At 36.5% G+C, this 72,089-nt stretch overlaps 1 protein-coding gene across 2 annotated transcripts; it reads left to right on the top strand.

Annotated features, from left to right (window-relative positions):
- Positions 1 to 9,473: 9,473 nt before the first annotated feature.
- Positions 9,474 to 47,299, top strand: LOC109097355 (dystroglycan-like). Of its 2 annotated transcripts, none has more exons than XM_042712139.1 (3): positions 9,474 to 9,927; positions 36,739 to 37,273; positions 44,640 to 47,299. In XM_042712139.1, exons 2-3 carry the CDS (start codon positions 36,944 to 36,946, stop codon positions 46,920 to 46,922), a joined length of 2,613 nt encoding a protein of 870 aa, XP_042568073.1. In that variant the 5' UTR covers positions 9,474 to 9,927; positions 36,739 to 36,943; the 3' UTR covers positions 46,923 to 47,299. The 2 variants fall into 2 exon arrangements, with proteins under 2 accessions (XP_042568073.1, XP_042568072.1); XM_042712138.1 differs by lacking the exon at positions 9,474 to 9,927 and adding an exon at positions 10,837 to 11,126.
- The last annotated feature ends 24,790 nt before the right edge of the window (positions 47,300 to 72,089 follow it).

Raw genomic sequence — 72,089 nt, forward strand, 5'->3', positions numbered from 1 at the left:
ACGAATAAGATCTCTTTGATATGTCATTTGTTTCTTCTATGTCTCTGGCTTCTCAGATTTGTCTCTTGAGAAACAGACCCCTCACTCTTCAAAATAAGGGTTCTTTATTGATCTTCGATTGGTTCCGTGATGAATCGAAGAGGGGGAAAAAAGGATCTATTAAGAACCGTTCACTGGGGAATCATAAGATGTAGACTTTCAGAAGAAATAGTATTAGCTCTGTTTCTCAGATTTGTCATGTCACCAATCAAAATAAGAGATTTCAATTTGAACTCCAACAGTGTTCATGGTCTAAGGCAGGGGTCCTCAACTCTGGACCTTGAGATCCACTTTCCTGCAGTGATAAGGTCCAACCTGGATTAAACACACCTACCTGCAACTTTGTAGTAATCTTGAAAACCTTGATTAGCTTGTTGAGCTGTGTTTGATTAGGGTTGGAGCTAAACTCTCCAGGAAGATGGATCTCAAGGTCCAGAGTTGAGGACCCCTGATCTAAGCTATTCTATCCACATTGATTCTCTAACTCTTAAGGTAAAAAAAAAATGAGTCAATCCAATAGGAAATTGAGGCATTCCAGACGGAAGTTTTGTATGAGGACCAAAACGTTATTGACTATCACTGTTGACCATACAATGAAAGTCAATGGGGTCCAAAACCCTGAACACTGGGCACCACAGAGTTTCATCGTATGGACAATAAAACACTAAAACATTCAAAATATATTTGCAAAAAAACATATTCACATATGTGTTCCACAAGAAAGATCAAACAGATTTGGAACAACATGACAGATTTTCATTTTTGTGTCAACTATCCCTTGAAATGAAGCATAAATGAGCCCTCTCAGTTTCCTGAGCAATAAAAATGTCCTCAAACCCCTGAGTCTTTAATTTTTTTTAAGGAAACAGGTGCTGCCTCTTTAAAGCCTTCCTCCAAACCTCCATCTCTTTTATGAGTCAACATGTCCTCTCAGATGTTTATCTTGGCCCCGTGTCATATGATATCAGAGCCTTCCAGCTACCTGAGGGTGACCCTCCCATTAGATGTCATCTTTTGTGGTTGCGTTGTGAAGAGACGTGAGGTACGTGGGTGTGAAAGTGTGTTTTTGTGCGTGAGTGTCTGCTTCTCAGGTATAATCAGAGTGATTAGTTCTCATTGTTCCCTTGTTGTTTGCTCAGCTGCTTGAATGTATTCCTGGCGATGCAGTTTCTGAACCTGACTGCTGATGTCTACAACTTGCTGAATGTTATTAACACCTTTTTAAGAACGAGAAAACAGCTAATTAAATCAAAGGCACATTTGCCTGAAGATTTTAAAAGGAAGGACATATTTAAAAAGAAGTTTTAGCATTAGTGTTTCTGTATAAAAATTAATGACATTTAAAAAATATATATATATTTTTTATCTTCTTCCTCAGGACTCCTGCTTGTTTGATCAGATCAAACTACTACTGTGTTCATCAAAGCACTCCTGATTCTTACTTGACTGCCAGCATCATCATTTTAAATCTTTGTACCAAATCTTGATTAATTAGTCTTAGCAATAAAACTTAATTTTATTGATTTCACAGACCAGGCTTAAACCTAGTCCCAGACTAAAATGTAAGTCTGAGCTGTGTCAACTGAAAGAAACTTGCACTGACTGATCTTAAAATATATAAGTGCCTTTGTATTGGCTCAAGATGCTCACCAGTAATGTGTTTTCTAAGGCACGTTTATGAAAAATTACTTAAATGTCCTAATTAAACTATGGCCTAATCCTGGCATAGTCTAAACCCTATCTGTGAAACCAGGCCTATATTTCCTTTGATAAAATTAGGATTAATTATGTAAAAGTTAAACAGGCCCACTGTGGTGGAGATTATAGATGGAGAATGAAATATCTTCTTTAAAGACTAGTAATGAAAGTGTTTTAAGGAATATGGAAAGTCTTGAAATTATTGGTTTAATCAATTCAGCAATGGGGAATTTTATCTGCTCAGTAACAGAGTCGTGTCTGGTACTGCAGCACAGCAGGTTAGTGGGACACTAGAGATTCTTAATTCCCAACTGATAGTGTCTGAAGGTGGCTGGATGCTGTCCGACTTAAAGTGGGGATAATATTACTTCATGAATTCGCACATACATATAACCGTATAGAGCAAACAGTAAGCATACAGTATATGGCATGCTGTCCTGAGGGAGGGCTCCGAGCTCGGAATATATCCTGAACCCAGTGAGTTGGCTGTAAATACATATTGTGCTAGTTAAGTTGATCATTTAGATCAGCTCCACCTGAATTGATTGATAATCTGAACATGCTCCTCCCAAACGTTGGTAATAAAACATCAAATTTAGAGAGTTTCTTTCGGTCTCCACCCCCTTTTTAAAGTGTAATTGACTAAATATCATCTGCGCCACAAGTATGCGCTGTTTTCTTTCAAATCAAAGCTAAATACATGTAGAAACAGCGCATCCTTGTGGCGTGGATGACACAGAAGAGCATACGCAGCATACAGTGATATGGAGAGACACAGAGGAGACTGTTGACAAAGGAATTGTTGAATAAGTCGTTATTTTTGTTTTGTTTTTTCGCTTACAAAAAGTGGTCCCGTCGCTTCATATAACCCAGATTGCACGTCTGATAGCAGATGGAGTATTCTGATGATGACTTTCATACTTTCCTGGACCTTGACTGTTATTTATTTGGCAGTCTACGGGACAGTCACAGGCCTCCCGGTTTTCATCAAAAATATCTTAAATTGTGTTCTGAAGACGAACAAAGCTTTTACGGGTTTGGAACGACATAGGGCTAAGTGATTAATGACAAAATTTTAATTTTGGGGTGGAGTATCCCTTTAATATATTTTGTTATTTCAGTTTCTCTACAACTGACAATGAGTTCATGAATGTTAATTTAGCTCAGAATTGAACCCATGATTTTGGCACGACTTCTACTGTTTGGGCTTCAAAGAAAGTACACAGAAAAAGAGCATTTCTACACTTGCAGAATATTAAAAATGAATTACAACATTGTTTATACAATTTTAAATTTGTTAAAAAAAAAGAGAGTTTCCATACAGATATTACCCAGATTTTTCAGCTCATATGAAGGGGTTTCACAAAATTTATTCCAGTTTGTATTCATCAAAGTCTCTCACAGTTATCATTCTACACAACACCACATTCTGACTCTTTAAGCACAGTGTTTTTAACTGGGTGAGTGATGGATTATGACAGCGTTTGTCTTTATATACGAGTTAATGATGCAGCTTGTCTAACAGTAGGATGCGTGCGGTCTAATAGGATGTATAACACGCTATAGATTACATATTTATGTGATTTCTCACCCTCTGACACACCATTTAGATGCTAATGTGATTCAGTCTCTCATTTTCAACCGAACATTTTTTGCGTGCATTGAAGGGTCAGGTCAACAGCTCAAAATATGAAAGCAGTCATTCAAAATCATTTCAATAAATTACAAATCGTACAAGTTTATTTATTTACCACAAGCTGTTGTGGAAGAATGTTTTTCCAATACAGTGTTAGTGTTCTGAAAAGAAGCAAAACAAAAATATGTATAGTTTAATATGAAATATATGTGATTGTTGTGTTAAGAAATAATAACATTTGGCACAAATCATTTAAATAAATTAAAATGGTTGCAAAAAAATGTATTGATTGATGTATTTGATTATTTACCACAAGCTGCTGAAAGAAGGTATTTTTTTAACCAATCTAGTGTTAATCCTTTTTTTATTATTATTATTATTATTATTATTTACCACAAGCTATTGAAAGAACTTTTTTTTTCCAATGCAGTATAAGTGTTTAAAAACAATAATTCAATATGAAAAATATATGATCGTTTGTTTAAGAATAATAACATTTGCCCCACATTGTTTATGTTCTCATAGGCCTAACTGATCTTATCAGGTTCATAATTGATGCGGGGTGCTACATTTATGCAGTGGAAAATACTGCATGTCAGGACCAGCCACCCACAAAGAAAAGATAACTTAATTTATGAATCTGGATGTGTTTTGTGTGTGTGTGTGTGTGTGTGTGTCTGTAATATGTTTGGGAAGCCGCACAGATTGATGCTATGCATTATGGGCATGCCACATCGCATATGTCAGCATTCATATTGCAGCTGTTTTTATTTTTCAGACATGAATGAACAAGGCACGTCCTCGCATGCTCCGCTGAACTTATTTAACCTAGTAATTAAAACATTTTTGGCCACTTTACAAATAAACTGACCAACAGTTTAAAAAAAAAACAGATGCCTTTGTGATGACCGTAAAAGATGAGCAAATGCCCTAATTGGAACACTTGCTAAAGAGCAAAGATGCCAAGTTTTTGGCCGTTCAGCTGTCCTCTTTGTGTCTGCTAGCTCCCCCCATGTAGCCCATTTGTGGAGACAATAAATTATTAATCAGAAAGACACCGTGTTCACTGAGATGTCCTGGTGTGGCTGGGTTAATCGCCTCTGGAGCAGAAAACAAAACAGGCCGGCGCAGGTAGGCATGCACAAAATCAACGCAGACTTCTTGCCCGTCTGCATCTCTGTGCTTGCTAGACTGTAGAGGCGAAACTAAAGCAGACACACGCGTTATGAGAGAGCACTTGTGCATCAAAGCATGTAGATGTCATTTTCTAGCCGCCGCACTTTAACACAACCTGAGCAGTAAACATAACCTCTGTATTAAATATTCATGACGCTCTATAACCCGGCTAAGCAGATGCTTAATGCTGAGTGCTGGTGCTTCCTACCGTGAACCAACTCAATCCTTTCAAACACTCACAATCGGTGATCTCACAGTATTTGACTGTTTATATATAGACATGGGTCAAAGATATGGCACAAAAACCCATCATTTAGGAGGATCCATATTCATACATAAACTTGACAATAAAGATGTCACATAATTATTTTCATAAAACATAACTGTTTTGATAATTAAGCCCATTTTCTCCAACACTTCTTATTACTGTAGTGTTTCCGGATGATTTACTTTTGAGTTTGCTTGTAAATGTAATTATTTGCTTTGCTGATTCTCATTGGGTTGTCATTTAATTGCAATACAATTATATATATTTTATTGAGTTTAATTAAATATTCAATTCAGCATAAATTAAAGACAGTCAAAACATACTACTATGATGTGTTTGTGTATGTATGTTTTGTATATATGTATGTATATGTTTTGTTTTATTGTTTTTTATTAAAGAAGATGATTATTATAGTAGTTATATAATAATATAAAATAGAAATTATAAGATCATATATAAAATATGCATGCATATATAAATGTAATTTATATCATAGGTTTTGAGAAATGAACGTCAGCATCAGTTATGATATATTATATATTTTGATTATTTAAAACTTCTTTATTGATTGTATAATAGTACAATATAAACATGCATAGTATTATTATTATAATAATTATTTTTTAATTAATTAATTATATTATTATTATTATTATTAATAATAATAATAATAATAATAATAATAAACTAAATTAGGCTAAAAGTGTCTTTAGTTATTTTTATTTTTTATTTTTTGGATTTTGTGGTGAAATATGAACCGGACATGTTCTTGATAAGCTTTGGGAGATTGGTTCTAGTACATACTAAGTGCCAACATAATTCTTTTGAAGACTAAGGCAGGCTTTCATGATCTAGTATTTCATATTTGTTCCTCTGTGACTGTGTAAAATGTTCGGAGGAGGTCGCTGGGACATGAATACAGTACAGCAGTACAGTATTAGTTATCATTACCTCAAAAAGCTGCATCTAAAAGAGCCAAGAACACTATTGTTTTTTCTTGTCTTTCCTTTTTAATATCTTAAGTGAAAAAGCAAATAGGATTTGAAGCCCTGCAAACATGGCTGCTCTCAGGGACATTGCTTTGTCACTTTACATTAGACACACTCAAATGGATTTCCTCTGACTAACCTATAGCTGTGTGTGCACCACCATTCCATATTTGCAATAATATATATTTATTTTTGTGATCTTTTAACATTATATTAGCATGAAAAAATTAGCTGATAATAATGTTTTTTTTTTTTTTTTTTTTTTATTTGATAAGAACTTACTTGAGAAAACTGAGAAGCTCAAAATGACTTGGTGCATTTGAAATTATTTAAAGGGATAGTTCACCAAAAAAAAAAAAAATACAAAATACAAAATTTAAAAAACGTTTATGTCGTTCCAAACCTTTAATGGATGATTCACACAAACCGTGTTCTTGTTTATGCTTTTAAAAAGGCAGGATGCAAGGAAGTAAAAAAAAAAAAAACATATATGTTATGTGTTACACTAAAAGTAATGTAATGTAATGCATTAAAATTCAGAGACAGGTAATATGAACTACACAATATGGTTGCTTTCTATCAAGCTTTATATTTCCAGTCGAGGTTCTGGAAGCTTCCAGGCGTTATCCCATCAATCAAATGCCTGGATGTTTCTGGACTATTTCCTTTAAATGTGATCTCAGGTACTGCTGGGGACATTCGCCCTTATTAAAGATGGCCTTTATTGATCTGTGATAGCCACCCCAGGTTGTCTCTCAGATGAGCCCCCTTTATATCCAGAAATGGCTGGATATTGATTGCAGAATGAGAAACTGTGGAGAAGTTGATAATCTTATCCTCTGCAGAAATACAGAGAAACACCAGGAACCAAAGGTCTCCTTGTTCCCTTTAACTCAGTGTATTCAGCACCCAACTCAAACGCTGGCTGATACAGTATAAAACGGCTCTAGCGTGGAGTTGTACTGCTGATGATATCTTAGCTGGTATTGAGACAAACATTTGTGCACGACTGCATCTCAGTGTCGAAGAGGGATTACGTGACCTGTTTGAGACGTACAAGGGCCTGTAGACCTGCAGGAATGAGAAACCTTATCTTACTCCATCCTAGAAAGACGAGTAGCGTCAAAGTCAGGGAAACAGTAAGGTTAAGCCTTAACATGGGTGAAGAGGTTATGAAAGCGTGGGAACGGTATATAAAAACACACAATATCAAACATGAGTGCTATATCTCTATTAATCTGTCCGGTATATAATAATAATAATAATAATAATAACAATAAATATAACTGTATATATGTGACCCTGGAGCACAAAAGCAGTCTTAAGTCGCTGGGGTATATTTGTAGCAATAGCCAAAAATACACTGTATGGGTCAAAATTATTGAGTTTTATTTTATGCCAAAAATCATCAGGATATTAAGTAAAGATCATGTGCCATGAAGATATATTGTACATTTCCTACTGTAAATATATTAAAACTTAATTTTTGATTAGTAATATGCAAGAACTTCATTTGGACAATTTTAAAGGCGATTTTTTATTTTTTTAGTTTTTTTTTTTTTTTTTTTTTTTGCACCCTCAGATTCCAGATTTTCAAGCTTATTTATTCAGCTTTCAGATGACAAATCTCAATTTTTTAAAAATGACACATATGACTGGTTTTGTGGTCTATCTATCTATCTATCTATCTATCTATCTATCTATCTATCTATCTATCTATCTATCTATCTATCTATCTGAATATCTGAATATCTATCTATCTGAATTATCTATCTATCTGAATCTATCTATCTATCTATCTATCTGAATATTTCTATCTATCTATCTATCTATCTATCTATCTATCTATCTGTCTGTCTGTCTATCTATCTATCTGTCTGTCTGTCTGTCTGTCTGTCTGTCTATCTATCTATCTATCTATCTATCTGTCTGTCTATCTGAATATCTATCTAATCCAAAATGAAAGTTTTTGTTTACATAATATATGTGTGTGTACTGAATCTATCTGTCTGTCTGTCTGTCTGTCTGTCTGTCTGTCTATCTATCTATCTATCTGTCTGTCTATCTGAATATCTATCTATCTATCTATCTATCTATCTATCTATCTATCTATCTATCTATCTATCTATCTATCTATCTATCTATCATCTGTCTGTCTGTCTGTCTGTCTGAATATCTATCTATCTATCTATCTATCTATCTATGTATCTATCTATCTATCTATCTATCTATCTATCTATCTATCTATCTATCATCTGTCTGTCTGTCTGTATATGTATCTTGGCATTGTGTGTTATATCTATCTATCTATCTATCTATCTATCTATCTATCTATCTATCTATCTATCTATCATCTGTCTGTCTGTCTGTCTGAATATCTATCTATCTATCTATCTATCTATCTATCTATGTATCTATCTATCTATCTATCTATCTATCTATCATCTGTCTGTCTGTCTGAATATCTATCTATCTATCTATCTGAATATCTATCTATCTATCTATCTATCTATCTATCTGAATATCTATCTATCTATCTATCTGAATATCTATCTATCTATCTATCTATCTATCTATCTATCTATCTATCTATCTATCTATCTATCTATCTATCTATCTATCTATCTATCTGTCGGTCTATCTGAATATCTATCTATCTATCTATCTATCTATCTATCTATCTATCTATCTATCTATCTATCTATCTATCTATCTACAGTATCTATCTATCTATCTATCTATCTATCTATCTATCTATCTGTCTGTCTATCTGTCTGTCTGTCTATATATATGTGTGTGATATATTTATGTTACATGAAATCAATACAAATATTACTAATAATGTTAAACATTTGTAAAATGTAATACTGGTTAATATTAATAATAATATTAATGGTATTAATAATAATGCAGTTTTTAAATAGAGTTTATATAACATAATATAAATATTTTATATCATATAAAACATATTTTACATGTAGTAGTATTAGTTTTTTATTACAATTATGATTAAAAAGTTTTATTAAACATAATATATGATGTTATGTAAGTATTTTAATAATAATAATAATAATAATAATAATAATCAGGTTAAACATTTTAATATAAAAGCACATTTAATCATCATAGTAATTTTTCATAAATTATATATATATATAAATAATATTGTATAAGCATTATTATATAGTATGTGCTGTTACATAAACATTTCAATAATAATATTAAGCTTGTTAAACATGTACTATCTGTTAATGCTTACAAGCTTTGAATTGTTTTATATAATATCATAAATATAAAGATTTATAGAAAAACGTTTGATTCTAGATTCTAATAGATTCTGTATATATTCTAATATATAAATATATTCTTAAATTATATAAAATAAGTAATTGTGTATTATTTGCATATAATATTTAATTATTATTATTATTATTATTATTATTATTATTATTAAATTAAAATGTTTATGGTATTATAAAAACATGATATTATATAATGTATTTATTACATTACAAAATATTTCAATAATAGTAATCCTAATAATAACATCTATCCATCTGTCTGTCTGTGGTGTGTTTCGTCAGGTCGGGGCTGCTGTAGTCTGTGGACAGTAGCAGTGAGGGTGGAGTGTATGTGAGGGTATACGCCTGCTCCTCCTCCTGAAGAAGGGGCAGATATTCCTCAAAGCTCAGACAGCAAGTGCAGAGCAGCTCACACTGCGATCCAACACGCTGCATTTCTTCAACAAGCAGCTTCTCCGAGGCGCGAGGCTGAAGAAAGCGACATGTGACGCCTGCTAACTAGCGATATCTACTTTCATTTTACCTTTCTTTTTTAATTTGATTTTCTTCGTCATAAAGACTCAAACCAGAACTTGTAATCAAGCGCTGCGCAGTCGTCCTGTGGATTTGCCAGGAATAATTCATCCTCATTTCCCCAATCTTTCTCGTGTGTGAACGCGCGCGTGAACGCACCGCACTGACCTCCAGCAGTAACCAGCAGCGGCCGACGAGAAGACCGCTGGTTTAGTTAAACAGCAGGACACTTCGCCGCTGGAGGAGCGTTGAAAGGGATTTTATCACGCGGCGAATCAGTCGGCTCATCTCTACCTCTGCGCAACGGTAAATATCTGTTGTGTTGCCGTGTGGGAAGGTCTCTGGGATCGAGTGGACGGACTCTGCTGGTCCGGTCTTGAACCTGGACTGTGAAAGTTTTTTAGCGGTACAAATCAGCTAATTCAACAGCAAGAATTCAACTAGCTATAGGAAAGAAGTTACGCTACAGCATATAATAATAATAATAATAATAATAATAATTGTTAATTTTATTAAATTATTAAAGAAGAAGAAGACGAAATAGGTTAAAAGTTTAATAATGTGAATCAGGCAGAAATTCATTTCAGAGAGGCCAAAACATTTATAGGCCTATCAACATGTGTGTTCTAGAAAAATTATTTCAAATATATTTAGAAAAAAATAAAAATAAAATATGCAAGCAGTGTAGTAATGTAAATAGTAAATAAATAAATAAATACATAAACAAAGTTCTTATAGAAAAGAGAAAAAAAAAACATAATATACAAACAATACTTTTAAATCAATAAAAAACAAATGCATTCAATCCAAGAGCAAAATGTACATAGGTGGAAAATATATACTTTTATTTGTATTTATTACAATTTTTTGTATTTGTTTTTCAAAAAAAAAAAAAAAAAAAAAAAAAATCAGTTCAGAATATGTGAAATAAGTAATGAGAACAACAACTTACAAAGTGAAGTGAACATATATGTAAAAGAAATATATAATGATAAATAAATACATTTTATATAAAATTTGGAAAGCAACATAAATTTGAAAGTTTTATTTTATTATTATTATAAAAAAATTATAAGTTGTTATCAGGTTTGAAGGTTTTTTTTTGAGTTACTGTCTTGAGAATATAAAACCAAAAATAAATAAAAGATTAATGAATTTCAGAAAAAAACTGGTTTTGCAAATTAAAAAAAAGGGGGGGGGGGTTGTTTCTTTTTTTTGTCATGGACAATACAAAAGTATGTGCGGATTGAATCTGGGCTCGGCTGGTCGCGTCTCGCGGTTGCACGGTGAATTGTACAACGATGCAGCGACTCTGTGCTCGGCTGGTCGGGTCTCGAGGCTGCACAGTGAAAGTGTGTGTGTGTGCGGATTGATCCGTGTAGATGGAGAGAGAAGAGAGCTAGAAGGGCGAGATTTCTTCTCCTGCCTGCGCTCGGACGCGTTTATAAGCGTGTCATCCAGACATTATAATAGCTGCGATGTGACGCCGATCTGTTTCAGCCGAGGTAAGACATCGCGTCGAGGGCACTGGAGACAGCTGGGCTGAATAAGAGCGATGTTTGTAGGCTTGGCTGTGTTTGTACTGCAGAGAGACCGACGCTTCTAATGCAAACAGGTGTAAGATCCCCATCTACAATGTAGTAAGCGAGCGCCGACGCGACGCGATAAACCACAACGCTTCATTTGTAGTCGAGTAAGCTTCGTACGCCTTTTAGTCTTTCGCGTCGCGTCGAACGCGTCACGTCATAAGCTGGGCTTCTACAGAAGCTGTAACGTTAACGCGCTTATTTAGAATCACAGGATTCGAATGTTCAGATTAGATTCGAATCTACGCGTTCGGTCGCAACCCCAGTTTTGATGTAAGTTGTCCATCGCCGCTGTTTAATTTTGCAGATTTAAATAAAGGTCTCGGATGACTGATCAGTTAATCTTTCAAGTTGGTTATCATTTGATTTCGATGACTGTCTTTTAAATTTATGCGATATAACGTTAGGTAACTCGTTTCCGGTGTAACGTTAACGTCCTCGTAGTTGTCATTATCTGCTAATTTATTCCGCTTATTTCTGATTTAAACGACGTTATTGAGTTGTTTTAGATGTTATCGATCACCAGCAGATAATCAATAAGCTCAGTCCCAGCTGAAAAAGGTTTAAATCTGTTATTGTACGTGTTTATGGTGTAAATGGTGGTGTTGTTTTGTTTTTTTTCGTTGTTTTTTTTTGAGGATGTTTCTTTGTTTTGAGTTTAAAACCTTTTCTGTCGCCTCTTCAACGTCTTAGGCTTTTGAAGATTGTCTCTTTTGGGTTTACACGTCGGGCTTGTACGATGTAAATAATGTAGTTTTGTTGCTTCTGACGTTTTAGTAAAGAAATTTGGATGAAAGATGTTTACATTCGTGTTTGAATAAAACTGAAACTCTCTCATGGGCTTTGTGAATTTGTTTTTGTCTCTTCATCTTTATATAGACATAACAAAGTAACCTCAGTGTGTAGCACTAATGAACCAGAAGGATTTTTTCTTTTAACTTATTGGCTTGTTTGGCTTTTTAGTATGTTCATCACGTCTGCCTCTCCATGGAGACGTTTTTAAACCTTTCAGCTGTGTGAGGGTTTTTTTCCCTTCTTGTCAAGGGACATGAAGACCTCCGTGAGCATGCCAGACATTTGGTTTCCACGCTATCCTTCAATATTTGACTTTTTCATCTCATGCTCCTCAGCGAACGGGAAAAAGCCCTCCAAGAGCATTCAGACTGAACTAAATACAAGATTGACTCCAAAACATGGCAGTGGTGAAACTGTGGACTGGTTTGTGAAGAAAAATCCTTGTACGCAGTTTATAATGTGGCATAGTTTATGATGGTTACGTGTTTACGATGATTATAATCTGCAGAATCAGCAATCTGTAGTAACCAAACACTCTTGAGTAGCATGTTGCCACATTTTATCTAAAGATCAACTAGAATTGTTTTAGATACAATGACTTGCTCTTAAAAGCCTTTGAAGATTTTTTTTTTTGCTTTTTAAATTAGTAACTTTAAATAATTAATCATTAGTTTCCAACGATAAAAACATGATATGAATTATGAATGTTGTAATAATAATATGCCCTGATATTTATGCTAAGTTGTTTTGATTTGTTTTTGGTTTTGTGTTGATGATGTAAACAATTCGACATGGTAGCAAATAATTACATTTCACGTGTAAGTTACTTTACCATTGAGAGGTCAGTATGTGTCAGTAGACCTGATAATGAAGATCTGATTACCAATTGATTGTGAAATTTATGAAATTATGTCTATTCCTATCTGACCTGAATTGAATGTTATATACTGTACTCCAGTTTTCAGTCGTGTTCAGGCTGTCAAACCCAGATTTTAAACACACACACATACACACGCACAAAAAAACACCCACATTATTTTCTCAGTGATGAGTCGGTTGGTTGTTTAGTCACCGAATGTCTCATATGAACGAGGTTTAAAAATGAGTTGTTCTGGAATAAGGCCATATCTCTGTCTTGGCATGTAGTTGAGTCTATTTTCTGCAACCTCCTCATTCCTTCCCAAGGGAAAATCCAGTGAGTAAAGGGGGATAAAATTAGAGGACAGGTATAAGGTTCCTACCTGCCCCCTTTTTTGTGTTGTATTTCACGTTGCAAAGTCTTCTGCAAGTTTAAGCTTCATATTGTTACTACCTCAGACCAGGATCTCTGTTGAAAGTCTGGTGGACGACTTAAGTCCAATTTTTTTTTTTCCCATTTTTTTTTTCTCAGGTGCCCTTAATTTAATTCCAGTTGCAGGTATTGCAATACCCTTTGGGCTGATCGTCTTGCAGAAGATGTTCTGGCCTGTTGTACTGTTGCACTTGTCAAGTGTTATTGATTCACTTGCCCCTGAGAAGAACTCTCTTGGCTCTGTAATTGCATGTTCATTTATGCCTTAATTTGTTTGAGCTAACCAGTCCACGGAGATATTTATTTCTGGTGTACCTTGTAAAACGTCCTTTTATGGTGCAGTCCTTCTGGAGGAGTCCTGAGAAAACGTTAGCAGAGGGTGACAGTATTGATTTATTTCCTGCACACGTGACTTCGTTGTGGTTGGGTTTTAAAAATAGACAAAGTATGAGGTGCCCCCTCCCACCCGGCATGCAGGTGCCTGAAAGTTTATTGTAGATGATTGCATGGTCAATTCCGTGAAGTACCTATTTGGGCTTTGCACAAATTGCTACACACACACACAAAAAAAAGACGTAAACTTGGATAATGCCGTACCGGAGCTGACCGTGAGGCAAGGCTGCGCAGGAAAGGCGCACCCAGGAGAAAATTCCCAGTGTGCAGGTTTTGTAGAGTCATGCACTGGACCACTCATAACTTCCGTGCTTTCATAATCATACACGTAATCTTGCAGGGTGATTGGATTTGAGATGACGCCGCAGCCTGAGTCGGTGGCTAGCTGCTTCTACCACAAGCATGTATTTTTTTTTCGTGCACGCATTCACATGCAGATCACTTGTTTATTTTCCAGTAAGCTGCTTCAGTCTTTGGAGGCACTGTCTGCTGCAGTGTGCTATAGTTCACACTTCAATTGCAGCCTAACCTAGATTTCTGTAGTACTGCTTGTAAATAACCCTGGGGCTCTGTTCTGAAGGAGGGGGCTTTAAAGGCAGCGGGAAACGGCTCTAATGCAAGGCTGCATACTATCGGTACTGTGATAAGACTTGCATCATCAGCAGAGGTGTGGGGCTGAGAGGAAGAAAGCTGAGAAATATCCATGTTACTGACTGGCACCGAGCAAATAGATTTTCCGTCGAATACCATGCACTTCTATAATATGCAATAACATGCATTCCCATTGAGGAGATGTGCGTTTGCTTAATGAGTTAATGTTCTGCCACTTTGCTTTACCCATGTGGCCTGAGTATAGTTTGCAGTCTCCTAGTGTGCCATAATGCCAGAATTGACCAGTTGTTTCACTGAGGTTTAAAGTCGACAGGAAATCAAACGTGACCCTGTTTGGTTTCTTAATACATGTTCTTGGTCTTATTGTCAATGATTCAGCGGTGCACATTAATATCTTTCTGCTGACGTCAGTAAACCATCATGTTTTTCATTTTTGATATTTTTTCGATTGCATTCAATTTAGCATTTTTATGTTCAGTCCACATCAGCGTAGCTCCATTTTGGGGAATCTGAGCTGTATGCAGGCAGTGTATGCTCTTCTGTGTCAGCCGCGCCACAAGGATACGTTTTATACGTATATATACGCTTTGATTTAAAAGAAAACAGTGCATCCTGTGGCGCGGCTGACACAAAAGAGCGTACGCTGCCTGCCTGGAGAGACACAGAGGAGACAAATTGTTGAATAATGTTTTCTTCGTGTACAAAAAGTATTATCGTTGCTTCATAACGTTACGGTTGAACCACTGATGTCAGATGGAGTATTCTGACGATGCTTTTCATACTTTCCTGGTACTTGACACTGTTATTTACTTGGCAGTCTATGGGACAGTCACAAGCCTCCCGGTTTTCATTCAAAATATCTTAAAAAGCTTTCACAGGTTTGGAACGACATGGGAGTAAGTGATTAATGACAAAATATTCATTTTGGGGTGGAGTATCCCTTTAAAGTGGCAAAGTTTAAAAAAAAAAAAAAACCTTGAACAGGATAACCTCTCACTTGAGAATAACCAAAATAGAGATGATAATTTTTAATCATCCTCATGATAAATGTGGACCATTTTCCCCCATCCCCTTAAGTCTTATTTAATAATACACAGAATTAAAGAGTAAAATAACTTGCATAGTAAATCTATTTATTTTCTTTATATAGGACCATTGCTTAGTTTTTGTGTCAAGCTCTGCATATAATGTTATCCAACAGAACTTTAATGGGCAAAGTTCAGCTGTTTAATTTATAATTGGCAAAACCAATATTAGCAACAGCTTAACACTTAGTTTTTAGGAGAGACTGAAGAGATAAAGCACAAATAATACAGTGTTAGGAGAAGAAAAAAAATGACCCAACATGTTGTTTCATGTAGCTGGAATGCTGTTGCACAGCTCAGGTCAAGACTTTCTGTGGTGTCAGAGGCCTTTAGACCAAAGCTGCACTTTGACATTTTGGAGGGAAAACAGCTTTGAGTACATCGTGCAACCTTTTCCCCCTTGCACCGTGAACACAAAGCGGCGATTAAAAAATAGCAGCTTTTCATCGGCGCTTGACATGACGAGTTCTGGCAACGGTGTTTTTCAGGTGGATTTCTATGGGCTCAATGGAGACGTCCTGGCCTGTGGTCTCAGCAGAGGGAAAACAGGAGGGAAGATCTGTTTTACAGGGAAGACGGCGTGATTCACTAGTTCAGCACGCTGTAGAAACGCGAGTTTAATGTAGCATAGGATGTTAACGCGATGGTCTGGAGACTCAGACATGTTGTCAGCTCTGGATGGGAGAAACTGGGCAGATAAAGGCCACCTTGCACAGACACACTTAAATTACCTGCTTACAGATGCAATAATATTGATTTTTAAAGATGTTGTTTACATATTACCATGCCTGATGTTGTGTCTGGCTGATCGATAACAGTTGGGGGTTGCGTTTAAGGATTTGAGAGGAAAATGAAACATTGGGCTTGTTTAATGTTTGCAAGCACCAATTTGTGTCCAGCAGCCTTTTGGATGAAGGGAGGCTCTCTGTTTACCCCTACTGAGCCGCTGCTTTGAGTTGATCTTTGACTCCCACACAAATTGCCTGCTGTTTACTGAAGTGCGACTGTGTCTGTCGTGATCTTTGCGAGAATGCTTTAGGAGGGTAATTGTGGAGCTGTCTTGAGTGAGCTTAGAGCTGCTACTACCTTCATGACTAAGCCAAGTTGGTGATAAAACAGTCACCGTTTGTTAACAGATTAGCCTGGTAAACCGGAAAGAGCGAGCTTGGTTGTGGGCTAGAGTGCCAGTTGTACTCTGGTCACCTGCACGTTCACAAAAGTAGTGGTCACGTGAATGCCTTAGGCCTTGGAAACATCTACTTGGAGTTAGTGATTTACAGTGTGCTGTTTAAACAGTGATATATTAACCTTTTATGATTTGGCCAGGACATTTTCTTTCGATCTTCAGCTACTCATTGCACTGGAAAGCAAATTTAGGTCGAAACGTAAAACTAAGCCTCAGTTTAAGCACGCAAAGCATGTTGCTTCTGGTCTTCATGTAGGTCTTATTGCCCTTTAGGGTAGTGGTTATCAACCTGAGGGCCTCGAGATGACTTAAAATGATTTAAAATAAGACTAAAAATCTGGATATTTCTTGCTTTAAATCAACCCCTTTACAACGGTTTTATTCCTTTGAAGAACCAGGATTCACATGGTCTTGGAAACTATAAACTTTAATTAAACTCCATGGAAGAACCAGGATTATATATATATATATATATATATATATATATATATATATATATATATATATATATATTATATATATATGTATTATATATATATATATAATATATATAATAATTACTATACATTTGTATCCAGTAAATTACATGACAAGAAAAGTCACAAAACCTTGAAGTTATGGGGGGCCCTGGAGTCAAAAAGGAACCACTGCTATAGAGTGGAAACTCTTATCCCACCATTTTCAGTGGGTTGTCTTTATGACGTGCAAAAATAGCACCCTTTAACGCCCTCGTGCAATCTTAACACTCTTTCAACACGGCCCACTCTTGAAAATTCCTCTGTGGTTTTACGCTTGTTATCGATTGCTGTTTTAACATTCATACGTTCTTGGTCTAGGTCATTTAAGAGATGTGACACACAGCCAAGTATGGTGCCCCATACTCCGAATTCGTGCTCTGTATTTAACCCATCCAAAGTGCCTGAGACTTGAACCCACAACCTTAGGGTTAGGAGTCAAACTTTCTAACCATTAGGCCACAACTTCCCCTTTACTCTTTCTTTTCACATTCAGAGATTTTTCCTTTATCTTCTTACTCCCCCCCCCAATTTATAATAAATCTTAGAATAATGCAACATTATAAAATGGACACTTCTAAGAAAATTAATTTTTATTTCATTCCCGAGTCTGTGTTCTGCTACGCCATTTCCATCGCCAGTTGAAATCAGTGTGGGCAATAAGCAGGGGGTCTGATTAGAGTTTAAAATTCAGGGCATGTGCCGGGCCGCGCTCCATCCACTCCTTGTGAATCTTAAATCCGTCAATTTAATTTTCTTTGAATGGCACTGGTGTGGAGGAGGGGGTGTCCTCATTCTGCACAACTTGTGGGATAGCGCTTGAAAGGATCGTACCGAGTACCTAGTGGATTTTACAGAAAATCCCATGATTTTCAGAAACAAACCATTTGAAATAATTGTGTGCTAAAAAAATTGTTTTTCTTTATTTTTATGGCTCATTATGGATGTTTGTTAAAACATGCATTACTGTTTTTGCTCATTATTATACCTAATCCTAAGTCTTATGATTTGAGGTTGGCTCTAGCGCACAGGCTAGGCTGTAATATGCGCCGACACTAACAATTAGTTAGGCCTCATCTAACCCAGCAGTTCTTAAATCATTAAACAACTTGGACAGCAAACATCAAGCTGGCCAGAGCGTGCTTTTCACATCAGCTTTGGTGTTGAGCCTTTGGTGCCTCTGATAACGTATGCTTTAAAGAGACACATGGAGGTGGGGGAAATGGTCTAAACCAGGTGTGTTTGATGCTGACAAACAGACCAGAGGTTCGTAACTCGTAGTGCTGACCTAGTAAATACAGCAGAACCGCTGTGGAACCTGAGGAACACGTGCGTGTTATTTCTTACAAGTCAATACTACTCCGTGTCTTCGCACTTCCTGGTGTCTGTGGAGTCTGGCATTTTCTTCATTATGTGAGACCACCAGGTTCTTAAATAGTGTTGTCACGGTACCAAAATTTCAGTATTCTGTACCAAAACCAGTGAAAATCCACAGTTCTCGGTACCAAAGCAAAACAAAAGCATGCTAATTAAAAAATTTGACTATACTTTCATTTAATCCAAACTGTGTACATATTTAATTTTAAAGGGCTTTTGAATTTTAAAGCCAAGAATAACAACTAAGTTAACTTCTCAAATAACAGCGTTAATTTCAATCCGACATTCAAATTAAAATATTTAATAATATTCAAAACAGAAGCGGTGTTTCCCACAGCATTGCACTCTGTTTGTGGTAGCATATATATGCAAATTCATTCTCTGCCAGCAGGAGGCGTTTGTAGAGCGGAAGAGTTTCCCCAGTAACGGCTGTAATCAAATAAGCGCTGTGCTCACAAACGCTGTTCAGGCATTTCATGAAATGAAAATGACGTCCATAATTTTCTGAAAACAGTCGGTTTCCTTCAGAAATACAGTGATATGAAAACACCCGCACCGGGTTTCGACTTTGACACATGCAGTGCACACGTTTATTCAATGAAGTCAAAGCCTTTTGGAAAATCTGTTTGTGGCGGTAAGTTTTGGCATTGTGGCGGGCCGCCACAAATAAATCAAAATATATGAAACACAATGAAACTAACGCTTTCATTTGATCAGGGTGTCTGTCTTTAAAGTGTTTTATTAGTTTGGTGTGTTTTTTCCTTTTGATGTCGCCACTTCAGCGCATCAAGAACCGGTACTTAAAAAAAACAAACAAAAAAAAAAAAAAACCTGGTACCGTGACGTTTTCTTTCTTTTAGTACTGACTTGGTACCAAAGTACCGATCTTTTGACAACACTATTCTTGAGTTGGTGAATGTTAGTGCTCCCTCACATTGGGCCTCGTTTATCAATCTAGCGTCTAAATGAGCACAGATCCGTGTGCACAAATCAACTTATGACACAGTTCACGTGTGATTCATGAAACATTTGTATGCTGCCAAACTCATCGTACAAATGATCGTGTGTTGATAAATGTGGCAGCAGAAAACAGTCATCATTTAAATATCATGCCCCTAAAAACACCCTAGTTTAGAAGCCTCGTCCCTAGAGTTTACGGAACGGAGAAACGAAACCCGGCCAAAAAGAGGAAGTAATCTCATAACGAGAAATTGATCTTACTCCAAAAATACTCGTTAACCTTGTTGTTGCAAACAATTAGGCTACATTAATTTATGTAATTTATATATATTAAAATACTGGTAAATATAAACAGCCTATTTAGTTCCCCTCACTCTACAACAAATATTTTAAATTTAACGGTATTCAGAACAAGAATGAAAAATAAGTAGTTATAAAATTATATATTTGCTATAGTGGAATTCATTATAAACAGCATACAGATGTCAAGCAAAACTGAAATGGCATTGGGATCACAAGCCTGTCTCATACTACATGAATCCAAATGTTTGCATTTTGCCAATTTGTAACATTTGTTTGCATAACTTTTATTTATTATATAGCCTAAACATGGCTTTATACTTTACTCATGTTCTGATGTCCGTGTAAAATCCTTCACATGCGCAACATTTTTTTGTTTGGGTGCTGGACGCTGATTTTGCAGTGGACCTTTTAAAATAAACAGTGTAACGTTTGTTTGGTTGACTGCATTTTAGTTTGATGATGAGTGGCTGAAATGTCAGGCAACGGTAAAACTAATGTTGTTTGTGTGTGCGTGAGGCGCCTGTGCGATCAGAAGGATTAAATCAAATAAAGATATAAAGAAAATAAATAATGCATTAAGAACGTCACAAAAACGAGCGTAACCTATACTAGTTGCGCAGTTTTTTTTTCTTTTTTCCTTTTGTTAATCTATTAATGATATCTTTTGTGTGATCCTATTTATTTTATTCCTTTTATAGACTTTATTTCTGTTTTTCTCCTTTCACAGAAGCGTTGCAGGTGCATGATGCGATGATTGAATCTTCACGGTCTTGTCATTCTAATCTTACTGGTTAACCATCGCCTAATGAGCTTCGTTTGATGGTCAGGAAAATAAAAATGAACAAAATGCTGTCATTCTACAATTCTCCACCGTATTTCCTATGCTGCGCGCAAGTTTAGGTTACTCAAAAACTTGCGTACACGAGACAAGACGAGATATTTGATCAAAGCCACTGCTCACGTCCATATTGATAAATTCCAAGTTTTGCGTTAAAAACGACCAAATGCCCAGTATTCTTTCGTACGTTCATTTCGTAAATGAGGCCCATTGTGTAAACTAAAACTGCGGTGAATGTTAGTGCTCCCTCACATTGTTTTAGTTAATGATGCGGTGTTTTTTAGTGTTAAATTGCGTTGTGTGTTATTGATACCTCAAATTGTTTAAATTACAGTAGCATCCATTTTGTCTTCACAGAGAGCCTGCAGTTGGAAAGGGTGTATCCGCATTGTTCAGATGTTTGTGTGTGTGTGGGAGGTAGTTACCTTGGCAAGGTAAGGTTGTTTCAGGAATGCTTGTATTGAATGTAAGACTGTATTGCTTTGAGAGTATTATCTTGTTTATGAATGAAATGCAGGAAGTGGGTGGTTGGAATGGCATATAAATGTAGGCAAGGAAAGAGCATGGAAAGAAGGATGGGACAGAAATAACAATGTTCTTTAGCCCCATAAAATGAAGATAAAGAATTTTCTCATACACGTCATTGATTTTTATTTATTAAGCCTTTTGAATTTGTCCTTTGGGTACAGGGTTCAACAATAAGGAATTTTTTTTTCATTTTATTATTATTATTTTTTTACTTGCTCTGCCAACATTTTCACTGCCCACATACAAAAAAAAAAAAAGTATTCAAATTGGCAATTTTATTTCCTACTACTTTTAGATTTGACTGGGGTTAAAAAATAAAATAAAAATAAGCTATGTTTTTCTTGATACAAGTTTTCTTTATTAAAGTAAATCTATAAATTCATATAATGGTAGATTGTGATCATTTACATATTTTTTTTTTTTTTCAAATGAAACATTAAGATATTACGTTTTTTAGGTTTAAAAATATATGTGAATATACAACAAAATGTCCTGTTCATAAAATGTTCACTTTTTTAATCACCACTAGTTCATTTTAAATGGTTCTGCAGTGTGACACATTCATTTCTATAAAGACAAATAGGCTATTCCATATAGGCTCTCAACTAATATTAGGTTACTAAAGCTGCATGAATAATAATTCTAAAAGAATTATTAAAAAAAAAAAAGTAGCATTTCATGTTCACTTCCTTGAACTGCTTTTGCTAAAAAAAATAATGGCATGTAGTGCAAAGCATTGCTGATTTGTTTTTAGTGAATTCTAATTGAATTAGGGGTGGGAGAAAAAATCGATTCTCCGATGCATCACGATTCTCTCGTCAACGATTCTGAATTGATTCTGAGCCTGGCACGTGTGCGCGTTAGAGATGCGGCGGGCTTCATTGCACAGAATTTGCGCTGTGAGACACGTGCGCATTGCTTGACATTGTGTGCTTCCACCCGCCGTGTTTTACTTTAGATATGCTTTAGATATGCATTAATTTATGCTGTTTGGAATGCAATACTATTAGATGCACGAAACTCGCGCACTGACAGACTTTCACGTACACTTTATGTCTGTTGTTGTGCTAAAGCTCAATCACGGCTGCGTAAATATATGTAAATACAGTCAGTTATGTTATGAGCAGGACAGAATATCTGATATATCAAAATAGATCTGTGCATTAGTGTAAATACAGCCTGTTCAAGCTGCCAATGTCTATGATCTCTTTAATAATAATCAAATAGCAATAATTCTGAGGGAAAAAAGAAAACCCCATAACTAGCCTTTGTCTGTAAACTTTCGGATACTTAAAGCACACTTATTGTTTTAAAAAGTGGTCTACTTGTAGGTTAAAAAAATTAAGTACATTTTGCATAAATTAAAATTGATATGAAAATGTAGCCATGTGGAGTAATGTTGAAAATGTGATGCATCGTGATATTAAGTTGATAATGAAATCGTATCTGAATTGAATTGTGAAACCAGTGAAGATTCACACCTCTATTTTTAAGGTGGCAGTACTGACATATAGAGATTCAAACTATAAACAAAAAGCATATAAACTGCAGATTTGGTTAAAATATAAAATTGTAAAGATGTATTTGCACAGAAGAATTAATTAGGAAAAAATGTAGATCAAGAAACATTTTGGAATCGGATCGTGACTCCCAGAATCAGAATTGGATCGGATCGTGAAGTGCCTAAAGATTCCCACCTCTAAACTGAATCTGAAAGACATTTTCACAAATTCTGTAGGAGAAATCCTATTTTAGTCTGATAACATTTGCTTGGTCACATTTAAATTGGCTCAATTCAACAAAACATTGTTAAAAACTCAGAACGTCTTTTGTGTTTTTTTTTTTTTTTTTTTGTGCTTGAATATTTTGTCAGTGCAAGCCAACAGAAGATTCTCATTTTGATGTTAAATTTAGATTTAAAAATATAGGCCTAAAGCTTATAAAAAACCAAAATCAAAATCACTCTGGAGACTGAAATTATTTACACAATAAATGAATGAGTCTGTACGCGGATTAGACTGAATTTATTGAGGAAATCTGTGGGAAAAGAGAAGGAAAAAATAAAAATCAGGCTTTGCAGTATAGTGGTGCCCCACTGCTATCACTATGAAGAAGAAAAGTCTTTTGGTACAGTGGATTAGTTATTTTCTGCAAATTTTTTTGCCTCTTTCAGGTTGAAATTGCTGCGGTCTTTAAGCATACTACAAAAAGAATAGGATCACCTGGGGTTGTCATCCAAAAAGAGTCTCTGAATGTGATTATTTTTAGTTTTTGCCCGCATTTGGCTTCTTGTTGTTTTTTTAATATCTGTGTCTTTGATTTATGTGCCTTATATTTCAGGAAATGTTTTCCTGAACAAAATGCCATGAGATCTTCGACTGGTGTAGTCTTCTGAAGTATTACAGATATCTCGGGACTGTGTTATCAGTGATTTGCACTGTTTTGTATCCGTGTCTGCAGGGTGCGGTTCGAGCCGTCCTGGTTTCATAACAAACAAGATATCCTTGAGAGGTTGTGTTATTGTCTAACCCAAACCCATGTGTGTATCTGCATCTACGTTAAGTACACAGTTGGACTGTTGATGTCTACTGTGAGGTGTTTATTGACACAGACCATTGATCTAGGACAGACTCAGCAGTTGTGTTTCTGTTAAATAAGTCAGTGTTTATGTCTCTCAGGCCATCTGTTGTCCCCTGTTTTGGGTTAAGGACACTAGTACCTACCGTTCTCGCCACATTGAGTCAGTTTACTGTTTGGAAAAACGGTGGCTTTGATCAATTCATGCCATCAAAGTTGCAGCAAGTGAAAACGGTTTCCTCTCATGTCGCTGTTCTGTCATTTGTTCTGAATAAACATTGATCTTCTTTGAAGAGCTCTTCTTTGGTTGCATCTTATGCAAGAAAAACATGCACGCTTCAGTTGTGTGGTTAAGCAGGCTCTTGTGCTGAAGGTTTATAGACACAAAAGAGAACAGAAATGCTGATTGTTGTAGGCACCGAATGGCATTGTTGGCCCCTTGCAGGTTGTCCTTGATTTCCACACATTTGCAAATTTCAGCACCCCTCCTCTCGCTATTCCTCACGTTTGCCATCCAGGCATCCCTCCTGCCCTCTCCGGCCATCCGTATCTGTGTGCCGAATGTGACAGTCCCAGCATTGCACTGCTTCAGCCCAGCACCTCGAGACCTTGCAGCTCATTCACAGATATTGCAGATTCACTCTCTCTCTTTGCTGCCAAGCGATGTTAAGGCCTGTGCGTGTGAAGGAGGGCCATCTGGCCATCTTACGGTTTCAGCCATGATATTCTGAAACCTGAATGAGATTTTCAATGCTGTTAAATTCATAGGACAGGATATGTGTGTGTTTGGGGTTTGCCTCTGCCAGAAATAAGAGCTGTATCTTTCACAGTTTCTTGTGTCCTTGAACTGGGTTTTATTGTGTGTCTAATTTAATCATTACTTTTTTTGGAGGGAGGATGCATATCACCATTTCCGATTCATTAGGGCAGGTGAATCGGTTCTCCTACCTTGTGGTTCACCATTCACAGAGAGGTTTTATCTATTTTATGTTGTCTTGCTGAAAAGGTTTTTCTGGTGCCTTGTGCCTTTTTTATTTGACCTTGTATAAAGTATATCTGTTTGTTGTTTTCAGCCTTCTCTGTGATAAAAAGTTAAGATTTTTACTAACAATAACCTTTTGTCTGGGTGGCCAAAGACAGTATGCTGTGTGTAGAGGCACTGTATATCTATATTTCCAAACCTTCCCAGAGTGCAGTATATCTCTGCAAACTCTGGGGGAACCTGCTTATCAGTTTGCCTTACAGTCATTATTTAATAAAAAATGACCCTTTTAAATTTCATGATACACATTACTGGTCTTACTGAGAATGATTCATTAGCACACCTCATTGTGAAGGAGAAAGAACAGTTTGTAATCTTTCCTTCCACCAAAAAAAAAAGATGCCAACAAAGTAATTTAAGTTTCAACCAACAGTTCTCGACTGCATTTTAGGAACTTTTTATTCCTTCACAATTCATACAAAATCTGGTATTTATTGATTGTATGTGTGTAATTGGTATAACAGCAAAAGCTGTTCTCATAATCCAATCAAATCTAGGGTTGCAAAGGGTCGGGAAATTCCCCCAAAATTTCCAGAAGTTTCCAGAAAATCCTGGAATGTTTCCAAAAGTCGGTGCAAACCTATTAAAATCCCAATAAATAAAACCAAGGCCCACTCTACCTATTTTTTGCCTTACAGAAATTTGTTTTTTCTCAAAGATTCCACATTACTGAAGAAAATTAGTGAAATGGTTTTGTGTTGACTGTTGATGCACTAGTCTTCATTGTACATTACCATTGTATGTTCCCAAGAGGGGGATATGAAATCAATCCATGCAACCACAAATTTTGCCAGGAATTGGCGGGGCTGCCCTTCTAGCAGTTGGGGTATCTCTGGAGTGTTTTTGGGTTAGGATGGTGTCCTGGTACATTTTAAGACCCTGGGGGTTCCCAGCTGTCACTGGTGTCCTCTATAATTGGCGTCAATTGTTTATCTGCTCCAAGATTGTGTTTTTTTTCTGGTAGTTTTTAACAGGAGTCTGATCCGTCCTTAAAAAGCACCTGCCAGAGAAGTAGTCCTTGTAGATCCCGGAGGGTCCTCTACGGTTTACTCTCTTCTTTGCAAGAAGAGTGGTTATTCTCTCAAGATGGTCATTTTAGAAGTTGAGCAAAGCTCATCAGACATGATTACAAAGGTGTTCCTACAGAGGCCCCTCTTGCACTATGTGATATTTATTTGAGGAAAGAAAGATTTCAAGTTGCATCTTGTCCCAGTCACATTGGAGGTTTTAAGCAGAATTTGAGAAGATTTAAAGAAAGTGTGAAGTTCTGCTCCGAAATGACTGCCTGGATGAGTCGAGGACAGTCATTCCGGTAATGTAATCAATCAATTTGACTTACTATTAAACTTCTAAGATTGCACTGTGTAGCCTAGATGTAGGCTATCACTGTTCATCTCAGGAAATTGCATCTTGGAGTACAGTGATTTCTTTTTCTCATTTATTTATAATGACTTAAATCAGGCAAGGTGTTTTGGTCTTTGAAACAAAGTTTGTAAGTAGTGCTTTATGCTGGGAAGCATTATCCTGCTACCTATGAAAATCAGAGGATTTAACGAGTATGACCTTTTTTTGTAATCTCGTAATCATTTTGTTGCTGTCACATAATTACAGGTGACCAAGTAAGCTCTTCACAAGCCGTATTGCCATCTGAGAGAAATAGCTGACGCCTGACTTTACCGAATTTTAATCAGAGTGAACATGCGTTCCTTCTCGTTTGGAAAAGTGGTGCAATTCCCTAAATTGTTTCTCACGATTCATTTTAGGTAGTCGTCAAATTAAAAACACATTAGAGAGGTGTACAGCACCACTACCCTGCTTTTTTCATAGCTTAAAGCACATAGGCTTCAAACACTTCTTTCCATGCAAGATATGAGCAGAAAAATCAAGTTATGTCATTCCTGCATGTCGCTATTATACAGTAGCTTTGTTTTCAATGCTTCTAATGCATTCATTGCTTATTAACATGATGAGGGCAAGCAGGAGAGTACACAATTGCGACATAATCCATTTAAGAGCCTGGTTTTTAAAAATATATTTTGCAGTGGCCTACAGGTGGGCATTGAAACTTGAGATGGAGTCACTGTAATAAGCCGGAGGGACTAAAGACTCCCATTGTGGTAGGCATGCATGTGGGGCCAATGTGTCTTCCACACCCCGTTCTCAAGTATCGGGATGCTGACGGTTCCTTCGGTTCATGTTTGCTCTACAAGAATGTTTGGATCTGTTTGTTTGGACCCTGGGCGTGATGGTCCACCCCCAGCTGCAGTAGGGCTCCTGGTGGCTTTTAATATGTTTTGTTTGACTCTGTTGTTTTAATATGGATTTACCCCATACCATTCTTTCCTGTTGTGGACCACAAAGGCTCACCCAGATTCACTCATGCATCTCATGAATTGAATTGTTAAGGCACATAACACAGTCACTGTTCTTGGCGTGCCTGCACACTAGAGTTTACTCTGCATCAGAGAACAAATTAAATTTCAGGGGATAGTGAGTCACAAGGACATAGTCAAAATTCACAACTTCTGGTTGCATTGTCATTGCGTTTTTCTTCTATGCAATGTGCTTTGACTTAAACAACCATTGTCTGATGGGAATTTCAGAGCAGCAATTTCAGTTTGATTGCATACTGCTGTCTTTCCACATCTTTGATTTACATATTTTGTATTCCTCTACTGTGTAAGCCCCTTTATTTGATGTTTTCTTAGCAAAGCAACTTCTTCAATGATAAAAGATGTTATTGTCAGAGCCATGGTGTAACGGTTAGCACACATGCTCCAAACTCTTCAGGCAATGACGCTCAAGTCAGAAAAACAGGTTTTGGGTCAGTGACTCTTCCTGACCTAATGCTCCTTCTCTTCCATTGGTTTCTCTACTGTCAAGGGATCAAACCTTGAAACGTCATGGAATTTTTACATTGAAGTTTTTCAGACCCAGAAATAAATCATGGGAAGTTTGGGTGGCAACTCTCACTTTTAACTATGACTTTTGCCTCAAACTCCTAATTTGCCGCTTATTAATAGCAAGTGTTGCTGCACGATTCCCTTGAAATTGTAATTCCCATTAATTAATTACGATTATCACAATTTACATTGAATGATGTTTATACCACTGTTTGAAGCAACTGCATACCATATTTTATACAAATAAACAAGCTGAAAACACTCTAACTGAAACACTTTTATTGCTTTTCTATAGTATTAAGCCTCAAATGTCAATTAGACATTTGATTTGTTTTTCTTTTTCTTCAAATAAAAATAAAAATATGCATGGTATTGTTATACTAAAACTAAAATTAAAACAATGTAAAACCCCTTAAGACATCTTAAAAACACACAGAATAACATAAGTGGACTTTGAATGATTAAAGGGATACTCCACCCCAAAATGAAAATTTTGTCATTTATCACTTACCCCCTTGTCGATCCAAACCCATAAAAGTTCCATTCATCTTCGGAACACAATTTAAGATATTTTTGATGAAAACCGGGAGGCCTGTGACTGTCCCATAGACTGTTGAGTAAATAACAGTGTCAAGGTCCATAAAAGGTATGAAAGTCATCGTCAGAATACTCCATATAACCCAGATTGCATGTCTGATTACAGATAAAGCGACGGGAACACTTTTTGTAAGCGAAGGAAACAAAAATAATGACTTTATTTAACAATTCCTTTGTCAACGGTCTCCTCTGTCTCTCTCCATATCACCGTATGCTGCGTATGCTCTTCTGTTTCATCCGTGCCAGAAGTTTGCGCTGTTTCTGTGTGTATTTAGGTTTGATTTGAAAGAAAACAGCGCATCCTTGTGGCGCGGATGATACAGAAGAGGCACAGAGGAGACTGTTGACAAAGGAATTGTTGAATAAAGACATTATTTTTGATTTCTTTGCTTACAAAAAGTGTTCCCGTCACTTCATATAACCCAGATTGCACGTCTGATGGCAGATGGAGTATTCTGGACGACTTTTATACCTTTTATGGACCTTGACACTGTTATTTACTTAGCAGTCTATGGGACAGTCACAGGCCTCCCGGTTTTTATCCAAAATATCTTAAATTGTGTTCCGAAGACGAACAGAGCTTTTATGGGTTTGGAATGACATAAGGGTAAGTGATTAATGACAAAAAATTCATTTTGGGCTGGAGTATCCCTTTAATTGTTTCTTTGAACGATTACGTAATTGTGGCAACCGTAATTGTAATCGCAATTACACATTAAATTAATTGTGTAGCCATTTTAGTAAGGTAGTTCTTAAGTTTAGGTATTGAGTAGGATTAAGGGATCTAAATATGGTCTTTCAGAATAAGGCATTTATGTGTGCATTATAAATACTAATAAACAGCAAATATGCTAGTAATGTGCATGCTAATAAGCAACTAGTTAAAGGGATAGTTTACCCAAAAATGAAAATCCTGTCATTAATTACACCAAACCATTACTCCAAATTACGTTCCAAACACACAAAAATATTTAATTTTGTGTTCCAAAGATGAACAAAGGGTGAACTAACCTTTTAATAGTGTCTTTAATAGTAACTAAAGTGTAACCATTATTTTAAACTTTAAAATTCTGAAGTGAATATAGCTTATTTTTTTAAATAGTTATGCTCAGATCTAAAATATTATATATGATATCTATCAGCGAAAAAAAAAATATCCTCTTTGTAGTTTCAAATCCCTATAAAATGTTTCAAACATAATTGCTGAATTCATAAATTACTTATTTAAAGGTGTGAGAACCTTGACTGCTGTTTTAAATAGAAACATTTCATTAATCATTTCAGCCTCGGTAAAACGAGAGGATAAATTCTATCTATTTATATTTTTCACTGTCTTTGCTCAAACTCGCCAGAGTCTGGGCTGCATTGGCAACTTTCATCCTGTTGCCAGGACCAGCTTGGTTTTCCAGACGTGAATGACTTCTTTAGCCAGACTCTATCTTCTTTTGCTCATGCCCTGCAGTTGCCATTAATAGAAGGCTCAGCTGTGTCAGAGCAGGGTGGCGAAGAAGTACAGTGCGAGTGGAGAAGGTCAGCTTAGAGTTGACCAGGGCTTAGGCAAAAGAGAGCGTTCTGATTGGCTCCTGGAGGGTTTCCAGGGGCTGCGGACATCCAGGCTGACTGCTCACGCGTACAGCATGCTATTGAATGCACCGTATCGGAGTCATTAATCAACCACAGTCAGTCTCTTCAGGGAGAAGCCCGCTCTCCGTTAACTCACTCACCAAATGAGGAGTGTGGTTATAACCTCTGACCCTGCTGAGGGTACATAGCTCACTATAACGGGAAGGACTTCAAGCTACCACTGAGGGACTCTCTGAACTAATACTATGACAGTGGGAGCATCAGGGTTTTACTGTTTTGGCAGTACTTTCGGTAAATAGTTTACTAGAACTAGAATAATTTCAAATTTTCATTTTGTTTGGTTGGGTTGGAATTTTATTTTTTGTTTTTAGATTATTCTTTTTTTTTTCTTTCAACACGTGACTTCCGTCGCGGACTCATTCTCACTCATGCTTGAACCGCCCGTTGGCGAACGTAGTGATTTATTTCATCTCATACTGAATAGGTACAAAATGCCCAAGACCTCAGCTGTTTGGGAGCACTTTAAATTAAGTGAGGATGACAAGACAAAGGCAGTGTGTCAAATATGCGATTTGAAACTGGCCTACCACAACAGCACCACAAGTTTGAAAAATCACCTGAGTTCTGTAAGTAGCACGCGGCAAAAAAAAAAACTGCTTTTATGCGCTTAATTTGCTATGATAAATAGGCTAATTGCAAATACGACACTATTTAAAAACATACAGCAGCACAGGCTAATAATAATTTGTTTATAGGTAGCCTACATCCACAGGTATATAGGTATATCGCAGCCATCAACATGCTCAACAAACCCAAAACTTCACAGCAGATCCTGCAATTCCGAAAACCGTTAACAGAGAAAAGAAAGAGAGAGATAACAGATGCCATAGTGGAGTTTGTCGCTATGGATATGAGGCCCGTTAATGTAGTTGAAGGCGAAGGCTTCAGAAAATTAATGAAGATAATGGAGCCAGACTACACTGTCCCAAACCGTTCCAGTATTTCAAACACCCTGTCTCTTAAATACAGCGATCTGCGAGGCCAAATTTATGCTCTCGTTGAAAAAGCTACGGCCTTAAGTTTCACAACGGACATCTGGACTTCCGTGAGTATGGAGGCGTATATGACTGTCACCTGTCACTTTATAACTCAGGAGTGGGAACTCTCTGCCTTCGTTTCGTTACGGGTGTCAGTAATTATTACATTTACGAATAATAAATGAATGTAGTTCAACGAACTGCAGGCAAATAAAAAAAAAAAAACACCGCAACATGCTTTCAATAAAAGCATCGCGCATTTTAAAGATTTAAATTAACAAAAAGTCAGAATAAGACAAAATAAAATCCCTTATATAGAATAAAAACTTGTAATAGATATTACATTTTGTGTCATTTTAAAAACAATTCATTTATTCTTATTCAACTGTTTATAAGCATGCTACCGTGTTCTTTATTTATTACAGTTCGTTGAAATCACTGTGTGTTACTAATTTAATTTCTGTTTTGGGATTCATTTGTTTTAAAGAATTGTTCGTTATTAATACCTTATTAAAGTTCTTGCTCTCAACAGACTTTGTGTTTTGTATCACTTGTGCACTGTCCGTTTTCGGAGCATAAACCTGCGCGTGTAATGCGTACCGGAAACTGTTCTATTTAAAAGATTATTAAATGTTTATTAATATTTAAAGAATGTGTGCCACCTGATCATATTGCACCAAATGCAACACTGCACTCCACTGGGTCTGCCGCAACACATTTACGATGCCGAAGAGTGAAACGTGAAGTCGTGAAAGATGATACAAATGCAAACCGACACTATTATTATATATTTAGCCCCACCCACCGAAGCTTCGAATATTCGATATTGTTTGCCACCTAAGCTTCGAAGCTCAAAAAATGGCATTCGAAACAGCCCCAGGGTTTTACTGTTTTGGCATAAAGTCATGGCATCAAATGGCTTGCCAACACTAGTGAGGAAAATACAGACATGAAGTATGAATTGACCTAAGCGAGCTGTTGCCGATGGCTTCTAATGAAATATGTCATCTCTCTCTGTTTAATAATTCATGAATACTTCCTACTCAAATCAGAAGTTGATAACTTAAATAACAAGAGGGTGTTTGGCGTAAGCCTTTCTCCTTAAGTTCTGCTCTGTTCCTTCTGTGGTGGGCTGTTTCACGGTATGACTAATTTTATTTCATGGTAATGATACATTTCTCTATATATCTATCTTTATATATGTAGTTATTCAGAAAATTGACAAAAAGGGCTTTATATAATAAATAAACTCAAATACTTTAGACATAAAAAAAGTACTTCACCTGGTTTATTCTTTTTATTCAACTTTTAGATTAACTGAAATTATTTTAAATTCTAATGTTATTGTTTTACTTCAGTTAGGCCTAGTTTATACGATCTAAATATTTAGATCGAAATATTCTATTCATAATAAATTATATTCACTTCCTTTTAATTTTGCAGGATGATATTAATACTAGTTATATTGTTTACAATTGTTCTATGATATTTGCTTATTATATTTTAAGGGGCTTGTCTTGCTCTTTTTTTTTAAATAACTGGCAAACCTTCACTTTTAATCAAGAGAGGGAAGAGTTCAGTAGTGAGTAGAAGGAGAGCAGCAGCATGCAAACTGAACATCAGCTACTGTTAGTGCTGACTAAGTAATTTAAATTATACACACCTTTTAAAACCGCTCCATTATTTGACTCCAGCCCGTTGAAGACTGACACGCCGCTCATATTCGCCTCTCACTGCGTGCGCACGTCTTCTGCATTATTAAAATGTGAACGGTTAATTTGAGCGTCAAGTTGAGAGACGTATCCAATCACGGGAGGTTATTATCAGCTGGTTCCGATGAGTGTCCGATCATTTGGATTTAGAAAAATAAAATATGCGCATTTTTAGTATTTAGTTTGCCTCAGATACAGGATTATGTACATTTGCTTTAACAAGCAGCTTGTTCATTACCACGGCAACTGTTTGCGCATCCACATTGAGTGTGATTCTCGTGTGTAAAAGTTAACTGTACACATGAGAGGCGGAAAGATGTCGATAACTATACATTTAAGGCTATTACTAATAAATATATATATATATACGTATATATATATGTATATATATATATATATATATTATATATATATATATATATATATAATAAATATATATATATATACACACACCGTGATATATACCGTGATACCGTCCAGCCCTAGTTCCTTCCTATAATTCTGCCGAACTGCGTTTTTGCACAAACAAGAAACAGTTTACTCTCCCTGCTTGTTTAAAAAAAAAATCAAGTTTGTTTAGCTCGAATAAAATTCCTATTTGTGATCACCTTGCCTGTGGTCATATTCTCAGTTCTCAGCTTGAAGCATTTTAAAAGCAGAAGATTGCTTGAGTTTTGTATTTTGCCAGGCTCTAGTTTCAAAATCCTGAAAAATAAACTCGACATCACCTTGCGAACGCCGGGCTACTGGGTTTTCAGTCGCTGATGTTTATTTATATCATATTCTTCAGATCTCTCTTGCGGCACATTTATATTTCAGCTGTGAGCTTTGGTAAATGTGTTTTTTATGGCATCAACGGTGAATTCTGTATTTGCTCCGAGGGTTGGAAAAGTATGTGTACAGGTCTAGTCCTTCCAGTTACAGATGTCTGAACTTTATTTTAAGAATCATCAACTATGAGTCGTCTCTTTGGCATATTAAACAGCAATAAATTAAGGTGAGTCTTTTTTTGTATTATTAATTTGAACAAAAAAGAAAAAATTGGACTTATCCACTTTTTTTTTCAAAGTTAGAGTCTGTGATTAAACATCGTTGACTTGCTCCAGCTGGAATGCGTGACTCAATGCCTTTTATAAGCTTGTCAAATAGCATGGGTCCCTGGGGGTGATGGACAAGGGGTGTCACCATGGTACCAGGGCAAAGGGCGCTCTTCCCCCTTTGCCAACTGCACTGTTGTCGGCAAACCTATTACTGCTCGCCCTCATCCCCCATCCTACATACATCCCTGTCAAATCCTAATCTCCCGGAGCGTCCAGTGGACTGTTTCAGGCCTCCAACACAATGGCCCTCTGTAGTGGTGCTTTGGGATCCTCTTTTTTTTTTTTTTTTTCCCATGCATGAAATGATTTCCATTTTGTCTTTAGAGCAGAAAGGTCCATCTCAAAGACTTCTTGGGTCACGTTTGACTGCTGAAAGGGTCCGAGTCTACTGCCAGTGAGACTGGCGGCAGGGTTCTTGTGACGGGTTGATCAAGGCAGGAATGCTGTGATAGGCCCCTTTTTCCACCTTTTTGAGAGCAACCCTCCATTCCCAAGAGCTGAAAGGCCGTCTTTATCCATAACCGGAGATGAGGTTTAAGTTCTTTCATGTACCTGCCAATTCCATCAGGCTCTTTGTGAATGCTCAATGGTGGGACTGTAATGCGGAAAGGTGAAGAGGCTCATGCTACCGACTGTACCTCCAGCCATACCTGTCAGCGTCAATGATGTGCGATAAGACTTCAGGAATTCTGCCTGAAAGAAAAAAATAACAAAACAAAATAAGTGACCAGGTTTTCAGCAGGAAGTGGAGTTCTGATCTTTAGTCTACAGTTCATGTCACGTAAGATTGACTTAGCGAGCCTAAAACAGGAGGATCGGTGGTGTTTAAAGCATGTGTTTGGCTGGTATTACAAATCAGCATGATAATATGCTGTTTGAGGTGTGGAATGTTTAAAGAGTGAGTGTTTTTGTGATAGAGCCTCACTGAAGAAAGCCGTGGGTGCAGGTGTCTCAATAGTAACATAGTCATGAACAACAGTTATCTAATCTTTGTATGTGAGCATACAAACTTTAACATCCTGTTTGTACTTGCATGACTTTTCTAAATATCCAACAAGACCAAAACGTAGGGCTTATCTGTCAGGAATTGACTGAGGATTGATTTAAGGGGAGGGGTTGCACAACAACAGGGCTTTCCGGAAAATAAAATGGGTTCAGAGGCAACTTGTTACTTTTTTTTTATGATTGAGGACACACGTCTTTGGAACAACATGCACCAATGAATAGTTCACTTTAAAACCAGAAGTATTAGGAAATATTTTTTTTGTAACATTTTGAACACTTTCTTTGGTATGTGAAAATTGAAAAATGGGACTGTCCCAGAATAACACTTTTTTGGCAGATTTATTTGTTGGCCTGTGAAGGTACATCAGCAGTTATTTTAAGTCTCCACTTGCATAATAAAATTCCTATTGGAAACTAACAAGTCAGAGACTCTTGACTTCGGTAAATCTTTCCAAACAACTCTAAACTTTAGAGCCAGCACAGATTACAGTCGAATACTAAATCCCAATGATTCAGTCAGTGGTGACTTGAAATGAATAGCTTATCGAATTGAACAAATCTGATTTTTATTTGAAAATCTATGAAGAAAGCTTCCCAGCAGTTTTTCGACTATTGATGATCCTTAGCTTGCACACAGATGAGTAAATCCAATGTTTTGTTAAACATGCTCTAAAATTCCTACTCATAACCTGCAAACACACCTTATGTTCTATCAAAGTATCACAATATTATTGCTCTCGATAGTATTTATGTTTTTTTTCCATCCACCATATGTCTGAGAAAGACACCAAATGATAATCTAAACATTCAGACAGCGGTTTGTCGGTGTCTGGGTGAGACCCCAAAATAAACCTGACTTTGAAAATGATTGTTGAGTGTTTGGACCGTGTTATTGGAGTAACTTCCCTGCTGGCTTTCAGAATGAATCTCCGAGGGATAGCAGTGTGAATTGGACATACAATGTTGTTGTTTGGGAGTCTTCTGAAGAAGCTCCTCTCGAACCCCCAACTGAACACAGGGAGCGTGAGAGACCGTATACATCTCATATCCGCTTCCCTCGTTCATAGGTTGGCCACGAGGACTCGAGAGCAGTTCTCAGGGGAAATCAGCTGCATTGTACGGAGCAGCTCCCTCTTCAAATGCATGAAATCTGCAGCCCACCCTGCACTAAACCCATCCCTCTTTTCACCGCAGGCTTTTTCGTCTTCCTCTCTGAATGAAAGACCTGCATGAATAACAAACCTCTAGAGTGTAGAGCTCTCCCCCCCATAAGACAATTCAGATGGTGTGCATTCCTCTGAAGTGTTTTACCCAGTCGGTCGCTATGGACTGACCTCCTGTCTCTGTCCATTTCTTTCGACACTCATGGAGCGGGTTACTCTTCCAGTCCAGGGTGTTTTTTTTCAGGGACATGTTCGGTGACGAATGAGGCAGAGAGGGAATGAAAGGCACAGTGTGAGAGGAGAAAAGGGAGAGAAAGCTGTGAATGGTAATCAGATTAGTCTTGATCCACCTGTGTATGTGTGTGTGAGAGTAAGCAAGCAGTGCAAAACATCAGCTCTGGCAGAGAACGAAGATCTGGCTTATACCATTAACCTAAAGTGATTTACGGCCCCGTAATGATACATCACTTATTTGATACCTTGGTTAGCATTTAAAATGGTTCATGATCTAATTGAATAATGTAATTGCCATTCCTAGTTAGGCCAACAAGTTTGTCACTTGTGCATAATTTTTTGCATCCAAACACATTTTTTTTGTGTGTGTGTCGTGAGCATTGCATTGTTTATATCTAAAAACTATTACTAGCTACATAAATATATTTGATAATGCATCTCATGTTTTCGAATGCAATAATGTCTTATATAAACACCCACTTTATAAACACTTCCGAATCTCTGAGCCTGTAAATGGTTGGGTAAACCCGAACAAATACGTAGCTTATACCAATAGTTTTTTCCTCATTTCAAGCTGTTTATGGCATCAACATGACACATCACTATGAAGATGCATTGGTCAGACATGTCAGTGTCGTCTTTTGCTATTGAAATGCTTGTTAATTAATTCCTCTCTTTCTCTTTCTCAATGCAGGTCTTAGAGGCAGCCCCTTAACTATGGGATTTCAGAACTACTAAGGACTTTCACAAAAGGAGGGGAAAGGGGCCGGCATCGAGAACAAAAAAAAGAGGATTGAGCTTTTGAAAAGAGGATCAGTTCTTTCGGACTCAGCGGGGTGCATGCTGCCCCCTCAACTGGACGTCCTCTTTTGTGCGAGCAAGAGAAAATAAAAGCAGGCATGCGCAATAAACTGAGAGAGTTCCGGGATGGGGGACGCCCCATGCTGGGGCAGAGGGACAGGACTCTTCTGGTGCTGCTGATCACAATGGTGCTGACAGAAATGGAAGTGTGGGCTTCCTGGGATCAGAATCCAATGGAAGTTCTAGGCGACGTAAGGCAGCTGGAGGCGTCTATGCACTCGGTGGTGCTGTCGGACATACGTGAGGCGGAAGCGGCGGTCGCAGCGGTGTCGCATCCCAGTGGCTTCCCAGACTCTTCAGCGGTGGTGGGCAGGGTGTTCCGAATGCGGGTGCCCATCAAAGCAAAGAACTCCAGGAGCACAGTAAAGGTGAGAGGCTGTTCCTTCAAAATGCATTGCAAATGCATGCAAACAGATTTGTCCTCTGGTGCTCAGCGGATCGTCTCTGGTCTATCAGATAGCAACCACATCAACACTCCCAAGCCAGTGTACTCAGTCAGTGCAGAAGACATGACTTTGCCCCAAGCAATGCTCAAATCTTATTCTATGCTTTCCTTATGACTGATGGACCATAAAATGTGTTGGTCCCTGTAATAACGCAATACTACTTGCATACACGTGGTCCGCATACTTGATGGCATAGAGCATTCGGAAAACTGTGGGCTGATGCATGGCGGGGGGTGGGTGGGGTGGGTGCTTTGGTTTAGATCAACAGCATAAACAAATAGTTTGTTTACCAGAACTCTGTGAGGGCATGGAATGTATTTTCTGCTTTTGTGTAGTTGATGGTACAATTGGCTATTTGTATAAAGCCCAACAAGGTGTGTGCTTCTATCATCTTGTCAGCTTGCATTTCTTTCTCTCTGAAAACCGAGCAGTGCACTAATGGTGCAAACACAATGCAGCCCTGACCAGGCGTCTTTTGTTGACCACCCAGCAGTTTGAGACATTTTTAACCAAGCAGTCCATGTCAACTGTTCTCAAAAGCGTGACCCCTGTCCGTATTTGTTCATTGTGTTTCTCTGTCCTGTCTGAATGTTGGGCGGCTCTCCCAGGCCTTCTGTGTAATCCTACATTCACTGGATCATTTCTGCCCTGTCAAGCGCATTTTTAAGTTGAAAACACAAACCCCTTTGTGCACTTTCAGAAAACCTGTCTTGACAGCTGTGCCAAAGAATCTAATGCCCAACAGTTAAAGCTACCTACAGCTGTTCCCTTGCATAGACATTTAGACCTGTCCAGACCAATAGCCCAAAATGAACTTCCTTTCTCATTCCTTTACGGCGTTTAGAATCAGCTTTGCAAACTATAAATAATTTTCTAGTCTCAGGAAAAAGGAGCGAGTCAGACTTGGAGATAAAAATGAATCAAAACTACAACTGCAGTGTTTAACACATTGGAGTGGTTGTACATGAAAACTACACAAAAACATGGCAGAGTGTTGAAGGTGGTTATCTGGGACTAGCTATGAGGTTTTCTGGGTGGTTGCATTATAACCCAAAAAAGGCAAGTATTTTGATCATACTGTCGCCCATAAATATGGCTTCAGTATAAATGTGTTGAAGGTGGTTATCTGGGACTAGCTAAAAAAAAAAAAAAATAGAACAAGAAATATCGGTCACACTTTATTTTAAGGTGTCCATGTTACACGTTGCATGTACCTACTGTTATAATAACAATTAATTATGCATAATATAATTAAAGTAACCCTAAGCCAATAGAAATTTAGGTATATCTTTATTTTGTTAATTTTTATTAGTATGTATGTTTAATTTGAAGATATGGTAAGTTAATTTAGTTAATTGATCATATAATACAGAAGCATCTATATATAATATTACTCAGTATAGGATACCTATATATATATATATATACCAGAGAGATCAGAGAGAGACAGATAGATCTAGATATATAGATAGATAGATGTAAATGATTAAACATAAATATTACATTAAACATATTAAATTAATATCTTAAGTACAGCTCTAACAGCCCTAAAAAAAATATATCTCTCTGAAATTTTTAGCACCCCCTTGTGGCCCCATATAAAATATATCTCTCTGAAATTTTTTGGAATAATTGGTGTTTACATTTTATTCTATAGTATATCTTGAGTCAGTCTTTTCCATTTATTTTTTTTTATATCTTGAGTATGTGTATGATTTCCACGAAATGCTTGGACCTTCAGATATTCATAAATATCCTACTGTGCAAAAGATCCTTTTGAAGTCACTGACCTACTTCATGCTTGTACATTTCTTGCCTCCATTTTATAAAAAGGAACCAAGGGGATACGCTTAAAAGAGAGAAAATCTTAGCTCATCTTAACATCCCCTTGTCCTGTTTTGAACATTAATAAAGCACAAAGCTCTAGTCTTAAATGCCAAAGCCAGTTGATGAATGTTCAGTCATTTTGAGATATGGAGGCAGATGTTTTAGTTGCTGCAAATGTCGTTTCTGTTTAAACGACTCTCCAAGCTTCTCTCTCCCTTGTCCTTTCATTTCTCTGAATTCCTCTCCTCCTGCTCCTTCACACTCGTCCGTGACGGCAGGATTCTTCGTCTTCTCCCCAGCCCCTCCCTTTTTCAGCACAAAGACTGGCACTGAAACCTAATTAGCCTCAGCAGTGAGGCAGTGGAAAAGTTGTATTCCTGCAGCTGATAATAAAATGGCTTTTGAAATATGAGTCACTGTATGTTAAAGGGGAGATGTAAGCAACTCGAGATCGCTCCGTTTGGGTCTCGTGGATGCATATTCGCCTTTATTTGTTATGATACTGTCTGCATAGCAACCAGCTTTTGTGGTGCCGGTGCCATCGCAGGCTAGAATTACTCTGCCGCACCACTGCCCTTTCAGCAGTCTCGACAAACCTATCGTTTTCAGAAACAAAGTCCTCTAATTCCTCCTTTTAGTTGGGTTTGGAAACAAAGGGAACAGAATACAGCCCTTGGCTTGTGTTGAATGAATCAACATTGTGGTACCTGTTATGTCCACTAGAGGGCAGTTAGGGGTTGTCTAGTTAAGTGTCCTTGACTGTTCTCCTTGTGATTGTTTCAGGAAATGGAGCTCTGTGGATTTACACCATAAATAAGCCCCTCTTTTAGTATTTATGCCTCCTTTTTTTTTTTTTTTTTAGGCTCCTTGTTTTGCAGAGTCCCCGTAGGTCCTATCAAATAGGTCCTATGTTGAATTCAAATGTCGAATTACTGCATATACCAACCTCCACCTTTCTGCCTTGAATGACAAGGCCAGAAGAACTGTAATTTTCCCTCTAGTTTCGATACCAATCCATGATAAAGAATACCACTTTCCATTCATGAGTTTTATCTTCACTGCACTTTTTTTCTTCTTCACGTTTACGGTTTTCTCCTTTGTTCATGCTTGTTTCGCAGCATGGATCAAAAGCTGACATTCCCAACTCACCGAATAGCAATTTAAAGTTTTATTACAAACAAACAGCAGCTCTCCTGGTGAGCCTTTATTCTGTTCCTTTTTTTGTCTGACAAATCGGCATTCATATGATAACTTTCATTTACCTAGATGAAGGTTGGAGAAATGGACTGCCATTGGCCCCTTGAAGCCTGTTTTGATTTCTGTTAGACGGGCAACTCAGTTGCTCATTTTGTAAATCCCTCTCTCAAGTGACCTGAACACACCCCACATTTCATTTGTAATTTTCAGCATAAAAATGGGTCATGTTCCACAGTCTGCTGAAAAAGGCCAAATGTTTTCCCTAGGTAAGAGTGAGTTATTTTCAAAGATCACTCTGTCGTCATTCTGTCTCGAAATTAGAAGTGCAAATACTTTGCTCCTCAAAATGTGATGAGTCTTTATTTAAAGAAGCATGTGCAAATATATTCAGAGACCAAGATGAGTGGAGTTGCATGAATTTTTAACCGAAGAAAATGGGTTAGTCGTTTCTTGTAAACATATGCTTGGTCAAACTAAAAGGCTCTCCCTCTTCAAATTTTCCAAGCCGGTTACCCCACCGCCTCTTTTGTCTCCGTTTCTCCCTCTAATATCACAGAGACATGCCTGAGCCTACTCGTTCAGAACTATGAATCTTATCTTTTCAGCTGTCTTCATATCCCAACAATGGGATCTTTTCTTCCTGCAGACTCCCTCGTAAGCGTGCCCTAACAATAGGCGGCTTTATTCGACCCACAATGAAGGGAGTTTCGGTTCATCCTTCATTTCAGTGGGGAAAAGTTTATTCTTCTCATCAGGCCTTTTTCGATTTTGCTATTACAATCCTATCATAGATGTCCTAAAGGTTGTTAAAGGGATAGTTCATCCAAAATGAAAATGTTGTCTTCATTTGCTTACTTGAATTTTGCTTCACACCTGCTTGACTTTATTTCTCCTGTGGATGTTTTCTTGATTTGCTTAATTTTTTTTTTCACACCTGCTTGACTTTATTTCTCAGTTGCCATTCACCTTTAATTTTTGAAATGGAAAAGGAGATTGAGTGAAAGGTGATTTTTTAGTCCTTTGTTTTTGTCTTGGGATCTGGAGAATTTTTTTTTTTTTTTTTTTTTTTTTTTTTTTACCAGGTTATGGCCATTTCCTTTGCAGCAAACAGGTTTAAAAGAAAGCAAAAGGAGACTGAGTCGCCATTCAAATTCCTTGTATAATTCAGTAATTGACTTTATTTTGCTTAACAGGTTAATTTTTTAAACAAAAGGAGAGTGAGTAAATAATAACGTAATTGTATTTTTTAGGTCCTTTGTTGGGCCCTTGGTTTTGTCTCTGTGGGATCTGGAGAATGTTTTTTTTTTTTTTTTTTTTTTGTTTTGGAACCAGGTTTTGCTTTTCCATTCTACATGTGCCATTCCGAAAGATCCCAACAGTCTTGCCACAGCAACTGACATATGAAAGAAAAAAACAACTCACTAATATTCTTGTTGACATTCTCTCTGCACTCGTTTCTGCCTTTCCTAGCTTTCTTCACTTAAGTCAAGAGAAACTTGCCTTTGGCAGAAGTTATACTGTCTTTAGTGTGGGTAGCATGAATAATCACTATGGAAACTATGTGGTTCCCTGAATGTCAGTGTGTGTGTGTGTGGCTGTGTGTTTTGCCACTGATGCTCTAGTTTCAGAAGGCAGCATTGAAGACTTGCCTTAACCTTCCGTTTTGATATAAAGCAAGGTCTGAAAAGGCATCAGAAGTAGACACATGCCATCTGTGCCATATTTTTCATTGCAGGGATGATATCAGTTTGACTATAAACGAAATATGAAAGGTATTTTTTGCCAGTGCTGCATGTGTATTAACTGTGGTTTTTACAGATAAAGAGGCAAAATGTAAGTATAGATTCTGTGGCAGTGCAGAATCAATTCTCTAATTGAAGGATGATTCCAGAATTGATTGTAGTTTGACACATTATGTAATTGATAGCTATGGCTCATTTCTGTGTTTTAAAGGAAAAGGTCACCCTAAAAAATAAAAACTCTTCCCTTTTTTTTATTCTCTAATGTCATTCCAGGTTAGTTTGACTTTTTCATTTGTGGAACACAAAACGAGATGTTTAACAGTATGTTCATACTGCACTTTTTTTCAAACAATGGACATCAAGACAGGAAAAAAAGCTCCATAAAAGTAGACCATGCTACATTCCAGCTTTTCCTAAGTGATAAAATAGCTTATGCCGCATTTCCACCGAAATTACCCGGAACAATTGTACCAGGAACTTTTTTTGCAGGAACTTTTTTCCCCACAGACCTGTTGCTTTCTGCATTTCCAGCGCGGTCAAAAGTACCGTGAAGATTAGGCAAATAGTCTGGTGACGTAGGTCTGCGTGCGTTTCTCAATCACAAAAAATATGCAAATTTCGGAAATTTACGCAACATCCTCGGTAGTTCAGACTTTGTGAGTTTGACTCGGTAGTATGAGTTTGACTGGACAACACAAGTCTGGTAATTCTGCAAACAGGAGCGTACTTGATAACATCAGTCAGCTCGCCTTGGCTACTGCAATTTTCCTCACTGTATATTTACAATAAGACAAAATATGATGTCAAACACCACTGCCTCCTTTTGTTTTCATTTAAACATATTAATAGCCGCAGAAATGTAGTTCAGGGAATACCATTGGGCCTTTTTGTTTTAATTTACAATGAAACAAAATATTATATCAAACAGTATTGCCTCTTTTTATTTTCATTTTAACATTAATAGATTAATTGAATAAAGACCAAAGATTACCTGTTAGATTTACCCAAAACAAATTACTTATGTTTAACCACTAAAGAGACATCAGAGCCAGCAGCAAATGTCAGAAGGACTAGCTGAGTTGAGACCGCTCTAGGTGGATACATGAGCACCGAGCTCCCACTGATCGCATGGAGCTGATCGTCTCCGAAATCGGTGAAACACATTTTTAAATAGGCGCTGTCTTTATAAATAAACCGCATATTTGAGTTTTAAACAACTACATTCTTGCCTGAAATACTTTTAAAACTACATTTCATGATACAATAGCAGTAATATTTTGAAAATTATCTGAAATCCCAATGCTGCGTGAACTCAACCAATCAGCATGTTTAGTGCCCAAGTCCCACCCCCGAAAGTTCCGGACCTTTGAAAAAGTACTACCTCGCCAGCAGGCACTTTCTGAGAGGCTTTTTTTTCTTTTTTTACCTAGAACTTTATTTAGATCCTGATTCTTGCTGTGGAAACACACGGAGTACCAGCCCAAAGTCCCTAGTTCCTGGGTAAAGTTCTAGCGGTGGAAACCAGCATTAGTGTGAGAAAGTAAACTGCCATTTCACTTTACAGGTTATGGCCTCTCTTAAGGTGCCATATTTAAATATATGTGGAAGCAAATGAGATTTGAGAGCTGCGGCTGTGTAAATGATAAGAGAATTGTCATTTTGCATGCGCTAACCCTTAAAATACAACTGTTCTGTGCAAGCAATGTACCATTTGAAGTGAAGCAGTGTTGATGTTTCAAGCACACTATCAATCAAAAACACTATAGATCAGCTTATAATTAGACACCCACCTGAATTATTAATGTCTCTCTAAGTGATCAAATAGGTTCACAATCAAACTTGCACACATGCTCTGACTGGTTGATGGAAACATTCAAAAGCAAGATTGCAAAAGGCAGAAGAGGGGTGTGGTACTGGTGGGTTTTTGTGTCTAAACCTTTGAAGCTTGTCAATTGAAATAAAAAGCCCACCTGCTGGACTCCCTTAGTGACTGCTGTGAGTTTCAATCCATGAGCACTGACTCTACGTAATGTATGGACTATTACCAGGATTTATTAACAATTAAATGAAGGGGCTTGGAAGCAAAGGATGTAGTTTTGTATTTGCAAAGAGGCTTGTTTGTTAATGTATCATCTCAGTGCCATTGATTCATTATTGGTTATTTTTGACTGAGCGCTCATTGAACGGCTCTCCAGCTGGTGGAGTATCTCATGCCGCAGGGAGCTCTATGCCACTCTGAGAGCACTCATTCATTATAGTCTTTACTTCTCCTGTCTTACTGAATTTCAAGATACTGACATTGTGCTCTAACAACCAGGCAATATTGAATACAAAAACTAAAAATGATGTATCATAGACAACTTTGATTCATGTGATTGGATATTAGTCACATTATAAAGTGGGATTTACTTTCAGGTTTTAAGTGTTTGACTTAGCAGAGCATATAAGCTCATTTGTCTTGTTACATTTCAGATGTGAGTCATTCAGTTGCAGTAACCGTTATTTCTCCTCCCGTTTTACAGATCACAGAAGCAAGCAAGGATGTGCTCCCTGAATGGTTGCATTGGGATGCAGAGACTGGCACACTTCAAGGCCTTCCTTTAGAGACAGACAAGGGCGTTCACTACATATCTGTTTCTGTTTCCAATGAGAGCCAAGTCTCTCAAAGCCCAGATGTGTTCTCCATTGAGGTGCACCCAGAGGAGCATGCTGACACAGACCCTTTTCAACTTGCAATTCAGCAGTCAGCCAACAATGACGTCCAACCTTTCATCTGTGGCAATGAGGAGCCTGTTACTGTGCTTACTGTCATTCTGGATGCTGACCTCACAAAGATGAGCTCGAAGCAGAGGGTGGAACTACTTGCCAACATGAAAAAGTTTTCTGGCATGGGGCTTCAGCACATGAAGATTTTGCCTGTGGTCAACAACCGTTTGTTTGACATGTCTGCTTTCATGGCAGGACCAGGAAATGCCAAGAAGGTGGTTGAAAACGGAGCCCTTTTGTCCTGGAAACTTGGCTGCAGTCTGGATCAGAGCAGCATTCCTGATATCAGTAGTGTTCAGGTTCCAGCAAAAGAAGGAGCCATGTCTGCACAGTTGGGATATCCAGTTGTTGGATGGCATATTGCTAACAAAAAGCCCCATGTACCCAAAAGGGTGCGAAGGCAGCTCAACAACACCCCCACTCCCATTCCCTCATTACTCCCCCCAACAACTTACCCTGAGCCCCCCATCCGTATTGTCCCCACACCGACCTCTCCTTCTATTGCTCCTGCCTCGGACAGTTCTGCCCCACCTGTTCGTGGTCCTGTGCCACTTCCTATGAAACCTACCATTCGAAACAGAGATCCCCCTGCCTACACTCCAACCTTAGGCCCCCCACAGCCAACGCGAGTAATGGACACCACCAGCACTATCGCCATCCAGCCCACCACGACCAGGCCTGTATATGTTGTAACCTCTGTGACCCCAGCAACACCCACCACCAGGAGACCGACAAAAATTCCTCGAAAGAAAACCAAGACAACCCCAATACCGAGAGAACCCAAGACCACCACAACAAAGCCACCAAGGCGCACAACACCCCCTGTTATCCCGATTGATGGCAATATAAAACCTCAGCTGCGTAACCCAATCGATCAGGTGAATGCCTATGTTGGTACCTACTTTGAGGTGAAGGTTCCATCTGATACGTTTTTTGACAAAGAGGATGGAACTACTGATAAGTTGAGGCTTACTTTGCGGATAGGCAATGATGTGGTTGGAGATGATTCCTGGATACAGTTCAATAGCACAAGCCAGCTGCTCTATGGATTACCAGACCAGGAGCATGAAGGAAAACACGAGTATTTCATGCAGGCAACTGACAAAGGAGGTCTCTATGCAATAGATGCCTTTGAGGTCCGTGTCAATCGATGGGGAAACAGTGTTAAGTCACCGGTGTTGTTTACTGCTGTGTTCGAAGGGGATGCACGTACAGTCACCAATGATATTCACAAGAAGATCCTTCTCGTCAAGAAACTGGCCCAGTCTTTCGGTGATCGCAACAGTAGCACTGTTACACTGAAGAAAATAATGAAGGGCTCTATCATAGTGGAATGGACCAACAACAGCCTCCAGCAAAGCCCCTGCCCAAAAGAGCAAATACAGCAGTTGAGCAGAAGAATCTCTAACAATGATGGTAGACCCTCTCAACAATTCATGCATGTTATGGAACCAGACTTCAGGGCCTTAAATATCACCGTCAGAGGCACAGCAAGCTGTCGCAACTACATGTTTGTCCCGTTAGGTGAGATCCCAGATCCGACCACCTCCCCTGTTACTCCCGCTGTGGGAGCGGGAAGACAGAGCAATGATGATGTGTATCTTCACACTGTCATACCGGCAGTGGTGGTTGCAGCTATTTTGCTGATAGCTGGTATAATTGCCATGATCTGCTATCGCAAGAAGCGCAAGGGCAAGCTGACTATCGAAGACCAAGCAACTTTCATCAAGAAAGGAGTGCCCATTATTTTTGCGGATGAGCTTGATGACTCTAAGCCACCCCCATCTTCCAGCATGCCCCTTATCCTTCAAGAGGAAAAGCCTCCACTTCCTCCACCAGAGTATCCTAACATGGCTAGTCCAGAGACAACACCTCTGAACCAGGACCTTTTGGGAGAGTACACACCTCTACACGACGAGGATCCTAATGCTCCTCCCTACCAGCCACCACCACCTTTCTCTACCCCAATGGAGGGGAAAGGATCCCGTCCTAAGAACATGACCCCGTACAGATCTCCACCTCCTTACGTACCACCCTAATGTTTGCAGAAACCTCCGGAGCAGGAGGATGGGGAACTTTTGGAGTTCCACACCAGTTTGTTGTTTCTTTGCATTATGGGATTTTTAGAAGGGGGAGGGCTGCTGCAAATGGGGGGTTTTGGGTTTGAATGTGATGGGATGATTTTGTTAAACTGGACTCTTAAGGAGATGTGGGAGGGTGGGGCAAGTGGATAGTCTGCAAAGGACAGCAACAACAACCTCAGCCTCTGACTACTCTGGTTATTGTTAAACTGTTGGGGATATATCCTCCAGTCCCGGCGCTTTTGTGTCTAGATGGGCTTTTTGACTAATTATTGGTTTTGTTTTGATTTAGATTGTTTTTTTTTTTTTTTTTTTGTTTTTTGTTTTTTTTTTTTTTATTAATAATAATAAAACACCTTGCCTAACAGCACTCTTTCTATCTTATTTTTTTGTTATTGTTTAATATTATCGGACAATAAAGCTGACTGCAGGTGCAAAAGTTTTCATAGAGAAATTCAATAAGAGAAGGGGAATAAAAGAATGGCCTTGAGGGACTTGGACAGCCATGCAGACAGTTCCATGGGATGTCGATTCATTATGGTTTTGCCTTTTAACACAAAATTAAACTGTTTTTATTGTTATTCACATGTCTAGTTAAATCACTACAAGAAGAGGTAGCCAAAACGAAAGATCTGTTTAATCCACTGTATATTTGACAGTTATGTTAGATCATCTTTAATTTTTATTATATATTTTTATTCGTTTTTTTTTTTTTTTTTTTTTTTTTAAGTATTACACTGAGATAAACACTATTTTCCATCTCTCAATTATGAAAAAAAAAAGCTAAAAAACAATATTAAATCACTGAGTGAACATGTCACAGTGTGTGTTCTGACTTGAGATATGTGCTAGATAGTTTCTTGCCAGCCATGTGAAACTTTTGGAGGAGGTAATCTCATGAGTGAGTCGTCTATGCAGATTCCGCCTTTGACCTGACAAGCCGGAGCTTGGTATTGATCTCACTTAATCATATTTCCCACAGGCCATGAAGAAATCTTGTGATGTAATTGGTTGTACAGGTTGAGGGGGTCTTTGCATCCTTAATTCTCTCATAAAACAGAAGGAACCATGTTCAGCACCCTCAAGTCAAAACCACCTATATACTGTTTCATCGGTTAGATTCAAGCTACTGACAGTCATTGAGACAGATTGCTCAATTTCAAAGACTTGATTTAATCAGAACAAGCTCGGGTTTCAGATGATTTGTAGTTTCTTTGTTTCTTCCTCCTCCTCTTATTTTTATGTTACTATATTTTTTTAATATATAAATATATTTCAGTGATGATTATGGAGTATATGCCTTGGATCCACTCAAAATAATTCAAATAAAGACTGAAGATTTTGATAATGGTGACCCATCCTCTACACAACGTCATTGTTTGTTTATATGTCATGTCATAATTATATATTTGCAGTTGAATGCCATATTTTGCCTTGGTGGTATAGCAGCAAGTGTCTTCTGTACATAATATTCTGCCTGTGGATATAACTGTATTTATAGTCCAAACGTGTGTAAATCAGATATGGTAAAAAAGAAATAGAAAAAAAAAACAAAAAAAACAAATCTATATTACAGTTTGTTGATGATGTAGATGAGGGGTGATTATTTTTTTATACATAGTGATGGTTATTTTTAAAAAGTAAAAAAAAAAAAAAAAAAAAAAAAAAAAAAAAAGAGCAAGACTGGAAGGAGTAAACAGTACTGGTTTCATTAAAAAAAAAATCAGAAAACTAAAAAAAACAAAACAAAAAAAAGATAAAATCACAATCTGATTTTTTACAAAGTTTTTGATACAGCCTCAAATTGTTTATTAAGAACAATACATATATAGTGTACTGGAATTTGTAAAACTTTAGTCTTGGTAATTGTTTCATTATATAGCTTTCCCTCATTGGTCTTTTTTCTTAGGTGGTTTTCTTTAAGTTTGCTTTCAGCTTATTTAACAAAATAGAAAAGGTGAAAGACTGTGTTGTCGGGGAAAAATGTCCATTGTAATAGTGTTTTTTTTTTTTTTTTTTTTCTGATTTGTTTTACGCTCATTTGTTTTGAGGTTTGAAAACAAAAAGTGACATTTGCAATAATAAAAGTGTGGCGTAGTCATGGCTGGTCAGTGAGTAGCATGCAAGATCTGTGTGATACCACTTCAAGTCTGACAAACCCCAGATGACTGAATTGTTTTGCCACATAGGAGGTTATGTATGAGTGTATTTTTGGGTGTAATCGTAAATCGTTTTTTAATGCTTCCATTTAGCTTTTATAGATTTACCAGTAAACCAGACTCCATGGAGGTTTGATTCGATGTTTCATTTGTACGTACCAGCAGGTTGAAGATGGAAATGGAAGGTCGGTCTTTCGAAGGTGCAGTAGGATTGAGGTACAAAAACTGCAAAATGCCCTTCATCACTGAACAGCATTGACCAACTGCAAGATAATTTTCTGTAATTTTTTTACTTTACTTCAAAAAAAAGTTAAATTTGACTGAATTTGTTAGATTTATACTAGGAACAAAAGCAAAAACAATAACAGTTTGCCAATGGGGTAATAGAAACTATTTACTATCATATAATTTTTTTCTTTGCAAGTAAATGTGTCTTGTTTTTACAGGAATACAGCAACAAAATGCTTAATAGTGTCTTTTTTGTGGCCTTTTCTAATGGATTCTTTTGTTTTGGTGTTACAATCCATTTATTTATACATCATTTATGTAGCAATGAGTCTGTCGCAGTATAGCTACTGCTTTCTCATCAGCACAACTCTGAATAGATATTTTAGGTGGAAAAACCAAAGATGCAGATTACAAAATGGCTGTTGTTTTTGCTCCTGTTGCAGCGTTTTTTTTTTTTTTCATAGTTTAGAATAAAAGCAATGATGAACAAGTAACAATATGATAGTTTCCCCTCCGTTCCTTTTAAGAATGTTTTTTTTTTTGTTTGTTTTCCTATAGAGTTAAAGTTGTAAGTCTGTGTAGAATATTATTACATATATCCAACTGTATGGTTAATTCCCCAAACTTGAGCTAAGTATGCATTTGATCGCTTACAATATTATTTTTATTCTTCTGCACAGCCTTGATGTGTATAGACATTTTTATTTGTCAAATCATGTCAGCCTTACATATATTTTCAGCCTTTAGAAACCAATTTGATTAGTTTGTACTTACTGTGTGAATATAACGAATTCTTAAAGCGGGAAAATTATGCTTTTATTAATGAAAAGGTTAGTTAAATGGTACAAGTGAGGGAAACAGTATGTTTTCTTTTTGTCTGTGTATGAGTTTCTTTCTCTTCATTTTTATGTTTGTTTTTAACATTTTGTCCAAGTTTTAACATTGTTACAAAATTTGCGTTTCAAAGACAAACCGAGTTGACAAAAGATTGAACATTCCAGCAATGCATTGTTAAAGGTGCTGAGGTTGACCTTGGGTCCAGGTGTTAGAAATGACAGTGATGTGTTGAGCGAGACACCTTTGAGGTCAGCTGTTGTGAAGAAGTGCAACTTAGCAAAGAATACAAAGCCAGCGTCAAGACGAAAAACAGTTTAGTCATTCTCTTTCATGTTAAACAGCGTTGGTTAATTTATGCCTCCAAACACTGTATGTTTAAATCATGTATTAAAAAGTGTTCTCACCGGGAATGTGTGTGGGTTCTTTGATAATTCATGATTGAGAGTTTTGCGTAAGTTGACTGCGATCTGACCACCGATGTGCATTAGATGCTCATGCATATTACACTGTATGTAAGAGCCTGGAAATCATGAAATGTATGCTTTGGGATTGAAAGAATGTTTCCGGTTCAAAGAACTAAGATAAATGGGTTCTGCGGCAGGTTCTGTGATGTGCTGTTGATTAACCCTGAAAATAATTTGACTTGTTGCTAAGTGTTACAACAAACAAAAACATGTACTGTACTTACAGTGGTAGTCTGCTGAATTGAAAAGGGTCTGTGTCAAAGCATTCCAGATGACTTTGAAAGCATATGTGCAGTGTATTTTTATTTATTAATTTTTTTCCTTTTGAAAAAACTGAAAACGGGGGTTGGCACCATTTCAATTGTCGTCTTACGAGTAAATCCTTTTCTATGCACATGAATCTTTTTTCAAAGAAGCAAATATATATATATATATATATATATATATATATATATATATATATATATATATATATATATATTCTTTTTTGTAATCTCACAGCATTTTGTAGTTTTATACTTGCACAAAAAAACAATGTGGTTAAAGAGAGAGAGAAAAAAAAACTACTACGTTATTCAGCTTAAGTAAATTTAACTTCTATTCAGGAATGTTTATTATTATTATTATTGCAGTGTACAGCAAAATCTGCATATTTGTGAGACGCAGAGGATATTAGTGAAGAGGATTGCGCAGAACCTGTGCAAGCATGGCTCTTAATGGTATGTTTTTTGTTTGTTGTTGTCTCATACTTTTAAGATATGCTGTTATTTGTAAATGCTATTGCTTCTGTTAGCTTTTAATAAACAGTTTTATCCTGATTAAAGCTTTAATACAGCACAGCAACTGCATTTGCGTCCTTGTAAAATGCTTCTCATACCTATGTGAAAATAAGTGTATAAATGGAGCAGTTCATTGAGGTGAGCTGGTGATCTGAATGAGAGAGAGACATATGCAGATTGTGTGCAGAGCAGGGCGACGCGAGGAACAGGATTGAGAATCGCTGCTTTAGAAAATTGATTTTGAAACTTGTGAATCCATTAGAATCGTTAGAAGTCAGAATTGTGATTCATATATGAATTGATTTTTTCATGCACCCCTATTTTTCTTCCTTTTCTCTAAAGCAGCGCAGCATGGCCTCACCCCCTTTGTTGCATGTTCCTGGGGGCAGGAAGTAGCTTGTTGTAGTCCTTACAGACTGATTTTGTAGGCATTAAACTGACAGAATTTTAAAAGACAATATCTCCGTTTGCATTGAACTTTCAGCTTCATAACTTTGCAGATATTGTTTGTGCTCAAACAGCAACATTACACACTAACTAACATTTAAAAAGTGAAATCGCAATCAACCACCCCTTTAATTAAATCTGTAATAGCGGATCTGGCTTCATATTTTCTCTCTCTCTCTCTCTCTCTCTATGTATGTATGTGTGTGTGTGTGTGTATATATATATATATATATATATATATATATATATATATAATTTTTTTTTTTTTTTTTTTTCAAAGGATCCTCTTCAGTAAGACCCCTTATTACTATCAAAGAATGTGAACCCTCCAGCAAGAGAGCACCCTTCATAAAACCCTTTTGCTTTTGAGGATCTGAAGCTCCCTCGATGGCTTTGCGGCCTTTAAAACCCCCTGACAGCTTGAGATCAAGAAGAGATGCCACATTTTTCTTTTCATTTACTGCTCATCTATCACAAACAAGATTCATCTGTTTTTCGAGATAAATTATACACGCCATACCTGTTATGTTCCTTTGTCTTAATTTAGAATAAGGAACAAAGTAGACAGGGTGTCTCTCTCGTCAGACAAATTGAGAAGGCAAAGATGAAAGACGGTAGATCTGTTTCCATCGCGAGTCTAGCTCTTGATGGATGTGTCTTTATTTAGCTGTTTTCCCTCGTAACCTTGTAGGAGAAACTTTACACATCCCGGACGAGCCCCCGTGTCAATTACTACCACATTATTTTCAAGATGAACATGATTGAACATTGATTAAGCTTTTCTAGAAATGTGTGTCCCTCACTATTGACGGCTTTAAAAACATGAACTAGCTCATCTATTCACATTGTATTTCTCAGTGGTTCAGAGCTTAAACATCCAGTTTCAGCATGTTCAGTAATTGTGGGCATTCAGTGTTTTCACAATTCTCCGAACTGTTCAGATCACCACAAGAACGATTTTTTCTCATCTCCATGTGAAGTGCAATGTTAAGTCCTTGAAGTTTTGTAATGGGATGCAATGTTGCAGTTAACAGATTGTAGTTTTAGTGCAGGCTGCATATGAAGATTAAAGGTGTTTTGCCTCTAAGGACGCCTCCTGTTAAAACGTACAGATGGTTGTGTCTCAAAACTCTTGTGTTTACTTAACCATGGGCATTAGGATGGATGAGCCTTTTACGCTCTCCAAATACTGCAATGATATCCTACAAAACACAAACTGGTTTTGTTTCACTGCAGTGTTGAAGTTCTTGCTTTGAAGTTATTTGCTATAGAGTTTAAAAATGAACATACATCAACTCACTATAAAAGGGAGCTTCACTTCATTTTGTAGGGATTACTGGGGTTATTGTAGTACTAACGATAAAATGTGATGGTTTTTGTTTGTTGTGGTTTGGTTGCTCCTACGCAGATCTCTTGAAATGTATTAAGAATATGGTTGGGTTATATTTCGCCCTGAAATCTCAAAAAAATAAATCAAATATATTGCGCTTAATGAAAATGAAGTCTTTATGAGCATTAAGATTTGCATGGAAATTAAGCACAATTCTCATTACTGTAATGCAAAAACATAAACATAATTATTTAAACATTATGGCAGTAGTTGTACTGCTGCTTTATGCAGATTTATGTATATAAAAAAAACAAAGGTTTGTACAAAAATCATTTGTAGTAAAGAGAATAATTAGAGGGAAAATGTCTGGACACATCATGGTAATTACATGGGGGTGTGCTTAATTGCCTTGAAATTTATGCAAAATAATGGTCCAGAAAGAGATTTCCTATTTATGAAGAATATTACCAAAATAACTGTAAAATATGAAAAAATAAATTACCATTGTAATCCATTTTTTTTCTTTTTTTTTTTTTTTTTTTTGTGTAGCACGGTATTGATATCTATGAGTACTCTTTTGCATCAATCATTGGTGAACTAATGCAAAATATGAAAAAGTTTATCTTTAGCTCAAGAAATCCATGATTGTTTTCTGAAGTATTACCAAGTTCCAATTTTAAAACCAGACCATAAATGTAGAACATAGTAATAAATGCAGAAACAATGTTTGTTTTTCCTCCCATTGTTCTCTCTTGTTCATTTGAGAATATTCAGGTGCCACACTGTAGACAGTGGTAATTCATCATCTCATATGTGTTTGATGCAGCATCGTAAGGCATGTGGCTGCAACATCAAGCAGAGCATCTAGGACTCCACGTGGCAACACAGCCAGGATTTATTCCCAAGATCTGCTCACAACGTGCTGAAAATCTGGACTAGAGTTCCGTTGGGTCTCAGTTCGACATCTGCACTGAGTGCATCAGAAATACTGTATTTATAATGTAGCAGAAGAGGAAGAGTTTTACTTTTCTATGGAAAGATCTGTTGAGTACAGCTGAATAAAATGGATTCCAATGGATTTGATCGAAATGTTGGATGTGCAAGCCTTTAATAATAAATTACTAAGGTAGAATGGTATTTACCATCTGTGCTCTTCAAGTCCTATGACAATACCACAGTATTTAGACTGTTAGAATATATAGAATGTTGTAGATGGACTTTTGTATGTTTACCATGGTATGTTTAGAATTACTTGTAAAAACATTTATATAATGTAGTACCATGGCATAATCATGTTTTTGGAGAAACTAAAATATGATTTCTGTGCATGTACCATGGTATTAACATGGTATTCTTTGATGTACCATATAAAACCATGGATTACCATAATTTATATACCAAAATTACATGATATTACCATGTGGACATGCAGTACGTTTTATATACTATATTCTGTGACGTAACATCTTAAAAAACCTTTGTATTGTATTGTATTGTAATGTAATCACTGAGTATCATGATATATCTGGTAGCATCATATCTGTGAAGAAACTGTAATATAACAATGTTCTTTTACAGTATATTTTATTTTTTGATACCAATTAAATGCATTCATTTCTATAATATGTGTATTAAAACTATAAACATGTTTTTTTTTTTTTTTTTTTTTTTTGGACATACAGTACCATAATGTTTATTATTATTAGTAGTAGTAGTAGTAGTAGTATTTCTTTGAACAAACTGTAGTATTACTAGTTTTTTATTTGTTTTTTTTTGTTTTGTTTTTTTTACATCTACCATGGTACCATTAACATTATATGTTTTTACCAAAAGTGCATGGAATAAGCATGTATTACGGTAGAATCACTGATGACAGATGGACTATTCTGTCGATGCTTTTCATACTTTTCTGGACCTTGACAGAGTAACTTACTTGGCAGTCTATGGGACAGTCACAAGCCTCCCAGTTTTCATCCAAAATATCTTAAATTGTGTTCCGAAGACGAACAAAGCTTTGACGGGTTTGGAACGACATTGGGGTAAGTGATTGATGACAAAATTTTCATTTTGGGGTGAAGTATCCCTTTAAGATTACCATGTAAATGCCATAGTTGAAATTGAAATGATCATTACCATTAGATACTATCACTGCATACCACAGTACTGTTATTAGTTGCCGCTGAGCATGAGATTATCATTTTATTGACATTGTTGAAGTTGATGTTATGATTAACATTAAAAACAGGTTTGCTAGACCTAAAGGGATAAATCATTATGAGTTGGAAATATTCAAGAAGTAAATCTATGCAAATTCCAATCAGACATGCACTGTGATGGAGAGCTTATCTCAATGACCACATAGACAGAAATGATCCAAGCCTGTTGTCAATTTAGAGCGGACGTGTGAATCTAACCCACATGCACTGCTTCAAATCAAGGCTGTTTGCTTGCTGAACACATTCTCTGTTCGGGACATCACCATATGAGCTGGGAATGCCAGTGATACTGGAGTTAACAGGTCCAGAGTAACATTCACTTCCATTTATCCCTTTAATATGTGAAATCTGAAAGACGACTGCCTTTAATCAGTGGGGAATGCTTTAAACTTTCCTTTCCCGCTGTTACTTAGGGGTTTTTCCTGAGAATTAAGAATGGCAAGCAATTTCTCAGCATCTGAGGAGAAACCTCCATTGATGTCATGTCTCAGATTACAAATCCTAAAACAACCTGACATTTATTTTTATTTTATTTTTTTTTATGTAGAGGGACTCATTAAAGGAGTGGTTCAGAATGTCTGAAATTATGTTTTCTTACAACAAAAATGTTGCCAAGCTCCAAAGACCATCATAAAAATAGCTCTCATCATTTGGCCACTATATTCCAAAGCCATAAAGTAGCTTTGTTTGAGGTGAGTAATAAAAATTATATCAGTGTTCTCTGGAAATTGTCCCAAAAAGTCTCAAATTTTATTCACATTTATTCACTTTTGGACGTGTTCAACATACTCCCATGACAATCCATAAGAACTTCTGTTTTGGCAAAGTTATGGAGAATCCGTATGCATTTGTACTTATTCCCGACTGAGGGTTAGGTTTTGGGGACAGGTAAAAAAAAAAAAAAAAAAAAAAAATATATATATATATATATATATATATATATATATATATACATATATATATATAATTATATTCTCATGTATTTCTTGTTTTAGTATCAAATGTGTCTCAAATGTTTGTCCTAAAATTCCTTGGGAGAAATAAAAATAGACACAACTGAGACATGAGAAAGTTCTGAGAGAAAGGAGTCCGAAATGAGAATGAACTGTGAGAAATATTGCTTTATTGTCTTGCTGTAATCTCTTTCAAGACCCCATTCTGAAAATGTTTTACAGGTTGCTCTTTCTTTTTTTCTTGATTGTATTGTGGTCTTTCACTTTCAATGGTCAGGACAGTAGGACCTGAGACAGGAAATGATTGGACAGGTGATAAGGGAACAGGAGCAGGAAAGTACCTTTAACTAGGACTCGAACCCATGCTGTCTGCGGTGCAGCTGTGCCTTCACGTCGATATGCTGCCCACAAGGCCATGGCTCTGACAGGTTACACTACGCTCAGGATACTAAGGGCTGATTCTGTTATGCATATCCCTCATTGAGATAATCAGGTTTGTTTTAAGATGTCTTCAATTTTATTTTAGGAGAAACATTAAACTTTTACCAATATTGTAAATACTAAAACTATCATTTAAATTGTATCAAACATTTCAGAATTCAAGGGTTACTAGTTTATGTTTGTTTCTTCAATGGCCAGGCATCATTGTATATACTGCACATTTCCCAAGACTTATAAAAGTGCAAGACGTTTAATATAAGATGAATACTTTCTTTTGTAAATACGAGAGAGTGCTCAAACGAAATCAATAGCACCCTCAGTTAAAGCTGTAATAATAGCATTTCATTGCAAATTTGGCAAACTGTCCAGAGTGCTATGGTTTGCGGTCTGGAGATTGGTTTCTATTCAATGTGTTTGTGCAGCATTGAACAATGTAGCCAGTCACAGACATATCTGTTGGTTTCTTGAACACAACAGACAGTCAGACTTAAGTTAGAATCCACTCAGCGCTCAAATCACCAGAGTTTATGTTCAGGTGTTGTGTTCAGCAAGAATCATCTTATTACAACAAAGTGTAAACACAATGTAAATAAGAAATTCATTGCATCGAGAACTTCATTGATTACAATGTAACTTTGTGAGGTTGCAATGAACTAAGATAAGTGACATACATTCAGAGTTTAAGCCTATAAAAGAAATCATGCAGAAATAAGTATAATGCTACTTTTTTTGAGATAATGTTTATGTGCTTAGGCACAAATTGTTGTTGGAAATAGTAATGTACCCAATGCCTTTATCAAAACTAATTTACAGGAAAAAAAGTAACCCTGGAGATATATATATATATTGGAGTTTCATGCTTAAGTTTTTATTGATTGATTTATTTATATATGTTCTTGTACAAATCAAATCATAGAAATTACTGTGAACTATCCCTTTAAAACACTATTTTTAATGCATGTTGATGTTGTCCCTATACCAGGAAGAAAAAAAAAAAAAAGGTCAGCTTGGATGGACTTGAAGATAAAAGAGCAGAGGACATCAGATGCATATGTTCCTCTCTGCTCCCACTCTCGCGAGCTCTTTCAGATTCGTTCTCAGTGACCCAGGTGTCCCCTCTCGTTGCACCGTTCCAGGAATGATGAAGCACTGGGCCTCAAGAGCTCCACACAGGCTGTTGGCACAATCTATTATGCATGATGAGATTTGGCCTCTCTCGATCTCTCTCCCTCCCTTCCTCTCTTGTTGGCCAGCTAGCTAGAACTCATTACTTTCTACTTGTTGAGTGGAAGCCGTTATTTCAGGCCCATTAGTTAACCATAAGGGATTGTTATGTGACCGCAGATGCACATTTGCTACATGCTAGCATGGAATCATTTTTTAATCTTCAGAAGCAAATGGAGGTTTGGGGCAAAGCGCCCCGTTTTGTTACTAGCATGTGCGTCCATATGTGCAAGGCGAGTGATTGAAATCTGTTTGTGTCCAAGAAATTCATGCAGATACTGAAATGACAAAATTAAAACTTTAAAGGGAATTCTTTAAGGACCTCCATTTTTAAGAATATTATGATTTAAGAATCTTGTGATTTAAAACAAAATGAAAAGAAAAATTATAAATGTATTAAATTACATAGAAAAGAAATAATTAAAAAAATATTAAGGATGGAATGAATTGCAGTATAAAATAAAACAAAAATATCTAAACTACTACTTTTATACAAACAAAATTGTATAGATTCCTAAAAAGTCATCACCAATAGTCCAGCCGTCCAAAAATATAGTTACTTAATAAATAAATAAATAAACAAATAAATAAATTAAAATAATGGGGGAAAGGAAAGGAAAGGAAAGGAAAGGAAAGGAAAGGAAAGGAAAGGAAAGGAAAGGAAAGTGGCATCAAGACTAGAACCTAAAATTAACAGGCCCTAAAAAAAAAAAAAAAAAAAATTCCATTATGCCACAAATGAAAACCTAAGTCTAGCAAATCCAGAAAACACACAAATCGGCTTCAGCCTCTTTTGTGGATTTCACAGAAAACCTCTCTCACTGGTTGGAATGGTAATGTAAATCTTGTCAGTGGTGGGGAGAATTAATGCAGGCCTGATAACTGCATGATGGCCCTTCAGTGTGATCATTGCCGTTAATGCCAGCTTTCTTGCTGGGGCTTCTTGACGCATATTATTGGATCATAGAAGTTGCAGACTAAATGACACTTCAGCAATCTTTTTCATTACCAGGTCACATAAATCCTTACGTCCTCTTGTCACTCTCTCATTAAGCGCCCTCTAAATCTTATTTCCCCTCTAATGAGCTCTTTAGTGTAAATAGTGTTTTTTTTTACAGAGTTGGTTACTAAGAGCAAAACAGTTGTTGAAATATAGAAGCAAGATGTCAATATGATTTGTGATATGATTTATTATTCATATACATACTGTATACACGCATCAATACATTTTTTTTTCACATTGCAGTACTGATAATTTGGGGGAAAATGTGCTTTATTTTCATTAATGTTAAAATGTAGAAAATTTGGGTTCTACAGAAGTATAAGTATACTTTCTATTTAATGTGTTTTTATGTAGAATCGCATGTTGTAAGTTTAGCAACATGTTATCATTAAACTCTAGTGAAATTATACACAGTATGATTTGAGTCTCCTGTGTGCAGATGTTGCCTAGTATTAGTATCAGTATGCTGTCTTAGAAGGCAGCTTTCTCTGTAGGCAGTATACAGTGACATTAACATTTAATTAAAATAAAGAACATTTCCTCCAAAATCTAAGTACTGTAATGTAAAAACAATGCATTCATGGTTATATAATGACAATATAGACATCTTGATTCCGTCTTTCACAGAACTATTTTGGTTTTAGCAGTGGCGACTCGTGGGTTTTAAAATAGAGGAGGCACACTAATTGTATTGGTCTGGAGATCCCTGCCGATTATTATTATTATTATTATTATTATTATTATTATTATTTGCTTAACCACTTTAAAATGGCTTTTTGGTTGCTTTTAGACAGAAAACGTTAAGAAAACGACAGACATACAGCAAGATAATATAATTTCACTTACCTGGGCAATCACTTGAAGCTAACATCCATCCCTAAAAGTCTGTGTTAAAAGAGAGCTGCCTGTTGTACTATTTAATTAAGCCGCGACTTCTGTAGCCTATATCAGCTTAGGCGTGTTCTCCCTTTATTTTTATATATGCTGTTTGAATGACAGCTTGGTAAATCTGTTGGCAATCAAATATTCAATATCACTACTCATAAGTACTTGGTACATTATCAGCGCAGCGGGATATGTTCAAACTAATATCACATAATTTATGATGATTGGTTGATATACCAGAAGGGAGGCTAGCCTCCCCTACGATATTTCTTTTCTCAACACTCCTCATCGTTGAAAGTGAACACTCGATGCTGATTGGCATTTTTTTTTTCTTTACCAATGGAGGCACGAGAGCTCAACTCTCCCCCGGCCTCCCCCTCCCCTTCTCTATCACCTAGCGGTTGTAATTACATCAGCAGATTAGGCACATTCGCAATAGAAAATCAGCGCTTTCCAACTTCAGTAACATGTTATGGTATTACAGCTGTGAAATTACAAACAAAAAATACACATTCTGAGACATGAACTGAAATTAATTGTGATTTTTATTAATATAAAATCGTTCTTCTCCCATTTTCATCTCAAAATTTTGGGGAAGCCGTGCCTCCCCTGACGAGCTGCCACTGGGTTTTAGTAAACACATTTTAACACAAGTTCATTAGGGAGTGCTGCAAGGCTCAGTACTAGAACCATTGCTTTTTAACAAATATATGCTTTCTTTAGGAGACATTATAAGGAAACATGGATTTAACTTTCAGATAAGTCCTATATTAATGATTTTTATTTTGAAATGATTTTAGGTCTAGATATATTCCTGACTTATTTCTTGAGATTCTCCCAGTTAGTACATTATAATTACATGGATTTGTTTAGCATACAAATGGCTCAATTATTTCATATGGCAACTCAATTAGCAATTGAACACACTTTATCTCATTGTCAGGAACACATTTCTCGAAATGCACATACTTGTAAACACTGTACACATCTGCAAGTTGTAGCTCTATGTATGATTAAATATCTAATTGTCAGCTGTGATGATGTATTGTTTTCTCTCACTCGTCTCTATACAAGAATGATCAACTTTCACATCCTCTCTACAGTGCAATAAAAGAAAAAAACTCTAATTCCACATCATCTTTTACGACTTTATTATCTGAGCTATTGATTCAATTCATGTGAAATGGGGTGCCGAAGTCTTACATTTTTACCATATGCTTGTAGCAAGCCTTCTGAATGAGATATGCTTGAATTACGACTGATAATGGATGGCTTGACATTTTGTTTTTCTAATGAAATCCTCCAAGCCGTTTTGCTCTTTCGCTGATGAAAACACGAGCCATTATAGAGTGATTTGCAGTAGAATCATTTGGGAGCTATTTTCGCAATGTTTTCTTTTTTCAGGTAAGGCATCATTTGTTTGTCAGTGATCGATGCAGGTGTATCTGATTTGCAGTGTGTTGGAGGATGGGCTGTCAGAAGGATTGTGGGTCTTTAAAATCACAAGTGGTTTAGCTATCAAAAAACACTGATGTAATTGGACACATGGACTGCAGAACACAACAAAATCGTTCTGCTGCATATTGCTGCAATCCAGTTTTTTTTTTTTTTAAGGATATACCTTCTTGCAAGTTTGCCGTTATGAAAGTATGCATGTTCCAGTCATCTTGGCTGAATGCATTGGGAAATTTAAGAAAAAATGACATTGAAATATCATGTCTTTTTCTGATTTTTGAAATTGTCTTACCTGTCTTGCCCCATTGGCAAGTTGTTTCTTCTTGTTTATCCTTTAAACAAACTGACCACCATTTTTATTAGCAGTGCAAAAAATATGTACACATTACATATACACTATACTATACACATGCACACACACGCACACATACACACACATATATATGCTTAAAGGGATCATATGATGCAATTTCAATTTTTCCTTTCTCTTGGGATTGTTACAAGCTCTTGGTGAATAAAGAAGATCTGTAAAGTTGCAAAGACTAAAGTCTCAAATCCAAAGAGATATTCTTTATAAAAGTTGAGACTCATCCACGCCCCCTGAAACAGCTCATTCTAACACGCCCCCACATCTCTACGTCAGTATGTGGGAAGATTTGCATAACACCGCCCAGATGTTCACGCAAAGAAAGAATGCGTACCTTTTATTCTCGTTGTAGTATTGTTGTTGCCGCCGCGCCATGTCATATAGATGCTGTGTGTTTCACTGTCAAAGCGAAATTTCTTTGTTTGGCCTTCCAAAAGAGGACGATATCCACTTCGTCATGCCTGGAGCTGATCCGTGCTGGTCGCTAAAGAAATACATCAACTTTGCGCTTTGGATCGCAGAATCGGCTTTCACCGTGGATGAAGCAGCGTCCAGCCCGGGGTCATCACATGTGGTTGCTGCAACACCAAGGTACGCTCCTTCGTAGAATCCGCCGCCGCCCGTCACTCAAGCCGCGGCTCACTCTCACTCAAGCCGGCCGTGGCTCACTCTAGGCCTCCAGCCTCTGCTCACTCAAGGCCGCGGTGTGTGACGCTGTTTCGTTGAGAAAGTGAAACTACTTTGTTTTTGCCTTCCAAAAGAAAACACGACTAGACTTTATAATGGGTTTTATGTTTTTGTCTAATCGTTCTGGCCGGACAAGGCATCACAATATGTTAAGAGGCGTAACATTTCTGTCACATGCTTGAGGCATTCGGCCAATCACAATGCGCTGGATAGCTGGCCAATCACAGCACACCTCGCTTTTCAGAGAGATGAGCCTTGTGAAAATCGACGTGTTTCAGAAAGGTGGGGCATAGAGGAGAAACAATAACGTACAGTATGTGGAAAATAATGTTTTTTAAACCTTAAACCGCATAAACAAATTTCATTACACCAAATACACCAAATAATGTTCTTTTTAGCAGCATCACATGACCCCTTTAAACAAAAATAAAAAATATCCACAAAAAAAGAAATACATTAAAATAAAGCCTTATTTATGTGTCTGATCACTTTTTTTTTCTTGTTTTAAACATAAATCTCAAAATGTTTTATGAGGCTTAAAACAAGACACATATGAAAAGGCTGAAAGATTCATGCATGTTTGTGACAGGAAGATGGCTGATATTGGGGGGTGAAAGAGCCATAACAGCCACTGTCATCTCTCTTCCTCTTCTTTCCACACTTTCTCATGCGCTCTCAGTTTCTCACTCACACATCCTTTCCCTCGCACCTATTGGCTCTTTCTCGTGCTCACACGTTTCTCTCCGCATTCTTTCTCTGGAAGTCATTACATCTCTTCGGCCTGTGTGAAGGGCAAGCCGTCACATGACTCATCATCAGTCACTCCTCATTCCCTCGCCCAGCCAGCTAATTTGGAGGGAAGGTTGGAGGCAAGGAAAGGTACATTTCTCTGTGTGTTTGTATTTCCTGCAGCTGATTTGGGAGGATCTGTCTTGAGGAGAGTGTGATTGTCGTAGCGGTGGGTATCAGGGAGCTGCCAGTCCTTCTGCTTATTTGACAGACTCAGTTTTATGTGTCTTGACATCCGAAGGAAATCAGGCTGCACTTTTCCCTCATCCTCCTTGTTCCACAGGAATAAATTGGTGTAGAGTACAGTGTGGCCTGGACTGGAGAAAAACTAAGACAATGAAGTTATATGGCTTCAAAATGTTTGGCCCATGACGTGACCAAGGATCTAAATGAATCCCTAAAATATATTTATATAATTTTTCAATTACAATTCTAAATGGTTAACCAAAAATTATGTTCATACTAAGTTATTTATGCTAAATTTGTTATAATAAAGTTTTCCAAGTTAATTTTGACATTTATAACATATCATTAAAAAGTGTTATACGCTAGCGTTAAAAGGTTTGGCATCTATGATCATCAAGGATGCATTTAATTATATCAGATTATATATATATATATATTATATATATTATATATATATATATATATGTATCAAAAAATACAGTATAAACAGTAATATTGTGAAATATTATTACAAAGACAATTTTATATAAAATCTATTGTTGTTCTAGTGATACAATACAGTTGTGGAGTTACTTTTCTTTCTTTCTTTTTCTTTTTTTTAAGATGTTAATAGTTTTATTCAGTGAGGGTGCATTAAATTGTTACAAAATATGAATCAATAATGTAAATGAATAATGAAATAAAAGCTGTTCTTGTTTATTTATTTTTTTTTTTTACCCCTTTGGCATTCTTTAATCGTTAAATTTCAGCAACTCACTAGTGTACTGCACAAAATATATACTATTTAATAATAATAATAATATAATAAAAATAAGAATAATAATTGTAATTGTGTGTGTGTGTGTGTGTGTGCGCCGTGTATATATATATATATATATATATATATATATATATATATAATATTATACTTAGAATAAATATATATATATATATAAATAACATTCAAATATTGTGTCTTCATTATTTTATGCTTTAGCAGTTTTTTTTCTTATTTTAACTGAATGAGTGTTATTTTTAAACAATTGTACCAAATTTTATTAGTAGCGCATATAATATAGTAGCAATTACTAGTTATGAAACATGATTATTATTCATAATCCTCATCACAACGTAGCATATACATTTTATAGAATTTTTAACCACATTTGCATTTGCCAATTTTCAATAAGGCAGTTAGATGGAGGGAATGAACTGAAACCTTTTTCCCTATGCACTGCTATGACAAGGTTTACCCTTTAGAAAGTGACTATTTATTTTTGTGTCTGTTTAACTGCTATCGACAAGTCGCTTTAACTGCTTATCGACAAGTCGTTTGTGGCGTGAGAGTGTCAGCCGTTACATGATAAGTTGCTGCAACCTCAAAAATTTTGTGGCCCACTACTTTATGGGTAATAAAGCTTATGTACGCAATGCAGAGTGCGCACAATTCACTTTTATGTCTTCCCGGGACGAGAGTTGCACAATTATCCATTTCAATTTGTTTATGACACCCACCCGGGCTTGTAATGAGGGGATGTGTCAAAAAGAAATGATCTTTAAGAATAATCCACACCAAGATAATTAGTTTAAAGCAGAAACCCTCTCAGTCCAATTTAAATGTTCATGTGTCAGACTGTTTATGCATTCAGTGTTATTAACTTTAATTTGATTTTGTTTTTAGAATAATTCTTGCCACACGTTGCCTACAAAATAAAAGTACTTGTGCAACAGTAAAATTGACAGTTTGACATGTGGAACTGCTAGACCTCAGGAACATGTCAGGTTGGGTCACAATACAGGACTAGTTGTCCAACAACTAAATAGCAAATAAGTAAATGTATCAAGTATGCATTTATTATTATTATTTATTAATTTATTTAATTGGAGTGTTAATTTATTTTATTTGAATTTTAATTTATTTATTTTATATTACTATTAAACATATTTACACATTTAAATAAAATAAAATATATTAAAGCAGCAATGTTTATATGTATATTTATATATATTTTGTCTTTTTTTTTAATTTGATATTATTTAATTTGAATATATATATATATATATATATATATATATATATATATATATGATAATTTATATATATATTAATAATTTAATTACAATTTACATAATTCTATTACATTAAACCTGTCTAATTATGAAAGGCTTCTTTATTATGTTGTTATTTTTTTCTTTTAATTATTATTATTATTATTAGTTTTGTTTTTTCATTTAATTCAAATTTAAATATTTTATTAGTTTTATTTATAATGATGTCATTTTTTTAAATAGTGCTTTAAAATCATGCTTTCGTAACTAACTCACCACAATAAACAATACATTTTAAGACAGTTACTATCAGACATCAAATCACGGCTCTAGAACAGTCTAATAATGAAAGGCTTCCTTAGTTATTTATTTTAATATTAAATTCAATATTCAAAAATATTTGTAATACTTTTATTTTAATCATTTGTTTTAAATATCAAAGCCTTCTTTAGTTAATTATTATCATTATTATTATTATTATTATTATTATTATTATTATTATTATTTTGATATTAAATTATTTTAATATTTAATTTAATAATACATTTAATTTTTCTTTTATTTTAAATTGTTTTATTTTAATATTTTAGCAGCAGGGCTTTAAAAGGCATAAAACACATTTTAAGACAATCCCTATTATACCTCAAACCATGACCCTAAATCACCCTGATTATGTAAGACTTCTTTAAGACCGGTGAAAATATGTAGTTGTTCACATACCTGCTAAGTAGTTTTCAGGTGGCAGTTATCTGCGAATCTTTCATTCATCTCTTGGACTCTTGTTTCCTCTTCCGATTTGACTTTTTTCTCTTATCATTCATGTCAGAGTGGCTTCATTGATTCAGCAGAAACTCCCCAGCACGTCTGGCTTAGTATTCTAGACTGAAGCTGAACGTTGCATGAAAATATCACAGGCTGTTCATTTGTATGTTGATAAAATGCAATCTCCCGGTACCTGACGGAATTTGTAAATGTGATCCTTTTGACATTTCCGAATGCCAAGCAACAATTACTCTACGCTGAACTCCTATGCGTCTAGGCCTCTGCTCTCCCAGTGGATATCTGTAGAGATTTGATGGTGTTTGCACCTGGCTGTCGATAAGATTTTAATACCCAGCCAGATGTGAAATATAAAGATAGCGCTTAAATGCGTTAGCTAGAGCAGTTAATCATTCCACCTTTAATAATCTTCATCTGGGCATGTGCACGTGTGGCAATTACACAATTGTCTGAGTGTATATGTAGAGCGTGGTTTGATGTTCAAATTATAGGAGTAACGTATGCTTGATTAAAGGCTGTTTCATCCAGCCCTTCATTAGCTACCACTTGTCGTTTGTTTCTTTAAAATGACTGATTTGATTCCATCTGGAAATCAAAGTCGGAATGGGAAGCCTTTAATCCATTGGTCCATTTTTGACTAAATGTGCTTAATGGATAATATTTATCTTCAGTGAATATGCACAGCGGAGACCAAAAGTCTGAGAACGCATTTAAAATCGGAGACTCTGAATCTAATTTAAACCATAACAAACGGAAAGTTTTAGGATTTTTAAACATTCCAAGTTCAAGGCGTGTGACGTAAAATGATTTATATTTATTTAAGATTCTGCAGCATTTCTAATCAAATAAGAAACTATATAAAAACACTGAAGCACTTAAGATCCATTCTCAAATCTTGCTAGATAACATGGATCATCAAGTTTAGTCCATGTCTAGTCAAATCAGTACAAACCAAACAATATTTCGAAATCTAAACAGACAAGCACATCACTAGTGGTTTCATACTTTTTGACCACACTTTATACATGTATATACGTTAATATACCTTTCTTCCCATCTGTTTCGGTATCGTAAAACATTTCACTCTATTCTTTATCAAGCCTGATTGTCAGCTTCCAGAAACGGAGGGAATAATTGCTATCTGTGCTCCCAGTCAGAGCAGAACTAATTAGCACTGATGGGTTCGCTGAGTATTGTCAAACAATGTGATCGCATGATAATTTGTATGTATTTTATGTAAAACATGGTTCTATAAAATGTACATTTACTTGATTTAGTTTTTACAGGCATTAAAACATACAATACTGACGTATTTTCAGCTTCTAAACGTACAAATACGTACATATTTTCAGCGTCTAAACATACAAAAATTTACGTATTTTCAGCTTCTAAACGTACACAACTGACGTATTGATGACACCTAAAAATGAATCCTTATGAATATTGAAATCACTGCATTAATTTTATTATTATTGTTATTTTTAGTTATCATATCAATGACCTTGTTTTCAATTGCATTATTAAATTGTTTACTCATTTACTTAATATGAAATGATAACATTTCGTTCTGTTCGTGTTTCTGGTGAGGTATGTTTGAATGATGTGTGCACGTTCACAAGTTCACTGAGTGGATCGGGAAAATAATCTGGATAATATTTTCAGTGATTAACAATTTAAATTGTATTCCGCCAGAGAGGACTGGCTGCAACGCATCGTCATTTGGATTACTTTTGGTACAGCTTTTGACATTTGCAATAAATAAATGATTGTAATTATATTTATCTGTCTGTCATGTTTTTTTCTTAAACTGTAAAGAAATAGTTATGTTTAACTCAAATGGTTATTTTTCTGCATATTTCAGTTAATTGCATTTTATATCCTTTTTTATTCACTATAAAATGGGTAAGTTTAGGTTTGGAAGTAGGTTAAAGGGTCTAAAAATCCAAATAGCTTTATTGATAAAATGCTAAAAATGCATATTCGCTGTAAAATGGGTAAGTTAAGGTTTGGAGGTAGGTTAACCCCTTAAGTGTCACCCCCCTTTTTGGGGGTAGAGCTGAAAAGGGGGTGTCCAGATTCAAATTAATGTAATTCTGGAACGGTTTGTGATATTAATTTTGTTTTGGTTTTTTTTTTAAAAATTGGAAGTTTCTTGTACATGTGAAAGAAGTTGAATAATATATATATATATATATATATATATATATATATATATATATATATATATATATATATATATATATATATATATATATATACCCACAACCTTAGGGTTAGGAGTCAAACTCTCTAACCATTAGCCCATGACTTCCCACTTAGGGTTAGGAGTCAAACTCTCTAACCATTAGCCCATGACTTCCCACTCATCATCATTACAGTGATGAGCGCTGCGTTTTACCCAAAGTTAAACATTCTTCCAAATGAACCTCAATTTTTGAGACAAATATATATATAGAATATATATATATATATATATATATATATATATATATATTTCTGGACAGCTTTGTCTCAAAAACTGAGGTTCATAGGTTCAGATCAATGAGGCCTATGAGCAATCAGATCTAAACAGAAATACAAAACCTGTCCTAACTGAAAGAAAACAAGTTGACAGAAGAATGAATCCAACATTTGGTAATAATATTGCAAATAATTTCATCATTAAATATAACAAATAATATAACAGATAATTTATAGGCAGTTTTTTTTTTTTCTTTTTTTGGAGAAAAAAAAAGTACAAAAATTATCAAAGATTACTTGGGAAGTTGTTATAATGCGTGAACAAAGTCAGTAAGGTTAGTCCAATGTGATAACATTCACTAGCATTGTTGAGAAAAAAAAAAATCCTCTCAAAGTTACTGGAACAAAACATGAATTAAAAATATTAATAGTTAAACAATGTAAAAGATGTAGCACCAGATGGTATGGCTACATCATCTACAAGCAGGAACTAAATGGTTCATGCTAAGCACCCAAACCTTTATGCCATGATTGGCAAAGCAAAATGTTCTGTTAGACACGTCATCATACTAATGACATTCTAATCAAGAAGCTCTGATGGAATCAGCTTATTTGGAGTGGAGAAAATCTGTGGAATTCACAAATGTGGTGGAGAATGCGGGCTCACTGGGTAGGACTGTTACCTCACAATAAGAAGGTCCCTGGTTCGAGTCCTGGTTGAGGCAGGAGATATTCTTTAACATGAAGTTTATATTTTTATGTTTTCTCCATGTTGATGCTTCTAGTATCCTCCCAGTGCTTCTGTTGATAGCTGAAAGCACACTCAAATTAGCCAAAACATTTAATTGATCACATAATAGTTAGAACACTGTAAATAATGAGCATTCCAAAGTGGAATTGAAGGGACAGAATCTGTGTGGACCTGTAGCATGAGTTGAGAAATAAGGTAAAACTCCTGCTCAATTCTATAATAATATTTTAGGTGCATGGAAATAAGTTATATTGTGTTTCTAAGCATTCTGACTGAATTATGCCTGGAGACACGAGAAGGGAAGATGAAAAGATTTCATCTTCTTTTCCCAAAGACGCTGACGTGACTTGAGGCCCAACTCCATATTTGCCCCAGCGTGGCATCCTCATGGGAAGTGTGTCAAACAAAGCGTGCAGAATATGAAAGAACCTGGATCCCCTGATCTATCTAGCTACTCGCGAGAGGGTCAAGATGAGTGGAATTCATTAGAAAACACATGCTGTGCTGTGCCGATGCTCTCCTGATGGGTTTTGAATTAGAAAAAATTTCCCGACCACGTCACTTGCATTCTCTCACTAGTGAAAATATCTTTTGTCATGTACAATTTAAGTGTAACCCATCAATCAAAATGCCGTGGGTGCAAAGAGGGTCACTGTAAAATGAATGTGCTGACAAAAATGCTGAAGTATTGCTTTGGACTAACACCATACTTCAGGCCTTGTCATGCAATCCCATGTGTGTTGCAAAGAAAAAGTAGATGAACGAAAGGTTAATCTGTTATATGCAGCGCAACAAATATTAAAAATTATTGTGGCAGAGGTGTCGGTGTAATGCTCATTAGCGTGATGCAATAAGGTGCAGGGCAGTATAGCAATTGTTTCGCAGCAAATTAGAACTGATAAATATGGCAGAAAATGACCCCCTTCTCCTTCCGAAGCAGTGTTGGACGTGTTTAGCTAATTAGCAAATTGGTATTTCCGGAGTCAGCCTCCATTTCCACAATTTGGTGGGAGTTCAAGTGATCATTTGCTCTGAAAATTAGGCCCAGAGGAAAGGGTAAACATCAGCAATTAATGGCTGGAAGATACGGCTACTCCTGGACACTGCAGTTGGACTGGCTGTTAGGAGTTACCAAGCAGCCAAGGGAAGTCTATCAACTGATGAAAGACCCCATCTTCCCCTCTTTCTGTCAGACTATTGAATAGTGCATTGGTCACTGTTGCCAATTTAGATGACGTCAGGGTTGTCTGAGTGTGAATCATTGGAGGATTGATTTATCTACATCCTCTTGGTTTATGTCATCCAGACAAATGAAGATAGAGCGATAAAAGTAGGAGGGGGCTTATTGATGCCGATCTTCCCATTGCTTACCCTTCAGTTACTCTCGTGGAACTTTCAATGCCGTTAGATTTCTAAGCAACCCAAGAGAATTACTGAAAGTATTCCATCCCGTCTTACATGAATTTATGAGCTGCACACACTGAATTTTATGAATTCTTGATACACAACATACAAAGGCTAACTTTGTATGGATTATGCTCACAGTCACTGTCATGCAAATGAATGTTCAATGAATGTTCTTATTGTTGAATGTATTTTGCTTAGCTAAGACTTTGACAGGTGAATGGCACCTGCTGCTCCTTTGCACTCTCTTCCACGTGAGCCAAAATATGCCCCTTCTCAAGGACAAGAGGCAAGATGCGCTTGAAGTCAAATGATGCAAACTAAACAGAAAAATGGGTATATAGCTGAAATCATCAAAAACATTTGCCAAACTTGTGCAAGGCTTAAAATGCAATCTTATCAAGAAATGGATCATCTGTATCAGAATGACATATATAGAAAAGGACTCAAGGTTTTTCGCAATTTGTTCCACTCTTTGCGATCAAACAGCATGATGGATGATAGCTCAGAGGGATGGATGACTGTTTTGTTTTTGCTTCTTTTTTTTTTTCCTGATCTAGGATACAAAGTCATCCTAAAATGTTGGCATGAGAGATGTGGCAGTCATTGTAAACTTGTCAATAACATTATTAAATTTCTGGGGAAAGAAAACAAACAAAAACAACATACACTAACAAAAAAAAAAAAAAAAACTACCAAAAGCTACCATGGGGCTCTCTGAAGTATCCCAGAAGATCATGCAAAAATTAATGTGGTGGGAATATGTTAATCATTCAGTAAAAATGTGGAGACTGTGATTATGCCAAATGACAAATATCTATTGTTGGTCCTGAAACAATGTTTCTGTCAAACATCTACATACCTTATAGGCCGACATTGTCTTAATATCTGATATCATCACTGTCCCATTGTAGCACCACAGTACTTTTTGTGAGCAGGGTTGTCATAAGATGAGCGTGATTTCACCAAGTACAACATGTTCCTGGATTAACATCCTTGTTGATCCTGGAACACCATTCCAATCAACCAATCAGAATTGAGATTACTTATCAGGAAATATCTGTTTTAGGCTTAAAATCAGGGTTAGGTGCTTCTAAACCCTTGTTAATCAGCTATCATTTTCCTCTGATTTTAGAAATAAATTATGGGTAGGGTTAGGTTTAGGGGTAGGGATTGGGTTAAGTCTATATTTTTGGACAATAATGTTGATCCAGGATCATCAAAAGATGTTGATCCAGGAACATATCTTACT

Source organism: Cyprinus carpio, chromosome A22 (genome assembly GCF_018340385.1).
Source record: "Cyprinus carpio isolate SPL01 chromosome A22, ASM1834038v1, whole genome shotgun sequence".
Lineage (NCBI taxonomy): Eukaryota > Metazoa > Chordata > Actinopteri > Cypriniformes > Cyprinidae > Cyprinus > Cyprinus carpio.

What these genes read in the sequence shown, in the direction of transcription:
- LOC109097355 (XM_042712139.1), top strand. Translation starts at nt 36,944, where the DNA reads ATGCGCAATAAACTGAGAGAGTTCCGGGATGGGGGACGCCCCATGCTG. An exon ending in ACTCCAGGAGCACAGTAAAG is followed by an intron (nt 37,274 to 44,639) that starts GTGAGAGGCTGT and finishes CCCGTTTTACAG; the next exon opens with ATCACAGAAGCAAGCAAGGA.